The sequence below is a fragment of the Xyrauchen texanus genome, chromosome 49, assembly GCF_025860055.1.
Source record: "Xyrauchen texanus isolate HMW12.3.18 chromosome 49, RBS_HiC_50CHRs, whole genome shotgun sequence".
Lineage (NCBI taxonomy): Eukaryota > Metazoa > Chordata > Actinopteri > Cypriniformes > Catostomidae > Xyrauchen > Xyrauchen texanus.
This window is the reverse complement of record NC_068324.1, coordinates 18,037,415-18,109,503: the sequence shown is the minus strand read 5'-3', so window position 1 is coordinate 18,109,503 and position 72,089 is coordinate 18,037,415. Positions and strand designations below refer to the sequence as shown.

At 40.6% G+C, this 72,089-nt stretch overlaps 1 protein-coding gene and 1 pseudogene across 1 annotated transcript; one reads left to right on the top strand and one right to left on the bottom strand.

The window, feature by feature from the left end:
- The first annotated feature begins 3,696 nt into the window (after positions 1 to 3,696).
- On the top strand, positions 3,697 to 9,015 carry LOC127640311 (cholesterol side-chain cleavage enzyme, mitochondrial). The gene is made up of 9 exons (XM_052122777.1): positions 3,697 to 3,953; positions 4,047 to 4,202; positions 4,292 to 4,491; positions 6,497 to 6,700; positions 7,001 to 7,161; positions 7,279 to 7,445; positions 7,757 to 7,835; positions 7,942 to 8,133; positions 8,885 to 9,015. Exons 1-9 carry the CDS (start codon positions 3,697 to 3,699, stop codon positions 9,005 to 9,007), a joined length of 1,539 nt encoding a protein of 512 aa, XP_051978737.1. The 3' UTR covers positions 9,008 to 9,015.
- Positions 9,016 to 14,575: 5,560 nt separating this feature from the next.
- LOC127640291 (uncharacterized) lies at positions 14,576 to 63,953 on the bottom strand (annotated as a pseudogene).
- Positions 63,954 to 72,089: the final 8,136 nt, after the last annotated feature.

Sequence of the window (72,089 nt, the reverse complement as noted above, 5' to 3'; positions counted from 1 at the left end):
GTTTGTGACTCGCATTTCAATTCACAGATGTACACATTTCATTTTTTGTTGTTTTTAAAATCTATGACTGATTTACTGTATAAAATGTTACACTTTGCAATCTTTAAATGAAAAATTGTTCAATACAAGTTAAGCTAAATCGACAGCATTTGTGGCACAATGTTGATTACCACAAAAATTTATTTTGACTTGTCACACGTTTTCTTTAAAAACAAAATCCCAAATCTGTTGCAGTTAGAATCAGAATCAGCTTTATTGCAAAGTACGCTAACACATACAAGGAATTTGTCTTGGTGACAGGAGCTTCCAGTGTACAACAATACAAACAATACCAAAACCAATAATCCTCTCAGCAGACCGAACTGTCCTTTGTATTCTTCTGATGTCTAATTTCGTAGCTGAACTAAACCAGACAGTTATTGAAGTGCAGAGGACAGACTCAATGACTGCTGAGTAGAACTGTTTCAGCAGCACATGTGGCAGTTTGAACTTCCTCAGTTGGCGAAGAAAGTACAACCTCTGCTGGGCCTTTTTCACAATAGAGTCGATGTGTATCTCCCACTTCAGGTCCTGTGAGATGGTAGTGCCCAGGAACCTGAATGACTCCACTGCTGCCACAGTGCTGTTTAGAATGGTGAGGGGGACAATGTTGGGGTGTTTCTCCTAAAGTCCACAATCATCTCCACCGTTTTGAGCGTGTTTAGCTCCAGGTTGTTTTGACTGCACCAGACAGCCGGCCATTTAACCTCCTTTCTATATGCAGACTCATCATCATCTCGGATAAGGCCGATGACAGTGGTGTCATCTGCAACTTCAGGAGCTTGACAGAGGGGTCCTTGGTGGTGCAGTCATTGATGTACAGGGAGAAGAGTAGTGGGGAGAGCACACATCCCTGGGGGGCACCAGTGCTGATGGTACAGGTGGTGGAAGTGAATTTTGCTTGACTCACAAGCTGCTGCCTGTCCGTCAGAAAGCTGGTAATCCACTGACAGGTAGAGGTGGGAACAGGGAGTTGGTTTAACTTAGTCCGGAGTATATCTGGGATGACTGGTATGTCCCCGGTCTGTCCAGATATTGCAGGACGTGATGCAAACCCATGTTGACTGCATCATCCACAGACCTGTTTGCTCGATAGGCAAATTGAAGGGGGTCCAGAAAGGGTCCAGTGATGTCCTTCAGGTGGGCCAACACCAGTCTCTCAAATGACTTCATGACCACAGATGTCAGGGCGACGGGTCTGTAGTCATTAAGTCCTGTGATTTTAGGTTTCTTGGGACAGGAATTATAACTGAGCGTTTGAAGCAGCATGGGACTTCACACTGCTCCAATGATCTATTGAAGATCTGAGTGAAGATGGGGGCCAGTTGGTCCGCTGGTGAGATGCCATCTGGGCCTGGAGCCTTCCTTGACCTTTGCTTCCGAAAGACACGGCACACATCATCTTCACAGATCTTGAGTGCAGGTAGTGTAGCAGGAGGGGGGAGGAGGGGGGTTGCAGGAGGTGTTAATGGTTGTGTGAAATGAAGGTCCGAGTGCATGTGGGGTGTGAAATTGGGCCTTTCAAATCTGCAATAGAACACATTCAGGTCGTCAGCCAGTCGTTGGACCGCCACAGTGTTGGGGGTAGGAGTCCTGTAATTAGTAAGTTGTTTCAGGCCACTCCACACTGATGCAGGGTCGTTAGCTGAAAACTTGTTTTTCAGCTTCTCAGAGTAGCTTCTTTTAGCCACTCTGATTTCCCTATTCAGTGTGCTCCTGGCCTGATTATACAAGACTCTATCCCCACCCCTGTAAGCCTCCTCTTTGGCATGACAAAGCTGTCTGAGTTTTCCTGTGAACCATGGTTTATCATTGTTGAATGATAAAAATGTCCTAGTAGGGATGCACATATCCTCACAGAAACTGATGTATGATGTAACAGTATCTGTGAGCTCGTCCAGGTCTGTAGCTGCAGCTTCAAAAACAGTCCAATCAGTTAAGCACTTACAATGGAAGTGAATGGATAAATCGGTAAACATTAAAATTCTCACTGTTTCAAAAGTATAGCCACAAGACGGAAATTGTATGTGTGTTAACATGATTGTAGTATAATAAAATCGCTTACTAACCTTTTCTGTTTAAAGTTATTTTCAACTTAACTCTGTAAACCCATAAGCCCTAAAATGACTGTAAAAGAAATCACGGTTTAAACAACTTTTCAGCTCAAATAATACACAAGTTTTAACAGAAGAATTAATGTAAGTGCTTTCATAAAATTACAAGCTTCACATTTCTGCCTTTAAACACTCCAAAATTTGGCCCCATTCACTTCCATTATAAGTGTCTCACTGTAACCTGAATTTATTTTTGTGGTTATGAATATTTTGCCACAAATGCTGTTGACTGAGCTTGACTTGTATTGAACCTGGAATATTCTGACTCTTTTAACACAAACACTTTTAATTAGTATTGTTTTGACATTACATCAATATATTTTGTAATAAAATTACAATCCAATATATTCTTGCATTATTACTTTGAAGCACATACACAATTAGCATCAGCCTTGAGGTTTGTGGTTTGATCCGTGACCTTATTATACAAGGCTAAATTCATCTCTTTGCTGCCCTTGGACCGTATGCACAGATGTTTATAGAGAAAACGTTTACAAGGTTATTCCACAATTGGCACTTGTTTTACTGAAGCTTGACCACCCTTACAAAAACTGAGATTTCACATAAATTCGTCACTGATCATTTTCACATGCAAATTGTCTATTGTTGCCAAAGATTTGCTGCTGGTTCACCACTACAAGTGACGAGCTGCAAACTTCTGGCAAACATTTTCCTGTGAAAATAATGAGTGGCGAGTTTGTGGCAACTTTGCCAGAACTCTAGATTTTTGTTAAATCATTCATACAGACATGTTCATGTTTAGTTGAACAAGCGCATTGCATATTTTTGAATGGAGAATTTCAATTCCCTAACAATTTTAGATTTTTGTCAGATTCTAAAAAGAACAAAACAATACTTGCCAGCACAGTTTTATATTTCTACATGTTCCAATGAACATGTAGAAGGTTATTATGGATGGTTACCATGTGTTTGCTAAAGAGTTCTGGGTGGTTTTTTACTGGCCCAATAAATGCAAGTCAATATTTTGTAATTTAAATCGTTAGATGCCGTATTTGAGGACCCTAATAAAAAATCTAGAGTTCTGGCAAATTTGCTGAAATTTTGCCACTCATTATTTTTTACATTCAAATGAGCTTGTGATTTGCAGCACATGTTTGCCAGACGTTTGCAGCTCTTAGCCGGTAATAGTGAACCTGCAGCAAACCTTTTGCAACAATGAACAATTTGCTGCAAAGTGAAAATCATAATTGCCGAATTTGCCATGAATTCTCAATTTTTGTAAGGGGTATCATTAATGTCTGTACCACCACTGACATTAATTGCATTTTTTTTTCTCCATACAATGAACTCATTTGAATCCTGAGCCCTAAGAACATCCCCTAGTACCACTAATTTAATCATTTGACAAATAAAAGAGTAAAAAGCTGATAGGATTACAGTAGATTGCGTCACATTTGGGTGGTCCCTTAGCACAAGTCCTCAATGCACTTCTTCATCATCCTTGACGTTTAGAGTGGGGAGTCATATAAAAACTCCCCGCTGTTTTCTATTAGACTGGAAAGGGAGAGTGAGTGTGTGTGAGATGGCCAGGTGGAGTTTGAAAGGCTGTCGGGCTCTGAATGAACTACAGCAGCTAAGGGCGAGTCACGCGGGAACAATACCTGCTGTGAGAGAGACATTCAATCCCAGGGAAAACTCTACAGTTAGATCTTTCAATGAGATACCTGGTTTATGGAAGAACAGCCTGGGTAGTCTCTATGCATTCTGGAAAATGGATGGCTTCAGGAATATTCATCAGATTATGGTGCACAATTTCAATAAGTTTGGACCAATTTACAGGTAAAACTTTAAATAAAGTATTTGAATTTGTAGCATACGACATTCACTGTGAAATACTGTAGGTATATAATGATAACCTATTTATTTGAACAGGGAAAAAATCGGGTACTATGAGAGTGTGAACATTATATATCCTGAAGATGCAGCTATCTTGTTCAGTGCTGAGGGTCATTATCCCAAAAGACTCACGGTGGAAGCTTGGACCTCCTATAGGGACTTTCGGAACCGTAAATATGGTGTACTGCTCAAGTAAGTGATGTCTTTCCATACCTGTTATAACTCTTGTTAGGGTTTACTGAAATGGGTATTTAACACACATTATTCATTTGTTCTGGCAGGGATGGAGAGGACTGGATATCTAATAGGATCATTCTAAACAGGGAGGTCATCTCTCCAAAGGTGCTGGGGAACTTTGTACCTCTTCTGGATGAGGTCGGGCAAGACTTTGTGGCTCGTGTCTATAAAAAGATTGAGAGGACTGGACAAAATGAATGGACTACAGATCTGTCCCATGAGCTCTTCAAGTATGCACTCGAATGTAAGGTTTGAGATCTTTATTAACATAAAAAGGTGTTTTTATCTTTGCTTTAAATGGATCTTGTTGGAGCTGTTTGTAGTAGGCCACTCTGTGTAACAAGCCGTGTTGGGGGGTAGTTCACTAAAAGTTTGCGTTTTTCAGAAGCGTGATGTAGCGCAGCAATTTTCGAACGAGTGCAGCCTTTTTAGTAATGAGCAATATTTGGGGAAACACATAATTTAATAATTTAAGTGAATCTTCAGAAAGTAAATGAACCGGTTAAAATAAACTTCTTTTTTTTTCAGTCGGTTCACTGATTTACTTCCCCATGCAGCCTTAAATTGACTTTGCCTTCTCTCGCTTTTTGGATTCAGTTATATAACATAGAGTGTTGTCTAGTTTTACAAGTTGATATTAATTAAAAATGTATTTTTCATTTATTTGTTTAATAAACATTAACATAGAAACATTAACCATAGTAACTACCATTACGAGTGTTCCAGATATAGAACAACAACTATTTAGTTGTTAGTTGGAGTAGAAAATAAGTTAATGCTCAACTTGTGTAGTTGCTGATATAACAACTCGAGGTAATCAAAGTTACAAACCTCAGTTCTTTATTTACGTCATCTCTTTAAACTTTGAAGACTGAGGCACTGTCTAAAGATGTTCATCACGACACTCTTATGTATCAGCACGAGGGAGCCACATGCTGTTTTTTTATTGACAATTTTTACAAATGTAATATGTTAAACATCACATTTCAACAATTGAGACCGGAAAATGAAAACAGGCTTCCATTATGAATCATGTAACACTTGTGCGTTCACTGTAGTTATCATGCTTTTTGACAGAAACCATGGTTTTACTGTATTTTGTGCTTCATATGCTTTTACTACAAATAACATGGTTAAAAGATACTGTAGTAAAACCATGGTTAATTTTCGTAAAAAAGAATGTCATCCCAATTAAACATGGAACTATCAGGAGACACAATTGAATTATTAAAAATTATTGAAATAAATAATACCTATGTAAAATTTCTTCTTTAAATGACATCAACGTAGTTAACAACGTTTTTGTAGCTTGCATTGTCTCTGATAATATGTTTTTGTTTTACATAGCTGTAGTTTAACTTTCAGATATTGTATCTTGGGAAGCTACAGTTTCAAAGTAGCTCCCCCAAACTGGTGTAAATAATACCATACTGCCATTTTATGGCAAGCTATTTTGTCATTCTGATCATTGAATAATATTTTGCAATAAAAAGCTTATCACTCATTGTGGAAATAACTAAATTGGGCACTTGTACAATTTATGTATTTGATAATACATTATTTACATAATTTTTTACTAATTAATTATGCCATAAAATAATGGTACATTTGCATTTGACAGATGCTTTTACCAAGTGATGTAGAGTGCATTTTGGCCATACAGTTGAACCAGTGACCTTTTTTTATATTTAAAAAAAAAATTTGTTTTATTTAAATTATTTTATTTTGATCTTCATGCATAACTGCACATATAAAAACTAAAATTCATTATTTTTTTATTCACAAGTTTGCATGTTCATATAAACATTTAATGGTTAATCTGGTTTGGCTTGATGTGCGCAATGGAGGACCCCGTGCATGAGACTTGATTATGCTCCAAGATTCCTCCCGGACTAGATAAAGAGATAATACATGTCAACGGATTAATGGAAATGAAAGTACATGAAGACAATGTAAAATAAAGGTGCAGATGGTGTGGAGGAGGGATACCGGAAGAATTGTCGCTGGAGAGCGGTATGCGAGCCTTTTTATACTCTAGTGATGATTGCGAGATTAGATGAACCTGCTCCTCACAAAATTACATTTTGAACTCCAATTGTAAAGTTTACTAACCAATCTTTATTAATTTTACCAATTTAGCAGGGATTAAAATTGACCATTTCACACTATGCCATACACTTTTAATGAGGCATAAGCCACATTTGCCTTTGAGCTTTGCAAACAAACTATTTGATGTCTGTTTTTCTCAGCTGTGGGTGCGGTGTTGTACGGGGAGCGTTTGGGCCTGCTGTTGGACTACATTGATCCAGATGCACAACACTTCATTGATTGCATCACTGTCATGTTCAAGACTACCTCCCCCATGCTGTACCTACCCCCAGCCCTGCTACGCAACCTGGGGGCCAAAATCTGGAAAGACCATGTAGAGGCCTGGGACGGCATTTTTAACCAGGGTAACATAACACTGCAGATTTGTACAGAATTACTGTAAATAGAACACAATGGAATCGAAAATTGAGCAGCTGAAAAATCTACATAGTTGGTGACCATTGTCTCCACAACACTTCTTAACTAGCTTAACCATAAAGACTCCCTTGGTTAATCATTTCACTAGAAAGAAATCGTCTAACCAGATTAGCACTAAACAAGCCCTGACAACTGTACCCGGGATGGACATGCATGGAAATTCAAGCTGGTCTTTTTAGCAAGGAAAACTCTTGTTTTTTTTCATCCTTTAATTTGTTTCTCAAAAGCGGACCGATGTATCCAGAATATCTACAGACAGTTGAGGAAAGCTCCTGAAGCCAATGGGAAGTACCCCGGTGTGTTGGCCAGCCTTCTGATGCTTGATAAGCTGTCCATCGAGGACATAAAGGCCAGTGTCACAGAGCTGATGGCTGGAGGGGTGGACACAGTACGATAAATAATACAGTTAACCTTAATCCTCATCTCATATAAATATGACTTCATGTGATAATTTTAAGGCAATTGAAGGCTAATTTTCTAAGTTTGTTATTGTCGTGTATCTTAGACATCTATCACACTGCTGTGGACACTCTACGAGTTAGCCCGCTACCCAGACCTGCAGGAAGAGATCAGGGCAGAAATTTTCGCTGCTCGGGTGGCCTCTAAAGGAGACATGCTGCAGATGCTCAAAATGGTTCCTCTGGTTAAAGGAGCCCTGAAGGAAACTCTGAGGTATAAATAGATATGACAAGATATCATGCCATCAGACTAATTTAAAGGTCTGTGCCATTTCTAGCATCAAACAGAATTGCAATGTGTTTCTTTAAGTAGCCTGAAATAGCAACATTGGCTCAACCAATGACATGAATTTGGGGAGGGACTATTTGCTGAGCAATGGAAAGTGGAGGGAGTGTTTGAAACTTGTTTGAAAAGTCATTATATTTGCAACAATGTTTGGTGCCGAAGTAATCACATTACTAGTTATTTAATTTTTAAGTTTCGTTCTAAATCTGTCTAAAATCATAAAATGATTTATTTTAAAGGTTACATCCTGTGGCAGTGAGCCTGCAAAGATACATCACTAAAGACATTGTTATTCAAAATTACCACATTCCAGCTGGGGTGAGCATGAAACCATGGCCAATGGAAATGACTAATTCATTAATGAGGAGCTAGACAAAATATATGACTGTTTATTCTGGCTGTTTGCATATGTTTGTCTAACCAGACCTTAGTTCAGCTGGGACTCTATGCTATGGGTCGAGATCATCGGGTCTTCCCACATCCAGAGCAGTACCGACCATCTCGCTGGCTCAGAACCGAGAGAAACTACTTTAGGAGTCTGAGCTTTGGGTTCGGCCCACGCCAGTGTCTCGGTCGCAGGATTGCAGAGACAGAAATGCAGCTCTTCCTCATTCATGTGAGTTTATTACAAAGCTTTTCATGTCTTCACATTGCTCCGATTGTACATAGAGTGTTTACTCTGATTATCACCTCAATACACAATGCATCAGTATTCTTCGCCCCCAGTTTAACTCATAGGGGTTCAATCTTTTGGGGTAATGTTTTGTCTTTAATTTTGATAAAAATAATACATTTATAGGAAATCCCCATGAATTATGTGACACAGTTTACCTCCTGCTCCAGATTCTAGGTGGTGTCCCCCAAGGCTCAGTACTTGGCCCGCTCCTTTTTTAATTTATATGCTCCTCAATTGCTTGGATGATGAAATTTAAAATCTATATTTGTTCCCAAGCCAGGTCATTTCTATTGTATCTATGAACTCTAAGTGTTGATGACTGCTGACTTTCTGTTCTGTTTATAGCAATGCTACCATATTGGATGGTGGTAAGCCACAGCAACAAAATATGCCTTTTGGGTCTTGAATACGTTTTGTTAGTAGGCCTCAATCTCTTGTTTAGAGACTGATGGAATTCTACTTCAGCCCTCAACCCTTTATGCAACCTAGATGCATTTTCCTGTGGTTTTAGGGATAGTTTATGTTTAGGTTTAATGCTAAAGTGTGGGATAAGATTAGGGCTATGCTTGTTTGGAGAAAGGATGTTGATGAAGGAACATGTACTACAAATGTAAATAATGTTATTGTTAAAGTATCATGATATTTTTTATTTTATGTTTTCTCAGTTGTGCTCTCCTTCTCTTTTATATAGATGCTGGAGAACTTCAGATTTGAGAAGCAGAGGCAGGTGGAGGTTAGGAGCACATTTGAGCTGATCATACTCCCAGAGAAGCCCATCACGCTAACCATCAAACCACTGCATGAAAGCAGATAACAGAGCTTCAAATGGGAAATAATGTCAAAGGGCAAGAGCTTCAAACAGGAAAAGATGTTTAGGGGCCAGAACTGGACAGAACATCACTAACCTTTGAGACTGATCTTAAAACATGCTAATTTTCAGATATGTCAGTGTATTACTATATTGCCTCTTGAATTGTATTTTATTTCTTCAGAAAAATGCTGAAATAAATCTGAACAGATTTTTAACACTTCTGAAAAGTGAAAAGTACATTTTCAAATAATTCTGTAAAGCTTTGAATTCATTAACAGATATAAATTAAATACATATCATTTTTTTCTAGTGTTGTTTTATTAATAGAAAAAAATTACATAATTTATTTGTTTTTTTGTTTGTTTGTTTTTTACTTGTAAATACATGCATTGTTGAGACATTTGGTCATTTCAGTGGTTCCAGCTGTCTATGTCGAACACGCCCCACCATAGAATCTGTCACACTTTTCTGTTTAGGAAATTAAAAAAGGAAAACATTTCAATAGGTATACGATTGGTGTAGTTATGTCCCATTTCTGTATATATGCATATAGAAGAGAGGCTAAGGTTGTGTACTCACAACAGGAAGGTCGTGAAAAATCATGGTTGATGTTCGAGCAAATCCATGTTAATATTCACTGAATCTGGTCAACATCTCTTGTTTCTCCTTCCCCTATTGTTTAGAACTCTCTTTAAGCTAAAACAGACACAACAATAAAAACAAATATAAACAAAAACAAATCATTAGTAGTGTTCAACAAATATGAATTTTTCTTTAACCCATTATCCATTGACTAATCACACTAGGATATTTTTAATTGGCTCTCTGGATTACATTATTCCGATTGGTCAATGGCAATATCTAGCATCGATATGTCTGCAGTGACAGCTATGCAACTAGAAATAATTCACATTATAATTAATAACATAATTAAAAATGTTCAAGACTACTATATTTGCTGCAAATATTGTCCATCATCTTTTTGTTAATGCTAAAGGTTCATGCAAAGGTTCATTTAATTGTCAAAATATACTCTCCCTCATGTTGTCCCAATCGCATATGACTATCTATCTTTTTTGGAACACAAAAGGAGATGTTAGATAGAATTTTAGCCTCAGTCACAATTCACTTACATTCGTTTTTTTTCTTTCACTACAATCAAAGTGTGTGGTGAACAACATGACGGTGAGTGTAAATGATCTATAAGTGAACTCTACCTTTAAGCGCGCAAGCTAAATTTCCACATTTACCTTCCAGACAGCATTAAAGAGCAAACCTGATGTTCCAGTGTCTGGATTCGACCCTCAGCTCTCGTCACCTGGGTTAAGAAGTCCAAATTCTCACTGTCTGAGAAAGTCTGATGGGACTGAGAAAACAAAAAACATCTATTTTATTGAGATTTGCTCACTCTGTATGTTTGAGTTTGAGGTGTGTTTTTTCCTGTTCCCAAATTAGGTTTAGACCTCAGGCCTGATTGTCTAATCTGGTTCTGTTCAAACAGTGTTAAAAAAAGGCCAAACGGTGGCTAAATGAAATTTGCCTCCCTCCGCACTCATAACCAATCATTATTAGATGTAACCATGCAAGTCAATCAGCTTTCAGTATCATGGTCACGCTTCATCAAGCCGTCTTGTTGTTAATGTGACAGGTGAAGAGAAACTTTCAAACTATGCCAAAGATGGAATAACATTTATTGGAAGATCTATAAACATCTGAAAGTCTGAATGACAGAATCATATATAAATTTGACACAATAGTGGAGGATGGAGTTTATCTACTCATACTGTGTTTGGTGAGTTTATGCAAAATGTTTCAAAGCTCCTTTCTTTTTCTCTATTGTTCTCTTTCAGTTTTGTATCCAATATTTTCTCCATCTTTTCAATCATCTGCTCAAGAATCAAAAACAAATATCAGATTTTTCTATGGGCAGCTGATCCACAGATCATTTGTTTTAACAAACACTAGAAAAATGCTAGAAAACTCTTATTTTACAAAATAGCTTAATACATTTCCCTCTTGCCAAACTGGGCCTGATATCTCATTAGCATGGCCTGTTGGTGCTGATGGGTTCTTTAAAGCTAGACAAACTCTTTCTAAATGTCATTCTTCTACAGGAAGTAAAATAATGAACTAAAATTGGACACAGGTTTAAGGAGTTCATCCAATGGATTAACTCAATTATTTGGAGTGTACTGTATTAAGATTCCCACCCTGGGATTTCTCTTCCCAGTCCAGCACTGGTATATTACAGTATAGTTTAAAGCAGTGTATAGTAAAGTTCATTTTATTATGGTATGGTATACTGTAGTATAGTATAGAGCACTGTCTAGTATAGTTAATTTGATTTGATTGTGGTATAGCATAACAAAGCATAGCATAACATTGCACAGCATAGCATAGCATAGGATAGTATAGAGCACTGCATAGTAAAGTGCATTTTATCATCACATGGTATTGTAAGACGGGGTGCCAATGTTTTTGCATTCAAAGGCAAAGAGCAAATGTATGATCTTTGAGAAACTCAACATATAACTTTCTCACAATTAGCAACTCTTCCTGAGGCACCACACCCCACTGAGCGAAGATTGCCAATTCACACCTCATTGTTGCCCTTCCACATCTGTCCTATTCTCTCCTCCTCATCCATTCCCATACAGCTCAAAATCACCTAAAGACAAAAGTCTATATCTGATGTATACAAATAATGTAACTAGTGTAACATGTTTGGTATCATTTAAAATGTCTCAATGCGTCTGGTACAGTGTTCTTATTCCCAGGTTTGTAAAACTGGCCCAGAGCTCAGGGAGTCTGTAGGTAGACTTCCCACACGATCGCTGTGTGTACTTTTCGTTGCCAGGTAAATGTTTCTATAAATTCCTCAATTTCTGAATTGTTGTTATTATATTTGATTGACTGATAATTTCACTCTGAAATTAATTAGATTTTGAATTATTGTTATATTTACCAGGTCAATAAATTGTAAACATTTGATTTTTATTCTGATTGACTCTGAAATTTTTTTCCCAAGCAGATTAAACGATTTGTATGCTACCGCAAGTCTGCGTCAGACTAGTGACAACTAATATTTGGCATCAATTCAAGTGTACTTGGTTTGCAAAGACAAAAAGGGAATTTCCATTTAGAACAGCAAACGCTGCTTGACCAATCTAAATTCGGGTGTGTCTTACCTCCGTTTTAATTTGATGTTTCTCCAGATAAGTGTATGCGGGAAACCACGCATGGCCAATCCAAAGCTATTACAGGAGAAGTTATGTTGGTCAACTTACATCTGTAAACGTGGCCGTAACCTCTACCGAAGAAAACGTTAAGTTAAATTCAAGTGTATGCAATTCCATGGGGGCTATACTTAAGTACCTTTGATTGTGTAAACGTGAATGTGACCGATCTTAGTTATATAGCAATTACCTCTGTTTGATGATCCAATACTGGCCGCTTGTGATCGTGAGACCCGCGGTGTAGAGAAAAACACGCGAGGACCTCAAAGCGACATAGATTCCTAATCTGAACGGGTAAAGTATAATTAAAGAGTTAAAAGAATAATCAAACATTCGCTCACTTTTAATGATGCTCAGATATCATTAAAACCTTTTTCATTTATGGAGTCAGATGAAATAACGAGATAATACATAAGAGAAAATGTATTTCATTTAATCTTGTTGTGTTGCGTAAAAGGAAAGACAGTAACGTACAGCGACCTTCACCCGTATTATTGGAGACCGCCATTGGACCGATAAACAGGCTTACAGTATGGTAATGTATAGTACAGTATAGTTTAGTATAATAGTAGAGTATAGTGCACTACAGTATAATATAGTAAAGTACAGTATAGCATTTTAATAGAGTTCAATGCAGTTTAAAAATCCAATTAAAATCCTGGAGGATTAAAAGTAGTCTGAGCTAAACTGATAGCTGACTGCAGAAACATCAACAAATGCTGTGACCATGACACTGTGGATATATATATTTGGAGAACACATACTTTTATCTAAACTCCTGAAAAAGAAGCATGCATTCGCTATGCAGAGGAAATTAAAGTCAACATTAGCTTTGAAGGCCTCAAAGGTTTTAGATGTGTCCTTTAAGCAGAGCCTTGCGTCTGTGTGTATGTGTGTGTGAGGGACACACACTGTCCTTCAGCAGATAAGGGAGTGAGTGCTTATCTGATTCCCTTAGCTAAATGAGAGGTTTTATCAATCCTCAGCACAGCTCTGTGAGGACATGACACCTGTGAGGATTAGCAAAGAGCGAATGAGAACTTTTAACTTCAATCTGTAATGCGATACTCTAACAGAGTATTGCTAAAATGAGCAAAACTTTGGGTTTCGTCTGGTGTCCTAAACTCTCTTTGGCATGTGTGTGCATCATTGGTCTCACCATAATACCAGTATGATATTTAGTAGCACTTTCTAAGTTGCTAATTAAGCTAACGATTGCTTACACTAACTGTTAGGGTTTTTTCAACACACTTTATCATGAATGATAACACACCCGAATGCCAAATCATGGCTTGTTGAGAAGAGATGTACTATTACCTTTCCAAGTGACTGAATTTATTTATCCGATAGACTTAAATTGAATGAGGGACCTGAGACATAGAGAATCATAAGAGAATTGTGAGAGGGCTCTTTTGACAGTAATAGGGTTGCCAACTGAGACTTTCTTTTTTCTGGAGAACACAAATGAATTTTTTTAGAAGAATTTCTCAGCTCTGGTTTGGCACACCAAAAACATGAACATTTACACTACACAGATACAACATCCTTCGCATAAAACTGGGACTCCGTGCGTTACATTGATGAAGTTGCACCACACAGAATGTACATATAGTATATTATATATATTTCTGCTGATATTTTTGTGTTATTTATAGTTTTTGTACTTATTCATTTCTGCTGAGAATTGGGGGGACAAACACAGAATTGTAGAGTTGTACAAAGAGTTGTAGTTTACTTGTTACCCCGCACACATGACAATAAAACAAACTTGAACTGTAGGTTGATACAATGAAAGTGAATGGTGGCCAGAACTTTGAAGGTCAAAACGTTTGCATAAAAGTAATCCATATGACTCCAGTGGTTTAATTCATGTCATCTGAAGCTATATTAAAGGTATGGGTGATAAACAGATCAATATTCAAGCCCTTTTTTAATTGTTAATCTACACTTTCGACTTTCACATTCAGCCACCTACTTCTAGGGGCAGGTCAAAGGGAGAAATTTATAGTAAAAAAAGGACTAAAATATCGATCTGTTTCTCACCCTCACCTATCACATTGCTTCTGAAGACAAGGATTTGACCCAGGAGTCTAATGGATTACTTTTATTCTGACTTTATTTCCTTTTTGGACCTTCTGAGCTCTGGTCACCATTCGCTTGCATTGTGGACCAACAGAGCTGAAATATTCTTCTAAAAATCTTTGTTTGTGGTCTGCAGAAGAAAGTCATACACATCTGGGATTGCATGAGGGTGAGTAATATGATGAGAGAATTTTCATTTTTGAGTGAACTATCCCTTTAAGTGGTAAAGTGCACAGCCATGAAGAATACCAGACTACTCTTTACATGCTTGAATTAGATTAGTGGTAGGAATACCGATCAGGTCAGCAGTCTCCGTCTTGGTAATCACGTCAATGTCGGTGTCATCTAGCTGAGTGTGGCCCAGGTCCTGATGCAGGGAGAGGTCCCGCTGCAGCTGACTATTCTCAGACTCAAGGCCGCTCAACTGAGAGCGCAGCGCGATGATGTCATCGGCCATTTTATGCATGGCTGTCCGGTAGTTTTCCAACTCCTAAAAATGCGTAAGAAAATACTTGTAAATGCAACAAATCCTGCAAAAAATATGCATTTTTAATCTGTTAAGTGTAATACTCAGGGTTAATACTTGCGATGTGTGCCTTGGTTGGAAGCACCACCAATGATATTATTAACGCTACAGGAATGGCAGTTGAACTTTGCTGCCACTAGGGCGCATCAAAGTCACGTATTCGGTCGGGGTGTCTGCTCAGTAAAGAGGATTAACAGCAGCTTGTTTTCATGCAGCATTTGTCTGAGACGGACTGTCTACTTAATAAACATTCATTTTACTCTGACAACAATTTCAGAGGGAAATAGATATATACTGTCAGGTTAAGAAGTATGGTTGGGTTAAGAAGACTGGGGAATCTGTCTGTAATGGCTTCACTTCAGGGCAATGTAATCAATACAAGACTGTAGCCTCAGGGAGATCTGAGTCAGATCGGAGTACACAGAGGATGAATACAGGGATACAAGGTGACATCTGCCAAGTGAAATGTGCTTTTTTAGCATGATATTATAAAGACAATGTTTCCAAACTTAAATAATGGACTTTTATACTGTCATCATGCTAAAGCCAAAGCAAATTATTAAAATATTATCTGGAAAATATTAATTTGGGTCAGTTGACCAAAGATTGAGTATCTTTTTTCTTAACAAGTACTAGAGCTATGCTAAAAATACAAATCTGAAGAGAAACATTTTAATTTTTGTTACTTTTTTAATTTGAACTTTTTCAAATAACTGATAACTAACTAAACAAGTTCAAAAGAAATTTCAATCCTAAATTCGTTGTCTAAATGTAGGCCCTGACCATTGTTTGTATTTAAACAATCGGACAATGTCCATTAGTGCACATACTAATTTCTTTAACTGGCCAATACTGATAATCGGCCAATACACTGGTACATCGCTAGTCTCACTGTCTTTATTTTGAATGTGTTGTTCTATAGCTTTGATGTGCTAAATAGAGAACACACCAGGGGCGTTGTAGGATGTTTCAAGCATCCTTTTGTGCTATTGTGTTAGTTGTATGTCAGATGTCACGTAACATGCGAGTGAGACTTTCTACTCTTTTGTGTGCAATCATTCAGAATTACTGTGTAAGGGGGGGTTCATCTGAGAGTTGGTGGGGGGTTGGGTGTGCAAAAACGGGAGGGAAGGCAGTGGGACCTATTAGGCGATTCCAATTTGGGCCAGTGTGTGTGTGGCTCCCTTGGGTTATCTGAAAGAAATTGAGCACTTAATTGAAAGGGCACACATGCAAGGTGAGAATGATGATCGGTGATGAGATGTGGGGCCCGTTGAGGGGGAGATAGAGAGGAATCATCTGAACCCAATGAAAGAGTGAATGAGGAGTGAGAAAGAGAGATTGGTCCCCTTAGACTGCACAAGAATGGCCCCCATATATTCGGCACTGTTGCTCCAAACAATCACATTATTAAAACACATATGGGTTTCTCTCTCTTTTTCGCTGTCTGTGGGGTGCAATGCAATGATTCTGTGATGAAAAAAGAAAAACCAATGTGGTCTTTCCATTGCATCTTTGTTTCAGTGACTGAGAACTCAAGACACTAATGCTAATGCACTAACACGCTATACGCAGCCATGATATATGCTGATTACAATCTGTTATTGTAACATTGTCACGGCACGCACCCTGGGCCGGACGATGTCCACCTTGTTGGTCCAAGAGTGACACCTGTGGCTCAACCTTGCGGAGATGCGTGACGCAAAGAAGGTCCGCTTTCTCGATGCGCCCATCTCCCAAGGGGGGCCGCAACGCCGTCGAGGATTCGCCCATCAGTTCTCGATAGTGAAAAAGTAGACAGAGGCCATTAAACACATTCTGCCATGGCACGTCTCGGCCACCTACTGGCCTCTGAAGTCCCATGCCCCATCTGCCTCTAGCCAAGGCCTTCCTCCTGCGATGTCAGCCCCGGCTTCCCCACCATCGGAGCATGTACGCCGGTCTCTGAGAAGAAGATCCTCCCGCAGGAAAGTGGCACCACCTGCTCGTCAGCCAGCCGCCAAGAACCCTGGATGGGCTTCGAAGCAGCTCTGAGACAGGCGACCCAGGGATGAGGCTAAAGACTCGGACTGACCTTTGTAAAACTATATGAATATTAGGTCATTATGTGGTATTGTTGTAATAGTTGTCAGATGGATAGTCTTAGGCTAGATGGGGAGCAATTCATTTTCCTAGTACAATTACAACATTACAATGTGTGCTGCCATATGTGGGAATGGTGTACTCAGCCCCATTTTCATCATTGGGCCCTATAACACACAACATCTCCTCAATTTCCTGTAAACTCTTTACAGGGATCTCATTCCTGAGAATGAGAGGGGGTTGGTTAGAAATGACTTGCCAACGTATGTTAATGTTTGGAACAACGTAAGTTTCCATCATTCAAATACAGTCAGGGAATGTTTTGTTACCCACCCACGATGTTTGATGGAGTTTCTCCCAACATACTCCCCATTCATAAATCCCATTGAGGAGTTCATGCATGGAGATGGAAGGTCTATGATCACCCTCCTCATGACCAGTTGTCCTTACTGGGTGCAATGGATGCTGGTTGTGAGGATATCACAGCAGATTGTTGTAGGGGGTAGCTGCATCATGCCAAAAGATTTTTCCCTCGTTGCATTGCAAGGGAGAATATCAAGTGTGATGTAGATGAAATGTTGTGGCCAGACAGGAGGAGAGATTGGAAGACCTGTGAGGTTGATTAACTTTTTAATGAGAATATTTTCTTTTGTCTTGAACATACTATAGTTCCTGAATTTTTTTGTTCTATATATTTTATTCTGTACAAGCTCTCTTTGCGTATTTTCGGTTGGTTGTAAAGTATGTACATACAATGATGAGAAATGTTTGAGTAAATGTTTTGTTGAAAGTATAGTGTGTGCCATGACTTTTTGCCATCAGTACTATTCAGCTGCTACATGTACAATGTTAGCAATTGGACAATATTACATAGTGGGTAACCATCACACTTTCAGAGTACACTGTCATTTTGACAGTCATTGAAGATGTCTTTGCATTTTGACTGTCTTGGTCTAAGCAATGATAAAGGAACCTTTTGTTTTGATGACAATGATTTATTAATTGATGGATTTATTTACATTTGAAACGTGAGTTAATTCTTTTGATTGAGTAATCACCTTTTGCAGGTCACATAGAGTGGTGTGCTGAATGTACCACGTGAGGTGAGGATTGTACTTAGTGTTTTGACAATTGTAAGTTTGTTTCAGTAAATGTACCAAATCGATTGAAAAACCTGTAATAATATTATCTCCTCATTATCCTTAGGTCATGTCCCAAGAAACTGTAAACTGGCAGTTATCAAACCGCTTATCAAGAAACCACCAGTCGAATTGCCTAATTATAGACTGATTTCAAATGTCCCATTTATGTCGAAAATACTAGAAAAGGTAGTGTTCTCCCAACTATGTTCATTTTTAGAGAGAATTTGTATATATGAAGTATTTCAGTCATGATTTAGGCCCCATTATAGTACAGATACCGCACTTGCAGAGTTACAAATTACTTGCTCTTATCATCTGATCATGGCTGCATTTCTCTACTAATGCTCTTAGATATTAGTACTGCCTTGGACACCATAGGACAAGACATTCTCTTGGGTAGGATTTAGAATTATGTTGGCATTTTTGGACAGGCCTTATCTTGGTTTAGGTCCTATCTCTCCAACCTCTACCACTTTGTCAGTGTAAGTAAGTAAGGAACTGACAGATCAAATAAAAGTTAAGTATGGAGTGCCTCAGGAATCAGTTTTAGGGCCTCTGTTTTTCTCCCTATATATGCTCCCCCTGGGTGAATTAGTTTTCACTGTTATACCCAAATTTTTATTTCTTTGAAACCCAATGAAATTACAAAATCTTCCAAATTAGCAGAGTGTATAAATGACATTAAAGAGTGGATGGCTAGAAATTTCCTTCTACTCAATTCCAATAAAATAGAAGTACTAATTATTGGAACAAAAACCTCCAAAAATAACCTGACTCTTGATGGATGTACTGTAACATCAATTTCTACAGAAAAAATGTAGGTGTTATATTTGATAGCAATCTAAACTTTGAGAAACAAATTTCCATTATTTGTAGAACTGCATTCTTCCACCTCAGAATATAATAATCCATATATATAAAAAATATCAAAATCCACAAAAGGAGGGAGATCATTTTCATATTTGGCTCCTAAACTGGAATAGTCTTCCTAGCAGTTTTGGGAACTCAGACACACTCTCTCAGTTTAAAGGGGTCATATAATGGTACATGCACTTTTTCAAGTTGATTGTACTGAAATGTGTGTTGGCTGTGCCTGTACACAGCCATACTATTATGATAAAAATCCATCCAGTGTTTTTGTTTTAATCTCCTTATATATTTTCCCCTGCCTCAAATCGAGCCGTTCGACCGTGTGACGTCACACGGTCGGACGCCCCTCCCAGGATTGTTGATTGACAGCAGTGTTTCAACACAGACCCGCCCTCGCTCGAGAGCGAGCTGTCAATCATAGTCCGTCATCATTGTTGATACACTGGAGCACAATGGCGCCTAAGCGATTGTGGTGTTCTGTTCTTCGGTGTAATAACGAACACAGCAGTCATTTTGATGTTCCTAAATCTGAACCGCTGAAGACGCAGTGGCTGAGTTTTGTTTACGATGGGAATATTCCCCACGAGCAACGTCATTGCGTTAATGTTTGCGCGAATCATTTTTCACCAGACGGCTTTATAAACGAGGGTCAGTATAAAGCTGGTTTTGCTAAGAAGCTGCTGCTGAAAAAAGATTCGGTACCAACTATTTATATTCCTTCTGCACCTCCAGAAGAAGTAAGTGTAACGTTTTATTAACCTTTATATTAATCTTTGCAAATCGCTTGCACGCTTCACAATGAATGTGGCTAATGATTACACTCAGGGTACATTACGGCATGTTTTCCATTACGTTACGACGTTCTCAATATAATTCATAATCCCACGTTTATAATGAACAACGTGTTATGGTTATTGTGTTATTAAAAACTGTGTACGCAGGTGTTACAGTTAACATGGTAACACTAAGTTACACCTGGTTTACTTGTATGTTACTGTTATAACTGCATGAAGATGAATGGTAACACAATACTGGCAAAATACTGTTTACATCTTGCAAATGCATATGATTTAAGACTATTAATACTCTAATTGATGTTATCTGATCACTTATTTTTGCTTTCGTATAGACAACGGAGAGGCGGGTGACCAAAGCTCATTATCATTTAAAGTCATATGCACTGAAACGGGCGTGCTGAAAACAGAGCTGTTTTTGAGCAGGTAAAATTAGTGTTTTCTTAAAATACTAATGAGAATTTTTAATAAAAGTATATTACAAAGTTTTCATTTAGACCCTAAAGATTCATATTAACTTGTACAAAAATGGCATTATATGACCCCTTTAAGTCTAGACTAAAGACTCATCTATTCAAGTCAAGTCATTTTTATTTGTATTGTCCTTTTCACAACACACATCATTTCAAAGCAGCTTTACAGAAAATTATGCTTTAACAGAAAATTAAAGTTTAATTTATATAATGTCTTAGAGCCATCATATTGTAATTGTAAATTGTGTATAAAAATAAATTATTACATTGTTAAATAATACTTGTATTTAGAACCCCAGTGAGCAAGCCGAAGGCGACTGTGGCAAGGAACACAAAACTCCATAAGATGTTTGTAATGGAGAAAAATAACTTTGGGAGAAACCAGGCTCACTGTGGGGGCCAGTTACCCTCTGGCTGAACAGCATGAATATAATGCCAGTATTAGTTATTTGTGTGCAGTGCAAGTCATGGTTTAAAATTAGTTAACTAAATAAGTGTTAAGGGCCAGTGTTTAAACAAAGATTTTGTATGAACTGTAAGCTTAATGACTAATGTCTTTAGAAGTTCACATAGATGCAATTGTCCTTTGTTAGTTGGCTTATGAAGGCTTTTTGTTGGCAATTAATTGATAGTCTATGTATTCCATTTTAAAAGTGTGGTCCATCATTAGACCATGGTGATGCAGGCAGAGATCAGTGAGGTGCATCACAGTTCAACCGGCAGGTAATTTTGGTGAGGTCTATCCTGAGTCCAAGGTTCATGCAGTGTCATATGAAGTATATGATGTCTTACAGTTGGAGTTAGCATCAGTTCATCCTCTGAAGTCCATCGTAAAAGACTAAAGTGATGTCTGGCTAGCACCGGCTGTAGTTTGTCGTCATCACTCAGTGACACATAGCAGTGTAGTCCGACACCAAGCAGGAATGGAGCTGGATCTTGCTGGCTCTGGTAACCTCGGTATATGAATCCTGAGGTTGAGACAAGAAAACAAATAGAATAATATTAGTGTAGATGCCATTCAATTTATTGGAGAGTTATAGATTGTGAGAAATGTTTCTGAGAAATGTTTCTGGTTCCGGCAGACCTAACTAAATTAGCCTAATTGTGAGTTGATGGATAAATTAGGTGTATTCCTTGCTAAATATTTGAGTCTTTAGTCTAGAATTAAACTGAGACTATTCCATAGTTTGGAGACAAATAGGAAACGGATCTACCTCCTCTTGTGGATTTTGATATTCTAGGAACTATTGACAGACCAGCATTTTGCAATCATAATGAATGTGATGGAATATAGCGTGGTAGAAGGTCACTTAAGTACTGTGTACCATTCGAATCTTTGTTTGTAGTTAACATAATTTTAAAAACGAATATAAAATTTAATATGAAATTGGGCTAATTTATCCCTAAATTCATAGTTATGCTGCTTTAGTTAGGTCTGCTGGAGCCGAAAACACTTCTCTTATTCTTTAAACCTGCTTTAATGTGAATGGTATCTACACACATTTTATTGCATTTTTTCCCCTGTCTAAACCTCTGGATTATATACCGAGGTTACCAGAGCCTGCCAGATCCTTCTCCAGTCCTGCCTAGTGTAGCTGAGTGATGATGACCAACTGCAGCATGTACCAGCCAGACTTCACTTCAGTCTACTGATACAGACTTCACAGAGGATGAACTGATGCAAACTCAAAGACATGGGATTCTTCATTAGCCACTCTCTGAAGCATGGGCTCAGGATGGAGTTCCCCAAAATTACCTTCCATAAGCTTCCAGCCAGACTGCGATGCTCCTCACTGAATGATATCTATATAAACATGGTCAAATGAGAGACAACACTCTCTTAAAAAACAAACAAATAAATGATCTACCAGAAAATGTATTAACCACTAACAAAAGCCTTCATTGGCAAAAATTAAAGGACAATGCATCAACGTGTATTTCCTCAGTTAATTTTGGATGACTTCACGGATTTAATAACTACAACTTATAGTTCACACAAAACATTTTGTTTTACCACTGACCCACAACACTTACTTTGTTTACTGATTTTAACCACTAATAGTTCTAAACTAAATAGTTCTAAATAACTAATATTGGTATTATATTCAATCATTTTCTGTTATAGCATCATTTCTTGTACAGCTATTTTGAAACAACGCCTGTTGTGAAAAACGCTATACAAATAAACTTGACTTGACTTGACTTGAAGCATGAGGAGGAGCATACTGTATATACTCACTTTAGTTTGCTGTTCAGAGACTTCAGCTTTGTGAGGGTCTTTCCCCTTCTAAATCAGGTATAGGGGGACTGAAAAGGAGACATTTACAGCAAATGATCCAACAGAGCAAAAAGTCTAAAATATCACTGAACTGTAATTGATATTAGTGGTATATGGTCTGCAATTATATAGCGCCTTTTAACCTTAGTGGTATTCAAATAGCTTTACACTGTGTCTCATTAACCTATTCACACACCAATGACAGCAGAGCTGCCATGCAAGGTGCTAGCCTGCCATTGGAAGCAACTTGGGGTTCAGTGTCTTGCCCAAGTACACTTTGTCATGTGGAGTCATGTGAGCCGGGAATCGAACCACCAACCCTGCGATTAGTGGACAACCTGCTCTGCCACTTGAGCCACACCGCCCCCATATTTGTAGGTAACCCTCATGTAAAACACTTTTACAGTACCTTCTGTGTGGTGAGTACACATCAAATGTTCGGTTGAGCTGAGAGTTTGACTTTTTCTGTGCTGAAGGTTCTGTTTTGGTTTTTGGCTTTTTGAAGAGGTGAAGATACTCTGGGAGAATCTTGGAGAGTGCATCACGTGATGGAAAATCATAGGAATCCCTTTCCATCTGTGGGAAAAACAAAGAGATCATATAGTATATTTAATAGTGTAATCCTAACACAATGCAGTAGAAATAACTGGATGTCAGGCCATTTTAACTAACAAACTGTATTGTATAATGTATAATACATTAAATAATGTATCTGTTACATCTATGTTGCAGTACATTAAGCTGAGAATGTAAAATTAAACATTAAGTTACAATTAAGCAAAAATAAAGCTTTTGTTTTTTCTCTTGAAGCCCGGAAAATACACATTGAGTTTTAATGTTAAATGTGCCAGTACTTACAGAGTGTGTCACTGGCCTGTAATACGTCTTCATTTTTTAAATAAAATATATAGTAATATGCTGCAGTACATGTGCACAACAAATCCAAATTGTGATTGAACAAGGTTCAGCTTCAGTCGCAGAGTTTCATGGCAAGAATCACTGGTCTTTATTTGATCGCCAAACACAGTCCTGCGTGGTTACTATGGACAAAACTCTTTCTTCAATCTATTGCAAATAGGACAGAATTCCAAGACCTGACTTTAACTACCAACAACCCATCCCATTCAAACAAACACTCCTCTACAGTATGTTTCATTTCACCAAACATGACCACCGTTTCTTCTCAATTCAAGCAGAATCCATCAGAAGAGAAGACCAACAACTGTTCTAAGATCAGTCAGAAAGGACATTAGACCAGCAGTTATCTGTTAACAGGTTACCTGTACGCTTGCATGTTCATTCTGTGATTTCTGCATTGGGCTGAAAAGTATTGAGCTCTTATTAGGATATATAACAATAGATAAGTGCATGTGCCAAACAACGTGAGAGCTCTTGCACTGTTAGCAACCTGATTCTGGGTTACCACAACACAAATCCTGCCTAGCAACTTTTATAACTGCTAGACTGACACACAGCACAATATCCATGTGTATAAAGTTTTACAAATACATGGTGCATTCAAAGTTATAATTTAATATAATTTGTCATCTGTTTCAAGGCTAGCAGGGAGAGAAAAAGATTCTTGGTATGCCACTGGGATGGTATAAAATATTGTAACATTTAAAAAAATTACACACTTTTCTAGCTTTTCTAGCTTTCAGCCATTGTGACTAAAATGAGCACTACCCTGTTTCATGACAAGCCATGTTAAATCAATATAACTGATTCGAAAGACTCTGGTACACTGGTCTAGTCTATAGCAGGAGATAAATGAGCAGTGATTGCTAATGACTTGAGCTCATGCTGTGAGGTGCTTGTTCCTTATTCTGAATGAGGCTGTTGCACAGCAAGATGTGCGCTTCCAAATACATTATGTTCCTCTCCCCATGCCAAAGGTTATGCCTTATTAATATTCATTAAGCATCACCACAAATCATTGGACAATCATCTGACAACAACACATTCATGTTAGGGTAACAGCTTTCTATAAACTGGACATACTGTATCATGGAAAAAAACATTTTCTGGATAATTTCAAGTAAGAGTTCGATGTACTACGTAGTTACACTCTAATCTTCACAATACAAAGTTCCCTACCTGGTCTACCCCAATCATATAGAAATTAAACTGTAATAACAGGTTAATATGAACATGTGGCAAATCAATTCTACCATATATTTATATATCAATTAAATAACTCATATAATACATACAGTATATGATATATATGATATGATATATATATATATATATATATATGTGTGTGTGTGTGTGTGTGTTTAAAAAACAAAAACTCAACTATATTATTTCTCATTTAACAAGTACAGAAGAAAAAGGTCATGTAAAAGTCAATTGGAATATCATTTTTAAGGTACCTTAAACAAAACTGCACTAAAATGTTAATTCTTAGGGACAGAAACCTTGACTTACATAATAGATGGACCTCACAGAACATTTAAATAAAACATCCATTAGCATTAAAAATGCAAGTGTTTCTGTAATTTGCCTAAAAACAATGGTTGCACTATAAGGGGTTGAACATAAGTATTATATCTGTTTAAACTTACAGTTGTTGTATCAAGTCTAGACAGTATTCCTGCTGATATCTAATAAAGTTGGTGCACCAATATGATCGAAGGATTCAGCTGAAGGCTGTTTGTTTGTGTGTGTCAATCATGTTCAGATTAGGCTGATTATCAGCAATAGACACATCACTCTCATGAGGAAAAAAAGCAATACAGCAGCAAATAGCCATGCTGAGTCCAATAACAGTATGCAATTAGTTTAGAACAATACCAGATTTGCTTTGGGAAACAAAATTGATTTTTTCTTTTTCTTGAAATTACTCCCATTTCAAAAATAAAATGTGAATTAACCAAAACAATTCATGCTATTTTTTTAATCATTCCTTTAACTTGAATTGCTATGGCAACACGGCTAGCCAAAGTGTGTCAAGGGTGTTGTAGTGAATTTTTCAACTGCACAAACACTTGACCATGTGAAAATTGCCAGCCAGTCAGGCACAAATGGAAAACAAAAACAGAGAGCAACAAAAGGACAGAAACAAAGCAATTGATATGATTCACACATTTCAGGCTGTGCATTGAGAGATATTTTTTCCCTAACACATAATATTAAACACATGTTTTGTTTTTTTAATTAATAAAACTTTGGCATGTCTGAGCAATTATTTACAGTTTTCCCAGACATTCCTTTGAGATTTAAAATATTAAACATAGAAGCCCAATCTAATCATGCAAATATTAATCCTCCAAACGGACTATGATAATTCCAAATGAATTATTCACTCTGTGCTTGCAGCTATGTGTTCAGAAAGAGAGGATGAGGGAGAGTGAGTGTGGAAAAAATGAAGATGGATGGTGGACACAGATAGATAGATAGATAGATAGATAGATAGATAGATAGATAGATAGATAGATAGATAGATAGATAGAGATTGGAGTGGTGGTGGTGTAGTGGTCTAAAGCACATAACTGGTAATCTGGTAATCAGAAGGTCGCTGGTTCTATCCCCACAGTCACCACCATTGTGTCCTTGAGCAAGGCACTTAACTCCAGGTTGCTCTGGGGGGATTGTCCCTGTAATAAGGGCTCTGTAAGTCGCTTTGGATAAAAGCATCTGCCAAATGCATAAATGTAAATGAGACCAGCAGAAAACTCAACATCTCAGACTCAGAGAAATGATCCGTATCTGGACAAAGAAAAAATTAGTTAGAGAGCGACACTAGGACAGACAGATGGGGTGAGAGGGTGGTGACACCTGATTGGCTGGTGATTGTGGTTCCCTGTAAAGTCGTTTTTATCCCTGCATCAGTATTCAGCACACAACATACTAAATGCAGCAAATGGGGCTTCAGGAGACTGACAGGGCTGAGTCTGCCACCACACAGAGCTCAATTACCCTCAGAACAGGGCGACGTCTCCAGAGTCTTCTACACCATCACACTTAATGTCTCTTTTGCTTCTATTTATCTCTTGCTTTTTCCTGCTATGTCTTTTCCACTTTTCTTTTTGATCCCTCTTCCTTTTCTCGTTGTTGACAAGATATACTGTATTCTTAGACTTTGCACAATTATTCTTAAAGGGTTGTTTTCAACACTTTTTCCTGAGGTCCATTGTAAAGTGAAGGTTGTTTTTGCACCAATAATGGTAGTAATTTTATTTCACAGTACCATTTTACACCATCTCTTTGACTAAGGTTTAAACTAGGTTTTGCTATTGAAAACGGTGTTCTCAGCAAAAATTGAATCACTGCACTCAGTTGCTGAAGCTGGAATTGCAGTCATTTTAGAGCAAAAATTCAATCTCCTAATCACGCTCATTGTTGTTTATGTGGACATGACTACTTCCTAGTTCCCTTATGACTCAGTGCATTGGACATTGTGTTGATTAACCCATATGGGGAGTGCCTTACACAACCGGGTTGAAACCTCTCTACAATAATGCCAATATTCTAATATTGGCTATGGTGTTTGAGCCCCACCTGTTTTGGCCTGAAGCTGTCCGTTATAAAAGCAGGTGCTCAAACACAATTTCCTCAGAATTTCTTCCTTCAAGACAGTGATAATCTCTTATCTAGAAGCCTTCTAACCTTCACCATCGATATACACGAATCAGCCAGTGGAATCTTCATGGCAATGAGAAGTGTCTCCGCTCCACTGCAGTGCTCAGGCGAAAATTTAGTCCACCTTGCCGCTTCACAGGTGAATGGGCCGCTTCAGCATCCTGAACGCATGCCCATGCAGGGGCAGACTGGCCATCGGGAGCATTGGGAGCTTTCCCGGTAGGCTGTCAGGCAATGTGGGCTGGTCTGATGATACGCAAATATAAATAAATAAAGATAATATTGTGTTGTGTTTCTTTTGGCCCAGGTTACAAAAAAAAAAAAAAAAGGATCATGATGAGTCAAAATTCAAAAGGAAAAACATGGTCTATGCATCACTGAGCCGGTGTGTTATGGTGTGATATGTTGCAGGTCGGGTGTTGTGGGCCGCTCTTGACCAGAAACTCCAGGGCCACTTTGTAGTCACAGTCCACCCCTGGAATCAAACACATCTTGAATGTCCAGTTGCACATCTTGTTTGGATTTAATTACAAACGGGTGAATAAGCAACAATAATAAACACACTCAAATGCACTCGAATCCCAACAGCAGCTCTGTGAAAGTGGAAAGCAGCACTTCACCCCATTCAAACACAACTAAACAATATAGGGTCTCTGAAACCTAAAAATACTGCTTTATTCCTTATACCATGGCCAAGTATATGGGGGAGCTACGGGGGCATAGACCCCCAAGATTTTCCAAGTGGACCCCTTGAATCTTCTGCCGGCACCTGAACCAGCACCGAAACATGATCAAGGGGGACCAACCCAAGCAAAATTATAAAGAGAGTGCACCCCTTGGTCCAATGAAAAATAAACAGTTGCAATTAAAAATTATAAAAAATAAAAAGATCAAAATCCCCCTCCCGTCCTCCCCCAAAGATTACATCCTAGTACCGCCCCATTGTCTCAAGTAGTATATGTAATCATTGTGCTTAAGGAGGAGCCTTCATAGCTTCATGACAACTGTTTAGTCATTGACTGAGTAGGCAGTGGGGCAACAAGTCATCTACCCTAGATTTTGGCCATAGTGTATTGCAAATAGAGTCAGACAGACACCTGGGGTTAAGCAAGGACATCGGCGCCTGGTAGTCTGAGAGATTGATGGGAAGCTGAATGTATAATGTGATTTGTGTTTGGTACTCTGGCAGGATTGCGGCTGGAATCAGATTCAGATCAGAGCTCTTTCAAAGCTTGTGGCTGTAATAATGATACACGTCTTTATTTGAAATTGCATTAGCGGGAACCTCCATTAAGGTAGTAAGCAGCTCTTCATTCAATTGAAATGCTGCTTGAAGGCGACTGATGCTGTCAAGATGCAGTTTCATCAGGCATGCAAAACTCTATTCAAGTCATATCATGATGTCTATAATTTTGCAACTTTTTAATGTAAAAAAATTGGCTACTTTTCCTAACTTAATTTCCAGAAAAGTGTAAAAAATGTGGCTCTGCGGTATAATCAAAATATTGTTGTTTGTTTGAGCATCTCAACCAGTCCAACACAGCAACGCTGGCTCAACTAATGGCATGTGTTTGGGATGGGACTATCTGTATATCGACCAATAGAAGACAGAATAGAGGGTGCAGGGAAACCTGGAGAAACTTTTATGTATAGCACGTAAGGAACTGAATGATTCTGGTTCGTCTTCCTACAGCTGTTCAGCCCTGAAGTCAATTTGCAATTTGAAGGCTAATTAATCATGGGTTCTCAATCCTTTAAGTTTACACTCACTTAAAGGATTATTAGGAACGCCTGTTCAATTTCTCATTAATGCAATTATCTAATCAATCAATCACATGGCAGTTGCATCAATGCATTTAGGGGTGTGGTCCTGGTCAAGACAATCTCCTGAACTCCAAACTGAATGTCAGAATGGGAAAGAAAGGTGATTTAAGCAATTTTGAGCGTGGCATGGTTGTTGGTGCCAGACGGGCCGGTCTGAGTATTTCACAATCTGCTCAGTTACTGGGATTTTCACGCACAACCATTTCTAGGGTTTACAAAGAATGGTGTGAAAAGGGAAAAACATCCAGTATGCGGCAGTCCTGTGGGCTGAAAATGCCTTGTTGATGCTAGAGGTCAGAGGAGAATGGGCCGACTGATTCAAGCTGATAGAAGAGCAACTTTGCCTGAATTAACCACTCGTTACAACCGAGGTATGCAGCAAAGCATTTGTGAAGCCACAACACGCACAACCTTGAGGCGGATGGGCTACAACAGCAGAAGACCCCACCGGGTACCACTCATCTCCACTACAAATAGGAAAAAGAGGCTACAATTTGCAAGCGCTCACCAAAATTGGACAGTTGAAGACTGGAAAAATGTTGCCTGGTCTGATGAGTCTCGATTTCTGTTGAGACATTCAGATGGTAGAGTCAGAATTTGGCGTAAACAGAATGAGAACATGGATCCATCATGCCTTGTTACCACTGTGCAGGCTGGTGGTGGTGTAATGGTGTGGGGGATGTTTTCTTGGCACACTTTAGGCCCCTTAGTGCCAATTGGGCATCGTTTAAATGCCACGGCCTACCTGAGCATTGTTTCTGACCATGTCCATCCCTTTATGGCCACCATGTACCCATCCTCTGATGGCTACCTCCAGCAGGATAATGCACCATGTCACAAAGTTTGAATCATTTCAAATTGGTTCCTTGAACATGACAATGAGTTCACTGTACTAAAATGGCCCCCACAGTCACCAGATCTCAACCCAATAGAGCATCTTTGGGATGTGGTGGAACGGGAGCTTCGTGCCCTGGATGTGCATCCCACAAATCTCCATCAACTGCAAGATGCTATCCTATCAATATGGGCCAACATTTCTAAAGAGTGCTTTCAGCACCTTGTTGAATCAATACCACGTATAATTAAGGCAGTTCTGAAGGCGAAAGGGGGTCAAACACAGTATTAGTATGGTGTTCCTAATAATCCTTTAGGTGAGTGTAGATTGCATGAATAAAATAAAGTCTGTGGTAAACATTACTCAAAGATATTCGGATGTTTAAGTCTAGAACATAAATTACACACAGTCATACTCCAAATGGATTCAAAATTCACGTTTGAGGTATGACTGTTTGTAGTTTATGTTCTAGAAGAAAACATCCAAGTATTCAAGTAATGTTTAAAGACCTTACAGACCTTATTTTATGCATAAATCTAAAACTGCTATTGAAATAACCCATATTAGGAAAATCCAGAGAGAACCCATGGTGAATTAGCCTTCTGGATTTGCTTACGAATTGACATCACAGCTGAACAGCTCTATAGGAAGAGGAAACAGAATCATTAGATTCTTACTCCCATCCCTATGACTAATGTTCTCCAGAAACATTATTTTGCTAATAAGTTGCTAAATAAGGACTACTACTACTACAAGCAAGTAAGTGATCACACGGGAAGTCGCCATGTTGTTTCCGAGAGTTCCAGTGCCCTAGGATTGGCCACATTATGCCGACTCACCAACAAGCGCCACCTCCTATCAGACATATTTGCAATCGCTCCAGTGTGTTTAACTTCCCGGAACCGTGATGCGTCAACAGTGCGGGAGACCCGAGTTCAGAGCCCACCTTGAAACAAGGAAGTTGTCAAATTTGTATAATCAGTGATGAGTGCGATTCGGAAGTTACATTTTTCCCTCTAACATTTCATTTTTACTTCACTGATGTTTAGGTTTTGGGTTTGGGTTGGGGGGGTATATTCATTGAAATTTACAATGTTTGTAGGACAGCATTCTTCCACCTAAGAAATATTGCAAAATTACGACACATGCTCTCTGTCGCTGGTGCTGAAAAATTAATTAATGCGTTCATGACCTCAAGACTAGATTATTGTATTGCAGTGGGAGGATGTCCAGCAAGATCAATAAATAAACTTCAATTTGTTCAAAATGCAGCCGCCAGAGTGCTTACTACAACCAAGAAATATGATCATATTAGCCCAATTTTATCGTTGTTACTTTGCCTACCTGTTAAATTTTGTATTAATTAAAAAATTCTGTTAACTACATAAAAAGCTTTGAAGGTGACCTTCTACCATGCTATATTCCATCACGTTCATTAGGATCGCAAAATTCTGGCCTGTTAATAGTTCCTAGAATATCAACATCCTCAAAAGGAGGTAGATACATTTCATATTTGGCTCCTAAACTATGGAATAATCTCTAACACTGTTCGAGATGCAGACACACTAACTCAGTTTAAGTCTAGACTAAAGATTCATCCATTTAGCCGGGCATACACCTAATTTATTCTTCAACTCACAATTAGGCTGCTTTAGCTGGGTGTGCCGGAACCAGAAACCGAAAACATTGATCGTGATCTACAACTCTGCAGTAAATTGAATGGCATCTATGCTTATATTATTCTATTTGTTTTCCTGTCTCAACCTCAGGACTCCTATACTGAGGTAACCAGAACCAGCTGAATCCAGCTCCATTCCTGCTTGGTGTCGGACTCCACTGCTACATGTTGCTGAGTGATGATAACTAATAGCAGCCGATGCTAGACAAATATCACTTCAGCCTATTAACATCCCAGTACAGACCAGAACAAAAACAGCGGCGGTCACGGGCCATCAGCTAAATCTGCAGGCAGAGTCACAATTAACAGAATTGGTTTATAACGAATGACTGTCCTGGAGTTCATTACACTACTTGCTCTCTGCTTTTACTGACTCTACACCACATAGTAAACTTGATCAAATCAATGTTGCCTTGTGCTGTAGAGCTTTTTACAAACTCAGCCATTTTAAGCTAAATTTACTATAAAAACATACAAAAAATAGTGCACACATCCAATTGAATAAGTGATTACAATAAAACTGCTACCAACAGCTTTATCTGTGACCACAGACATGAAGTTCTTGGACAGAAATTGAATTTTCTGAGACTGAGGCTGACAGAATGTCCTTTTGGCAGCATAAATGGATGGAACAAGATGCAGATTAAAAAAGCCTCATTGTAGTAGGGAATATAAATATGACCTTTGACCTCTCTATTATTTAGAATGTGTTTGTGAGGGATCAATCAGGTTCATTCACACCCACTGCACAAGGATCACAATCACCTGAGTATTAACCACCTGCACCTGTCATCTAATCCAGCACCACTGAGCACTACAAAAGAGCACACTTCTCATCCAGTCTCTGTCGAACCTTCAACTAGGACTCTGACTCTCTCTCTCTCTCTCTCTCTCTCTCTCTCTCTCTCAAATTCAAATTCAAATTCAAATGAGCTTTATTGGCATGACTGTATACAGTGTACAATGTTGCCAAAGCAGTAATAAACACATTACAAACATAAAAACAACAACATGTATATACAATAAATGAATAATAATGATAATAATAAACAAATAAAAATAAATACAAACGAAAAGGAAAAAACAGAGAGCAATGAGGAAGGGAGGAGAAAAAAAATAAATAAATAAATAAATAAAAAAGAAGTCAATTAAAATATGAGTTTGAATAGAGCTGTAATATGATGAGGGGTCAGTCTCTCGCCCTCATGTGATGACAGGACGACACATACTGCGCTGCCAGCTGAACACACTCGACTTTCTCTCCCATTAGATACGAGAGTTTGTCTAAGTTATTTATGTCCTGGAATTCAGGTAGAATATGAGCTATTTTTGTAAAGTGAGTGTTTCTAATGGTCTCATATTTACTGCAGTGAGTGAGGAAGTGAAGTTCAACCTCCACAACTCCTTCAGTGCAGTGTGAACACAGTCTGTCCTCTCTGGGTCTCCGGTTCTGCCTGTGTCGACCCGTCTCTACAGACAGACTATAGGATCGTCTATCGTCTACACTCAGACGATACTTTGACAGTAGCTTTCTTTGTCCATAATCTTTAATATGGCTCAAATATGGTGCCAATTTATAATCCGTCTTAATTCTGTGGAAGTAGTTTAATTTATGTACCTGAGTGACTTTGTGCTGCCAATCGTGAATGTATTCTTCCTGCGTTATTCTGTCTGTCTGTTTCAGTTTGGCCAATCTGAACTGGATGGATGAATTTAGCTGATATTTTTCTACTAAATAGTGCATAGGGTCACTCTCTGGGTGTCCTGTCCTGTGTGTAAAGGCACAGTGATGGTAATTATCTGGAGGTGCGTCTGACAAATGGAACCAGAATTTAGCTGCTCTCTTCTGGATTTCAGTGAGGAGAGGGAACCGGCCCAGTTCTGCTCTACAGCCCAGATTCGGGGCACTTCTGTGAACTCCCAGGATGTTTTTACAGAATTCTAGGTGGAAAATTTCAACAGGGCTTTTGTCCCAAGATTCATAATTTAATTTATATTTGAGGCCCCAGATTTCACAGCCATATAGGAGTATTGGTTTGATGATGCTGTCGAAGACTTTCAGCCACAGTTTAATGGGGGTTGAATTTAAATAATGATTTTCTTATACTATAATATGTCCTACGGGCTTTGTCTGTCAGATCTTTTATTGCCAAATCAAACTGTCCTGAAGCAGAGATTGTAAGACCCAAATAATTATAGTGGTTGACATGATGAAGGATTCTTCCCCGATTGTGAATATATATTTATTGCTCAAAATGCGATTTTTTTCTGAAAGATCATGACTTTGGACTTCTCCATGTTCAATGGTAAAGCCCAATCTCTGCTATATGTTTCTAAAATGGAGAGGCTTTGATGTAGTCCCTCTTCATTAGGGGACAGCAGCAGCAGGTCGTCAGCGTAAAGGAGGCATTTGATTTCTCTGCCATCTAAGATCAGTCCAGGGCAAGATGAGTTTTGAAGAGTTGTGGCCAGTTCATTAATATAGATATTAAATAGAGTTGGGCTGAGGCTGCAGCCTTGACGAACTCCCTTGGTCTGATTGAAATAATTGGTTCTTTTGTCATTAATCTTCACGCAGCATTTATTTTCAGTGTACATGTCTTTTATGACATCATATGTCTTTCCTCCAATGCCACTCTGGATGAGTTTCAGGAAGAGTCCGTCATGCCAAACACAATCAAAGGCCTTTTTAAAGTCAATGAAGCAGCCGAATATTTTGCCTTGTTTTGTTTGCTGAACATATTTCTGTATAAGTGAGTGGAGTGTGTAGATGTGATTAGTGGTTCTCTGTTTAGGCATGAATCCAATCTGACATGTATTTAGTGTCTTGTGTTCTTGGATGAAGTTCACTAATCTGTTGTTTATAATGCAACAGAAGAGTTTCCCGAGGTTGTCCTCTCTCTCTCTCTCTCTCTCTCTCTCTCTCTCTGATTCGTGTACTCATCAGTTCCAGTGTGACTCCACAGTATTCCAGCAAAAGGACTTACCTACTGCTTCTTTCCCTAGACCCCACGTTTCCTCCTGGATTCTCCCCGATTCTCCTGTGTTTCCCGGTTGGCACATCCTTGCTATATCCAAGCAGATCTCTACAACATTTCACCCCACGATCATTCCTCTGCAAATCACATCCTGCATCTGTCCGTTTCATCTGATGCTCACCTGCCATTCAACTATTAAAGCTTTCTGAATCCTATTGACAGTTCTACCCACTGATATATATATATATATATATATATATATATATATATATATATATATATATATATATATATATATATATTAGATGCTATATATATAACTGGATTGCTCATAGAATTCTAAACTGCCAGCAGTAGGTGAAGCTACCGGAAGTGCTCTGGCGGCCATCTTACTATTCCCTACCGACAGAGGACATCGCGGCATGTGCAGCGTTTAACCGCGAAACAACACTCACTTAAGGATGCGGCTAAAGTGCCCTCAGGTTGTAATTTATGACTATGTACATATTAAGCACACATTAGTCGTTATCCCCATGTAGAGTGGGCATAACGATCATAATCTTTAATAATCAACAGTAAAAATTCAACACCAAAGTGTATTAATACCCCTTTTTAAAGCAAAGTTATCCATCTGCAGATTGTTACAGGATGCAATGTTTCTCTGCCTTCATAGATTTAATCTGTTGATGCTCATTGTTCATTATGTTGACAAATTATACAACTGCATAATTTCCAACATTATTAACCATTTTTGACTAGATTATATAGTAAATGTGAACTAATTTGGGGGGGCATGCACATCAACAAGTTTTAAAGTTGTTAATAAAAACGACTAGCTTTGTGTTGATATTGTAACTAGACAGTACCTCTTCAGAATAAATCCAGAAGAATCAAATATAAAAACGTAGTATACACACAAGTTCATATACAGTATGTGTGTGTGTGTGTATATATATATATATATATATATATACACACACACACACACACACAAATTAATATACCTTTACTTAATGGAATTATCCATTTGCATTCATTTCTGGAATACGTACATACCAGCTTGTGAGAATTTAATTATTTCAGCAATCCCCTGATCTTTTAAATCATAATTAGAAATGTTTATTGACATATGCACACAAGGAAATCATACATATTTATTTGTTCATAACAAAAGCTTCCAAGTACACACATAAATTGACTTAAACTGAACAATACAATAAAAATTTGCAGATATGTGGGAACAAATCTGCTAATGGATTTAACAACAATCCCACATTATTCAGCTTTCAATAGAATGGTAGCAAGACATGCCATCAGAGCTAGTGGCAACAATTCTCCACAGGATAGCACAGTGACACTGGAGGCAACATCTTCTGATATGCATTTCAGGCAGTGACGTTCAGCCTGAAACAGAAGACACAGAGAAAAACATCACTGTATGTCTTCCCAGCTTGTCCATGTTCAAAGAGGCTGTGGTAGGGCACATAGCAGGCTTTGCAGTTAAAACCACTATGAAGATGATTCTGTGCACTACCTGTTTATCAGCACTCAGTGTCGAGAGCTCTTCCCAAGATGAACACACTGATCGACATGAAGTCCAGAGGTGGATTTATAAGACCGTCAGACAGCGTCCTGAAAGTCTGCAAGACAGCTGAGAGATTTCTTCAACAGCACACACTCACAAGGCCCATCTCTGTCCCCACAAAGGTTCTGGATCTCCATGGTGGTTCTGCATTCAAGGAACTTGAGGCAAACATGTTCAACCTAGAACCATACAACAATCACATCTTCATACTCAGTGCATTGCAGAAAGCTGCACAAACATCAGCCTCCACTTCATTGTCAAGGAAACATGTGCTGCATCACACTCCAAACGGCTTAAGAAAACTCTGGGCAAGCTTGTACTGCAAAATAGAAGAAAAAAATAAAAGTTTAATATAAAGATCAGGAGCCGGTTGCACCAGCTATACAAAAGTTTAAACTTAGCTTAGTTGTGGCGTAAATGAGTACGGAGTCACAATTTACGCACTACTAAATAATTGAGCATTGCACCATTTAACTTCAGTACGACGTAACCCTAAGTATAAACTAAATATTTACGGAAGACTCCGAGCAGGAGTAACTGATGGAATAAAAAAGCAGACTGATATTTTATGACATCAATAAGCTCATGTTTTGCATAACAGGCATCAATCAAATAATTGTGATTATAACAATTAATTGCCTGTTTTAGGTGTTTCATAAATATGATGATTTATTACCATACAAACTCACTAAATCATTTATACAAATTTTTACAAGCTTGAGTCATATAATAAAATAAGGGTATGATTTCCTTTTCAGGCTGCAAAATCATATGAATGACAGTCAAATATAAAAGTATAAAATGTTAAATAATTAAAATAATATCTTAATTATGAAAATATGTCTCTCAAGAGAGCTGTTCTTGTGACGTCTACGTAAGCAAACAAGGTTTGTACATCAACCGCAACAAAATCAAATTGAAGTTCACGGCTTTTTAATACTTCTGTGTACAAATATGAATGCTGCTTATTGGATCAATGCAGGTAAACGTCACAGTATGCGACTACACATCACTTTACGGAGAGTTTACGAATTACTAGTTAAGACTTGCCTTAAGAACAGGTGGAGCAACCAAATTTAGCACCGACTTAGTTGCAAACTAACTAGTAGTTACGAAGCCTTGAACTTTATACCCCAACTTAAGACCTTTCGCACAGCTATTTACTCAACTTCATGTCCTTCCAAACCTGTATGACTTTTTCTGTGGAACACAAAAGATGACATTTAAAAAATTTTTTGGTCCATATAATGAAAGCCGTTGGTGACCAGAACAAGCTATTTTGCTCACCATTTACTTTCCTTATATGGAATACAAAATACATTTTTGGGGGTTCTGCAAAAGAAAGTCACATGGATTTGGAAGGACATGAGGTTGAGAATATGATGACAGAATTTACATATTTGGGTCAACTTTTCTATTAATATTAAATGTTATAACTATCTGAAACAGTAATTTTATGAGACTTATAATGCATGTTGCAAAAGTATCTTCACTACAAATAAAAACAGATAGTATAATATGTTTTACTCTGTCAGCCTGGCTTCACTGAAGAGCTGTTTTAACAATGTCTCCTCATACAGCTTTTCCTCCTGTTGCAAACCAATTCCAGTTTTATCTGACATTCAGTGCGATGTTTATTGAAATCCAAACGGCAAACTCACCTTGTTTAACTTCAACAATATCCATGTGCTCCTTGTCAGAGCTGGACTGAAAAGAGAAATCGGCCCGGGATTTGACATAACTGGCACAAAATTTGTTGGGGGGAGAGTGTTCGGCGGCGGCTCGTTTTAGATTATCGCGGCCGACACAGCGGCCCGCTCGGTTCTCCCGATGGCCAGTCCACCCTGATCGACCCCAAAGTGCGTCGGTCCACCGGAAAAATGTCCGGTAGGCTAGATTACCAGTCCAGCCCTGCTCCTCGTCTATTCCAATTGATCACTTTATAAATGATGCCCGTGAGCTGGACTGTATTCAGGCCTGCACTGCAAAAAGTACAAATCACACACAGAGAATTAATGCAAGCCCACATTATATTCATCATATGTAACCGGTGTTGATCTGCAATTAGATATTCAACTTGACCAAAAAAGCTAACTTGGTGAGTTATACTGTTATTCATTGTGGTTATTTTCCTAAGTTAACGTTAGCTGCATAGCTAATATTCATTTATCCTAAGAAAATAACCACAATGCACGTTCAACGTAAACAAAAGCTACAAAACATAAGTATGTATTCAGAATAAAAACTTTAAATCCTGCAAAAAAAAGTCTACTGATATCTTACCTCAGTTTCTTAAACTTGTTTCTATTGAGGTAACACGTGCGCCGCTGAACGTAATGCTGCTGCAATAAAGAGTCACATAACACGCTCCCATTTAGAATAAGCAGGGGGAAAAAATGAATGTCAAAATAAATAATGAATTACATATTTAGGAAGATTGCATTGTGATGCAGTGTATGCAGACGTAAAACATTGTTTTTAATGTGACTGGATAGGTAAAAATTACTCACCAAAACAGACGATTTCCCATTGAGACCCATAGGAATACAGAACGTTAGGGAATACCAAGATGGCTGCGCAGTAGCTTCACTGTTGTGACGTCATGAGCTATCCAGTTATATAGATCAGTGGTTCTACCCCCTGATTTATATAATCACAGTTCAGAGGAAGGTCTCTTTAGATGACCTTATGTGAGCACTGAGCTCATGTAGAGGCAAGAGACAGTATAATAATGGAGAATGTCATCATAAAAGAGTCTAAGCAATTGGCTGATATGGAAGGAAAACAAATAATTTCTCAAAAATTCATTGTTTTTTTATTGTTTCATTCTCCCATATGCATTCTCTTTCACATTTAAGGTTGTTGACACTGTCTACGTTTACATGCACACCAATAGTCTGATTATTGGGAGGTTCCAGAATGGCTAACGTTGCTCTTAGAGCACCCTTAAACTCTGTACAACTTTGTTGCATTGTCAGCAGCCACTGTTACTCATGTTGCTTCAAATCGCAAAATATAAAATAAACGATTGAAGGTCTCTGTCACTGCTAATTGAGGAGAAACTGTATCTATTTTGCAAGTGAACAAGGCAATACAACAAACTAGAAAGCTTCTGTTATAATAAACAAAGTTATCTCTACACTGCAAGCTCACATTTCCATTAATTGTAACAAAAGTGTTTCTAGTTTTGTTGCATTGTGTCGCATATTTGCAGTGTAGACAGCTTTATTTGCTTACAATGGGAAAATATTTAATTGCAGTCCTAGCTTGCAATTTGGAAAATGTTCCTTCTGTCTCCATGCCTTTCTCTCCACATCCCTCATGCACCCAGCTGCTGTAAATAGATACAGCCCAGTCCCTGGTGTTCAAAGCGGCCCAGCAGAAACTGTTTACACAGAGAACGGCATCCCATCACTCCCCTCTCCCGTCTGCCCTTCTCTTCTCACCAGTGAGCCACTGGAGTCTCTTATCAGAGCGCAGCAGGAGTGCTGCTGAGCCCAAAGAGTGTGGTAAATAACCGGTGATAGAGCAGGCGCTAATGAAGCTGTCTCAATCTGCACAAATTGAGATAGTCACAGTTTATTTTGTGTCTGCAACTCTGAAACAATCATGATAAGCCAAAACCCTGACCTTGTGAGGAATGCAAACATTTTATATACAATGAATACTTGAAAGGAAGGGTCTGTGTTACAACCCTTCTTAAAAGACAGCTTATACCAGCCTATGGTATTTTGCTGATCTTAGCTGGATTAAGTGGTCTCCCATTAAGCATTTTTAAATGCAATAGATATGTGAAAGGTAAGAAATTGTATTGCAATCTTGCCTAATAATAATGAAAAAAATCAAATAAAAAAACAGCCTATAAGTGATTTGCTTATTTTAACTAGTTTATGATGGTTTAAATGGTCTCCCAGCCTTGCAACTGAAATATCTTTATATGCGATGGAATTGTGTTATAAACCTGTTGAAAAAAAACATTAAACCAGAGTTAGGTGGTTTGCTGGTCTTCTTTGGTTTAAGATGGTCTCTCAGCACAAACATATTTACAAGCAATGATTATGTGAGAGGTAGGAACTGTGTAGCAACCCTGAAGAAAATCAAAATAGCTTACACCCGCCTAAGATGGTTTGCTGGTCTGAGCTGGATTAACCTGGTTAAATGGTTTTCCAGCCTCCAAACAAATACATCTTCACACGTGATGGATCCTTGCGAGGTAGGAATTGTGTTGCAACTCCTAAAGTAAAAAAATAATGTTAAACCAGCCTAAGGTGGTTTGCTGGTCTTAGCTGATTTAGCTGGTCTCCCAACCTCCAAAACACAAACATCATATTCGATGGATACTTTAGAGGCAGGAATTCTATTGTAACTCTGCAGAAATATGAATCTTAAACCAGCCTAAAGTAGTTTGCTGGTCTTAGCTAGTCTTAGCTGATTTAGCTGTTCTCCAAACCTCCAGACACAGACATCTTTACATGCAATGGATACTTGAGAGATGGGAATTGTGTTGCAACCCTGCTGAAAATACAACCTCAATACTGAAAAGGTTGGGACAATATGAAAAATGCTAATTAAAACAAAAAGGAGTGATTTGTAAATTATATTCATCCTTTGCTATATTGAAAACACTACAACTAAACATTATATGATGTTTTACCTTTTAAGTTTCATAGTTTATTTTTATTTTTATTGTACAGTCATTTCAAATCAGATGATTGCAATACACTCCAAAAACGTTGGAACAGTTGAGTGTTTACCACTGTGAAACATCACAATTTCTTTTAATAACACTAATTAAGCATATTGGCACTGAAGACAAAAGTTTGTTAAGTTTGAAAAGTGGAATTCTCCCCATTCATCCATTATGCAGGTATTCAGCTGTACAATTGTACAGAGTCTTCGTTCCATATTGTGTGCTTCATAATGCACCACACATTCTCAAATGGAGATGGTCAGGACTGCAGGCAGGCTAATCTATCACCCGCACTCTCTGATTATTCAGCCAATATGTGGTTTGAAGTTGTCCTGCTGGAGAATGCAGGGACGTCCCTGGAAAAAAACCTGTGCTGCATGGCAGTATATGCTGCTCCAAAAGTTTTACATATCTGCCTACATTAATGGTGCCCTCACAGACATCGTGGACTCAAGATGGCGCCGAGTATGGCTGCTGCGTTGCGAGCTCCGTTACAACACTGCGGTTTATTGTTTGTTTTGTTTACAGTTCTTTGTTTTTTGTCTTGGATGTTGTCTGCCTTATTGTTTACGACAGACAAGCGCTTTTGGACATTAGTTCTACAATCACACATCGAAAACCGGACTTCAAATTCCTTAATGCCGACCGCTGTTTACAAACACGCCGGTGGAGCCTTTGTCTGTGCTGCTTTCGGCGCGGAAGCGCCAGAAGGAAAAGAGGAAAGCGAGCGGCGTTCTCATCAGAGTAAGGCGTCGTGCAAATCGACCCCGCTACCCAGTATACTACTGGCAAATGTTCAGTCTCTGGACAACAAACTCTGCGAGCTGAGGCGCGGATCTCTTTCCAACGAGAGGCGAGGGACTGCTGCGTTATGTGCCTTACAGAAACCTGGCTGTCTCACGGAGATTCCAGACTTCGGCCGCCGAAATCACGGGCTTTTCCGTGCACCGGCGGACAGAGCGAAAGACCTCTCTGGTAAAAGCAGAGGTGGTGGTGTATGTTTTATGATCAACAAATCATGGTGTGATCAGAGGAGCGTACATTTCATCAAGTCTTTTTGCTCTCCTGATCTGGAATATCTCATGCTTCTGTGTCGACCATTCTGGCTGCCGAGGGAATTCACAGCGGTTATCATCACAGCTGTGTACATCCCCGCAAGCCGACACAGACCGGGCACTCAGGGAACTGTATGGGTGTATAAGTGAGCAGGAAACCGCGCACCCTGAGGCTGCGTTCATTGTTGCCGGGGACTTTAACAAAGCCAACTTCAAAGCAATACGCCCCAAAATACCACCAACACATAAAGTTCAACACCACGAGGGACGGGTTTTGGATCATTGTTACTCTCCCTTCGGGAAGGCTACAAATCCCTCCCCGCCCCCATTTGGCAAATCGGACCATTCTTCCGTTCTGCTTCTGCCCGCTTACAGGCAGAAACTGAAACAGGAAGCACCCACCCTCAGAGCGATCCAGTGCTGGTCGGACCAATCAGACTCTGCGCTACAAGACTGTTTTGATCCACGCGGACTGGGAGATGTTCGGTCCGCCTCTGATGGCGACATCGAGGTTTACGCTGACAGCGTAGCGTGTTTCATCAGGAAGTGCGTAGAAGGGCGTTGTTCCGACCAAAACTATCTGGATATACCCCAACCAGAAACCATGGGTTACTTGGCGATGTTGGCGGCACTCACTGCGCGGACCTCCGCTTTAATTCTCCTAACGCGGAGGGCGTAAACAAGCCAGTTATGCCCTCCGTAACACTATCAGTGCAGCTAAGCGCCAGTACAGGCACAAGCTTGAAGGCCAGTTCAACACCACTGACTCTAGAAGTATGTGGCAGGGAATTAACACAATCACGGACTACAAAGCGGAATAAAGTCTCCGCCATGAACACCGCTGCATCTCTCCGGACGAACTTAATACATTTTATGCTCGTTTTGAGGACAGTAACACCGCCCTCGCGGAGAGAGCACTTCGCTGCTGGCGCTACAGAGGTTGATTCACTCTCCGTCTCTGTTGTGGATGTAACCCGATCATTCCGGCGGGTGAACATCCGTAAAGCCGTGAGTCCAGGCGGCATTCGGGCGGCGTCATCAGAGCGTCTTGCGAATCAACTGGCTGGTGTTTTTACGGACATTTTCAATCTGTCCCTCTCCCTGTCTGTAGTCCCCACATGCTTCAAAACATCAACCATTGTGCCTGTACCGAAGCAAGCTATAATCACATGCTTAAATGACTGGCGTCCTGTTGCTCTGACCCCCATCATCAGCAAATGCTTGAGAGGTTAATCAGAGATCACATCTGCTCTGTTCTGCCCCCTCTTTGGACCCATTGCAGTTTGCCTACCGCAACAACCGCTCCACTGATGATGCCATTGCATCTACAATACACACTGCTCTCTCCCACCTGGAAAAAAGGAACACATATGTGAGAATGCTGTTTGTAGACTACAGCTCAGCATTCAACACCATAGTGCCCTCCAAGCTTGATGAGAAACTCCGGGCTCTGGGCTTAAACAGCTGCGCTGTGCAGCTGGATCCTGGATTTCCTGTCAGGCAGGCGTCAGGTGGTTAGAATGGGCAGCAACACCTCCTCATCACTGACCCTCAACACTGGAGCCCGCATGAGTGTGTTCTCAGCCCACTCCTGTATTCCCTGTACACACATGACTGTGTGGCAACACATAGCTCAATGCCATCATTAAGTTTGCTGGCGATCACGGCGGTGGTAGGTCTGATCACTGACAATGATGAAAGAGCCTACAGAGAGGAGGTGCACACTCTGACACGCTGGTGTCAGGAGCACAACCTCTCCCTCAGCGTCAGTAAAACCAAGGAGCTTGTTGTGGACTTCAGGAAGAAAGGCGGAGAACACAGCCCCATCACCATCAATGGAGCACCGGTGGAGAGAGTCAGCAGCTTCAAGTTCCTCGGTGTCCACATTACTGAGGAACTCACATGAGTCCGTCCACACTGAGGCCGTTGTGAAGAAGGCTCACCAGCGCCTCTTCTTCCTGAGGCGGCTGAGGAAGTTTGGAATGAACCACCACATCCTCCTGCGGTTCTACACCAGCACTGTAGAGAGCATCCTGACTGGCTGCATCACGCCTGAGTGCGGCAATAGCACAGCGTACAACTGCAAAGCCCTGCAAAGGGTGGTCGCGAACTGCCAGGAACATCATCGGAGGTGAGCTTCCCTCCCTCCAGGACATATACACCAGGCGGTTGTGTGAAAAAAGCTCGGAGGATCATCAGAGACTCCAGTCACCCAAGTCATGGGCTGTTCTCACTGCTACCATCAGGCAGGCGGTATCGCAGCATCAGGACCGCACCAGCCGACTACATGATAGCTTTTTCCCCAAGCAATCAGACTGTTGAACTCTTGATCTATCAGGATCAATAATTAGCACTGCACTTTATTAATCTATAATCTCACACTGGACTGTCAACATATTCTCCTCAATACAACTGCTATATATATATATATACACATATATATTTCATATACTCCCACTTATTGTATTGTATTGTATATTCTGTTCTATATTCTGCATTGTATATAATTATTGTGTTGTGTAAGTATGTGTACATCTGATTTGTAAATTGTTTTGTGTAAGTATGTGTACATTTGATATGTAAATTGTTTTGTGTAAGTATGTTGTTTATTGTAATTGGTATATGTCTCGTCACTGTCATGACTGCTATGTTGCTCGGAACTGCACACAAGAATTTCACCTACTGTTGCACTTGTGTACATGGTAGTGTGACAATAAAGTGATTTGATTGATTTGATTGAGATGTGCGAGTTACCCACACACCTGGCCCATACAGACACTGGTTTTTGGACCGGACGCTGATAAATGCTTGGATGTTCATTTTCCTCTTTGGCCCAGAGAACACAACGGCTGTGCTTTTCAAAAACATTTTGAAATGTGGACTCATCGGCCAAAAAACATGGTTCCACTGTTGTACTTTACATCTAAGATGAGACCGAGACCAGAGAAGTCTGCAGTGCTTCTGGACAGTGTATGCAATGAGATTTGACCATATTCATTGAATCTTTTAACTATATTGTGCACTCTAGAGGGTGAAATGCCCCAAACCCTTCCAATTTGGCTTTGGGGAACATTGTTCTCAAAGAGCTGGGTTATTTGCTGAAGCATCTGTTGGCAAATTGACAAGTCTCGAATGATCCTTGCTCTTGAAGGACTAGGCTGTTTTTGGAGGGTCCTTATATACTATTGTCTTCTGTTTAACATCTCCTGTCTCACCTTGCTATTCCAACTCCTCAAATTGTTTGTGACAAGGTTATTTGTTTCTCTCAAAGAGGAAGCGGGAGCCGGGTAACAATCCAACGTGAGTCTTTGATTTGAGTCCTTGATTTGTACACACAAAATGTATGCTTTACAGCAGAATGCTCTCCAACACACATTGCCAAGATCAGTGAGGGTTTCTTTCGGAATCCCCACTTGGGAGATTATTCTGAAGAGTGCTTCCGGATATCGCGTTGCGTAGTCCACCAGAACCAACACAAAACGATGCCCACTTGCTGTCCGCTCTAATATCATGATGAGGTCCATAGCAATTAATGAGAAGGGGACCTCGATCAATGAAAGAGGGTGCAATGGTGCTCTTGGTGTGGCCGGCGGATTCACCAGCTGACATTCACGCATGCCACACACCATCTGCGAACATCCCCATGAATGCCCGGCCAATAGAAACAGGCCATTAGACGGTTCAGTGTTTGGCATGGTTTGGTTTTGTTTGGTGTTTGGTTTTCCTGCCCTAAGTGACCCGCCATAGGATTATAATGAGCAGTCTGGAATAACATTTCCCAATGGCTCTTCGGTACAAACAACTAAGTTGTATCCTCTTTTGTCTGAGCATCCTGCATCACTCAATACAAACGATCCTTAATGATTGCAAAATACGGATATGCGAGTGTAATGTCTGGCTGGAGGTGTTGAGAATTAACCACTTTCACTTGATCAAAGGTGTGCCTAAGGGTCTAGTCTAGCATCTGTTCCAGAGGGAAATCCCCTGCAGGGAATCTTCTAAGGGCTGGGGAACCGGCACTTCCCCCTTCCTTACGTCATTCTGACACGAAGCTGACGTAGACAGCCCCAGCTCTGCCTCCCCAGTCAGTGAATTGCAAACCACACATTGAGACACTTTGTTACAGGACCCCTCCACACAAATTCCCTCAATAAAGCAGTAAATGCTGGTCAATTCGTGCCCAAGATTAGTGGATGGGTAAGGCGGGAACTAACCACAGCCTCAACACTATGCTTTTGTCCCCGAAACTGAATGATGACCGTCACTAACGGGTAATCGTGAATATCCCCGGGCACACACCTTACCTTCACCCGACTTGAATTTAATCAAGTTTTGGTGAAATGAGGTTTGATTACAACCAAGAAAGACGAGTCAGCATACAGAGAGGAGGTGCAGCGGCTAAAGGACTGGTGTAGAGCTAACAACCCGTCTCTGAATGTGGATAAAACAAAAGAGATGGTTGTTGACTTTAGGAGAGCACAGAGTGACCGCTCTGCACTGAACATCGACGGCTCCTCTGTGGAGATCGTCAAGAGCACCAAATTCCTTGGTCTCCACCTGGCGGTGAACCTCACCTGGTCCCTCAACATCAGCTCTATTGCCAATAAAGCCCAGCAGTGTCTCTACTTTCTTCGAAGGCTGAGGAAAGCACATCTCCCACCCCCCATCCTCACTACATTCTATAGAGGGACTATTGAGAGCATCCTGAGCAGCTGCATCACTGCCTGGTTTGGGACTTGCACTGTTTCCGACCGCAAAGCAGTGCAGAGGATAGTGAGGACAGCTGAGAAGATCATCTGGGTCTCTCTTCCCTCCATCAAAGACATTTACAAAAAACACTGCATCCGCAAAGCAACCAGCATTGTGGATGACCCCACACACCCTTTACACAAACTCTTCACCCTCCTGCCGTCTGGCAAGTGGTACCCAAGCATGGCCAGACTGTGTAACAGCTTCTTCCCCCAAGACATCAGACTCCTCAATACACAGATACTGGACTGACACAAACACTCGTGTCCTGAGTTGCACTTTAATTATTGTCACTCTATACCTGGCTGCTACCTAAATAACTGCTATGTCCATAGAACACTATCTCATAATATGTTATGTTTACATTTGGCATTTTTAGAAATTGTCATCTTTTTGCACTACTGTGTACTGGCCGGCACTGCAATGTCTCTCACTGTCTCTAACTATGCCTATTGTCCTGTGCAGTTTTAGTAATTTGTTGTACTGTCCCGTACTTTTTGCACACGTTTGCACGTCCACTTTATATAGGTATGTTATTTAGTCTGTGTAGTCTCATGTGGTTCTGTGTTTGTCCTATGTTGTTTTATGTAGCACCATGGTCCTGGAGGAACGTTGTCTCATTTCACTGTGTACTGTACTAACTGTATATGGTTGAACGACAATAAAAACCACTTGACTTGACTTGACATGAATCCACTAAGACTTGATATGTACCCCCCTCATACTCACAGGTATAAGGTATGCTGCTGCTTGATCGTGGGCAGCCTGTGTTTTTTTGGGGACCTGGACCGATGTTTCCACCTCTATCGTGGGGCATCGGTCCCAACCCACAACCGCGGTAGCGGATTTGCCATCCTGTGGGTGAGATCAGAGAGGATTAGGAGAAGCCAGCGGGATGAACGGCCCACTGGTAGTGCTGTTCTGGGCTGCGGCTGACCCACTGACCGCTGACCCGACCTAAAATACAAACAAACATGTAAAACCAGTCTAAGGTGATTTGCTGATCTTAGCAGGTTTTCAGATGGTTCCATCGGTCTTCCAGCCTCCCAACACAAACATATTTACATGCAATTCTAACTGAAGATGTAGAAATTGTGTTGTAACCCTGCTAGAAAAAAATCTAAACTTAAACCAGCCTACGGTGGCTTGCTGGTCTTAGCTGGTTAACACTAGTTTAGCTGATCTTCCAGCCTGGCCAAGCTGGTTTTCAGGTCAAAACAGTCAGATCTAACCAACTTGGTAAGGCTAGGAGACCAGCTAACCACCTTAGGTTGGTTTAAGCTTGTTATTACAGCAAAGAAATGCAAAACATTTACTTTACATTTGTATTCAACTCAAATGCCTGGATTTACACATGCTTTCACACAGCCTTGAATCCCTCGAAAAGCCTTGAATAACTGAATGTGCTCTCATAGCGAGAACATCTCTACAGTGATTCCCTATCTCAGTATCAACCCACACACCGCCTACATGAACACAGACGCCATCCATTCCCGATAGACTGACTCTGCCTTTGTTTGTCAAGGCCAGCTGAGCGGTATACATGCCTGCAGTGAAAGTATGCAGGTTTAAAATGCTGTTCGGATCCCAGGCTTGCAGATGGCTGCAGGGAAAGAAAAGACCTCTACAGTGAGTTCTAAAGTGTGGTCAGGTGAGGATTGAAGCCTATAGCTAAAATGAAAGACTCAAGGAAAGTGTGCCAGTATGTTTTTGATGCTGATGGAGCTGAAATTTAAAAAAGAAACTGGAGACATAAGCCTTTTGTTTAGTATCAGAATGACTTAAAGGGAAAGTTCACCAAAATATAAAAAATCTGTGTACATTTACCAAATCAGAACTGAATATTTCACTTGCGCTATTGTGCAAAATGACCACCACACAAAATGCTCATAAGTGCTGACTCAGACCTCCATTAGATGTCACTGTGGGCCCATTCTGGTCCGTGACCGGCTTGTGGCCCTATAACAAGAAGGCACTTCCCTGTGGACAGCCCGCTTGAGTAACGGAGATGCTCAAACTTCCACAGAGCATCCTGTTATTCTGTCCGCATGAGAAGCTCTCAAGTGCCTGCCTTCACAGACTGTCTCTGTCTAGCCTTCATTCTCACTATAAACACACCAGAGAGCCCTGCGGCACACACGTATGTGTGGAAATTACAGTACATTGCTGTGCTAGTGGAGCAAGACTGCATACATTATTTTATAACTGAACCTGAGGTCATTCCTAATGGGAATAAAACCAGCCAATATATACAACATACAGTGTTTTTTTTTTTTCATATGAGAAGGTGGAGTCAGAGCCTAAAAGACTTACTGGCCACAACGAGACTAAAACACAGGACTAATACTGAACAGGCGGAGTAACTAAACACTGTTGATCAGTTTCTTTGTTTGTGCTGCCTAAATTTTATTCAAACACTCTTCAGAGAATTTATTTGTTCCTTATTTTTTAATAGATATTTTATTAGTTTATTATGATATAACAGAGAGAGAGAGTGTTTGAGTGTGTCTCATTTTCTGTTAATTAACTTGTGTATGTATACTTAATTTTGGACACTAATTCCCACATGTACACTTTATTCCCCTTTTATGAACATTTTATGTTTATTATTATTTACAATATAGCTTTATGTAATTTCTTTGTGGTGATCTGTCTCTCAAAGTCCCGTTCATTACAAGCTACTTTTGGGTCATACATACAGAATACATAGGAATTGTGCTACTATTTTTAAGGTAAATGCTCTCATTTTCAGTAGTCCTCTCAAAAATCCATCTGAAAGCAAAAGAGTTTGGGCTTGTCTCCATTAGTTGCACTAGTCTGGCATTGTTTTAGACTGCTGGTAAAGGATAATTTCCAGAGGGAAAAAAAAATCAATGCTATATAAGGCGACTTGATGAATTAGAAATTTGTACTCCGTGTGAATATTGATCAGCTTGAATCTGATGGGTTTTGACAGCTCACATGCACAAAATCAATGCAGTGTTTAAGCCAAAACCTAAATGTGTACTGTAATACTGCCAAATAACCGAAAGAGTATCTTTCTACCTAGATGTGACTAGACATTATGGATATCTGTCATGGGCAGGAAGTGGACTTAGTTATAAAGTACATGACTATATATGAGATTACAGTAAATTGAATCAAGACCATTCTTTTACTTTTCTAATTATTTCTCAAATGGCTTCGAGGCCCGGGTAAAATTTGTATTGGGGACCTTATACGGCCCTGAGGCCAGATGTTCCCCACCCCTGGTCTAGGCAAAAGAGGAAAGGGAAAGAGGAAACAGGATTTGACTCACAGCAGGAAGCAAATGGGAGTGGTCTTCTGGATGAGGAGGGGTGGATGTAGGACCTGTCTGCTCTGGTTCTGGGTGAAGCTCTTGGGTCTGATCATCTTTCAGGCAGAAATGTACCTAATTCCAAAGCTCAGGATCCAGAAAGGGCAGAAAACTGCAGTTAAACTCGGAAAGGATTGAGTCTGGATGCTGTAAAAAAGCATACATCCACACAACAGATAAGCTTCATGTTATTTTACCTGTATTTTGACTTTTAGAACACTTTGGTTAACTTTTGTTTGTTTAAACAACACGATCACAAGGGAAATTGGCATGCTCGTTCCAAATGTTTTGCTACCCAAATGCAGAATTCTGGACAAGCTTCACCAAAAGGCGAATATTCATGCCAAGAAAGTTGCCTGTGCTGTGCCCTTGACGTCACATCCCAGATTCTATTTGCAAAGTAGTAAGTGAAAGGAAGCTGTTTTGGTCTCAGAACTGTCAGGGTAAGGTTTAGGTTTAGGGTTTGGGTTAGGAGTGTACTAATGTAGTTACTACTCAAATGTTTCCAAATATTGGATGTGCTATACCCAGGGGTGTAGCACATGATCAATGTAAAACACTGCAACCCACCCCAATCTACTGCCCTGGGTATAGCACATCCAATATTTGGAAACATTTGAAGGGCATTATGGACATTCGGAAAGCATAAAATGATTTTTGCAGACTTAACATTTGACCTTCTTTTGCCAATTTTCCACTGTTTTAATTGTGCGAAATATATAAACTTTTATTGTATTTGTATAAACTGCTTGGATGCCGCGGAGAAGAGGTCTCCTCACATGCTAGGTCTCCACAGTAACGCGTTCAATATGCCACGTGATAAACTGCATGGATTGACTGTCTCAGAGGTGGAGGCAACTGAGATTCATCCTCTGCCACCCGGATTGAGGCGAGTCACTACGCCACCATGAGGACTTTGAAAAATTGGGACAAATTGGGGAGAAAAGGGGAGAAAAAATAACTCTAAATTCACCATCATTGCAACACAAATCATGCCAGAGAAAATGCAATCCATGTTATTACTTGCATGACTGGTTCAAAGCAAGATACACTTAAAGCACTCAGAGACGTCTACCCAGGATAACCTTGATATAAAATCCTTTTAGAGGCACGGGTCATGGTGTTTTAATTGACACTAATGATTTAGGGAAGAATTACTTTCTGGAAGAGGAGATGCTGCCGGTCCAGCTGAAAAAATGCCAATGGATAGTCTCCATCAGCTGACACTTCCTTCTAAATGAGAGCCATCTCGTGCTGGAAATGGCTCACCAGACTCCAAAGTAATGTCATTACCAGTGGATACACATTATCAGGACTTAACCACATGTTCCACACAATTACGTTACACTACATTTGGGCATCTTAGTTAAATCTGACACAAGACTTTTGGCATTGAGTTCCGGAGTATAGAGCAAATGTACAAAACAGCTAAAATGCATTTACTGTATTCTGTGTTCAAATCCTCACCACAATTTGTTTGGAAGCATGACTATATTCCATGTATAAGAGTTTTTTGTTGTTATTTGTTTTGGTGGAAATGTTGTTTATCAAATTAGCTTTAATTTAGTTTTAATAAATAAATAAATTAATATATAATATAAAAAAAATACTTTTGTCAAATTGGTTTTGTTGCAATAATTAGCTAAATCAGAAATGCCCCCCTCCCCCAAAAAATACATAAATAAATTAACAAAAATACATACAAATAAATAGATAAGGTAATATTTTATTTATCAAACCAATTTTGTTGCAATAAATAGCTTCATTTGAAAATAAGAAAAAAATCAATATTTAATTAAAAATCAATTTAACACAAATTAAAATAAGCGCATAAAATAAATAAGTAAATGATAAATAAACTTATTAAAAATCTTTTAATTTTATAAAATCTTATTTATGTCAAATTAGTTTTGATGCAATAAATACAAATAAATACATAAATAAAAATAAATGAATAGGTAATTTTTTCTTAACAATTCAAATGGCTGAAATGACAGATGGCTTCTGTATTTTGCTTTTCAGCTTTCAGTAATGCTTTCTCCATGTTGTAGAATTTTAAGCGAGATTAACTCTTAATATGACCCCATATGTTTTGTATTTAGTGTTTTAATAAAGACAACATATTTAACATCTTTCAACTGTGGACCAAATAGAAAAAAATATTTTGATATAAATGTAACTATATGAAAACATGCAGCTATAGAGAATTCGTATTTTGCTCTTTTATTAAATGCAATAAATCCAATCATAGCCATTCAACTGTTCATTCTATCTCTTTCCATACAATCCAAAGGGCTGGCGGGCTGATCTCTGCCCATGGCCAGAAACACAACTCTCAGATCACAGGGGTAATGAGCGAGGCAAAGGTATGCACAGTCACACACACACACACTCACACACACACACACACACACACACACACACACACACACACACACACACACACACACACACACACACACACACACGTAGTGTTTCCATGTTTTATGGGGACTTTCCATAGACATAATGGTTTTTATACTGTACAAACTTTATATTCTATCACCTAACCCTACCCCTAAACCTAACCCTCACAGAAAACTTTCTGCATTTTTACATTTTAAAAAAACATAATTTAGTATGATTTATAAGCTGTTTTCCTCATGGGGACCGACAAAATGTCCCCACAAGGTCAAAAATTTCAGGTTTTACTATCCTTATGGGGACATTTGGTCCCCACAAAGTGATAAATACACGCTCTCACACACACACACACACACACACACACACACACACACACACACACACACACACACACACACACACACACACACACACACACACACACACAGTCTTTCTTTAGTAAAGATTTCATCATTTTAAATGCAGCATCCTCCACCTGAGCGCATCTCCTCAAACGCACACAATGGACTTTCGGCAGCAGCTCTGTCAAAATCAAATGACTGCAGTTTAAAATAATTTAGCATAGTCTGGTTAGTCAGACCTAAAGATATCCCTAACGACACAGAGCGTGGGTGGCAATAACATGCAGCTATGCCAATGATTATTCTGTTCACATTCTTGCTTTATACTTAATTTTATTCTCTCATGCACACATGCACTGGCTGCCAAATGTTTGGAATAATGTACAGATTTTGCTCTTATGGAAAGAAATTGGTACTTTTATTCACCAATGTGCCATTCAACTGATCACAATGTATAGTCAGGACATTAATAACATGAACATTTTCTTTTTCAATTTGAAAAACTACTGAAACTACTTCAAAGAGTTCTTATAAAAAATCCTCCATGTGCAGCAATACAGATTTGCAGATTCTTGGCATTCTAGCTGTCAGTTTTTCCAGATACTCAGGTGATATTTCACCATACACTTCCTGTAGCACTTGCCATAGATGTGGCTGACTTGTCTTCTCATGCACCATACAGTCTAGCTGATCCCACAAATGCTCAATGTGGTTAAGATCCATAACACTCTTTTCCAATTATCTGTTGTCCAATGTCTGTGTTTCTTTGCCCACTCTAACCTTTTCTTTTTGTTTTCCTGTTTCAATAGTGTCTTTTTCTTTGCAATTCTTCCCATAAGGCCTTCACCCCTGAGTCTTCTCTTTACTGAAACGTCATGGTTAATGTTGTAACCTCCGTTCCCAGAGGGAAGGAATGAGACGTTGTGTCGAAGGAAGTGACACAAGGGGTCTTCCTGGGACGCCAAACGTACCTCTGAACCTGAGAAAAGGCCAATGTCAAGTTGGCAGACAGAATTTGCATGCCCTGCCCCGGACATACAGGTATAAAGGGAAGCGGGGCAGCGACTGGCAGTCAGGATTTTGCACTGAGGAGCCGAAAATAAGGTACGGCTGTTTACAGTGGTAGGTCTATTGCTGTGGCAGGAGGGACACAACGTCTCATTCCTTCCCTTGGGGAACAGAGGTTACAACAGTAACCATGATGTTCCCCTTCTGTCACTCACTCGACGTTGTGTCGAATGAAGTGACACAAGGGATCCCATATAAAAACGCCACGCACTGACCGTGTTACGTGAACTGTCGAGACAGGTGCAGGCTGCTGCATGCTAGAGGCAACTGTGTCAGCTGCATGTAGCCCTCCCCAACACCCCCAAAGAGATGTCATATACAGACTTTAGGTTCCCCACACCTCTGAGGGGGAGAACAGGCGCTAAATGACTAGCATGGGAGCATAGGACGTGAAGCGGCTGGGGCTATCTTAATGCTATGAAATGCGTCGGGGAAGGCGGTCTTTCCTGGTCCTATTCTTTCAGGGGGAAAAGACCCTGCGGAGGCCACATCCTGCCCAGTCTAGTGGGAGGAAACATGTGGCAAATACACCACGAGGGTTGTGAAGCCGTACGTGGGAAATGGCGCGGTGGTAGGTCCAGCCTAATGAGGGGGGACTCTACAAGCACGGCGACCAGGGCAGTGGGGCTGCGGGACCGTACCGCGGGAACTACATCATGGGGAGTTTGCCTGAAAAGGGACCTAAGCCCGTGGAGCCCGACCCCAGTGCAGAGCACCTGTGACTCGTAGTGGGTCTGAACGTGAATTGCTCCGCTGAATTTACAGGCCAGAAGGCTAGGGAAGAGAACATCCGGGGAGCGACACTTAGTGGCTAACCTGGGATAGAAGGTGCACTGGATCAGCTTGGTGAAGGGCGCTGTGTGCAAGCAGAACACCCGTTCGGTTGTGCCGCGTTACCGAGTTCTACCGGCTCAGACCTGACAAACCATGGGACGAGACCGACTTAACCCTGAGATTGTAAAATCTGGTAAAGGTATTGGGTGTTGCCCAGCCAGATGCTCTGCAGATGTCTGCCAAGGAGGTGCCATGGGCCAGTGCCCAGGAGGATGCCACACTTCTCGTAGAGTGTGCTCGAACCTGCAAGGGGGCGGGCACGGCCTGGGTGTGATAAACTAAAGAAATAGCATCAACGACCCAGTGAGCTAACCTCTGTTTGGAGACAGTGTTCCCTTTCCGCCGAGGCAGACAAAGAGCTGCTCAGAACAGCTATTTTTGCGGTCCAAATAGATACACAAAGCACGTATCGGACACAGCAACAAAAGGGCTGGGTCTGCCTCCTCCCAGGGCAGCGCTTGCAGGTTCACGTCCTGGTCCCTGAAGGGGGTCGTAGGAACCTTGGGCACGTAGCCTGGTCGCGGCCTCAGGATAACATGAGAATGTGCCGGACTGAAATCCAGGCAGGTGTCGCTGACAGATACCTACACCTTCAAGGTGAAGGGGGACAGCCTCTCCTGCAGGAATGAAAGCACTGACCGAACTGCGCACTTCTGTGGGTCTTCGGCTCGGGAAGAACTCCAATTCGCGAACTAGCGCCACTTTAGGATGTAAAGTTGCCTGGTGGAGGGAGCTCTGACTTGGTTGATCGTGTCTACGACTGCAGGTGTTAAATCCACTAGATCTTCTGCATCCCGTCCAGGGGCCAGACATGGAGGTTCCAGAGGTCTGGGCGCAGGTACCAGAGGGTGCCCCGTCCCTGAGAAAGGGACGCCCTCAGCGAGCAGGTGGGGTGTGGGGTGCGCTGGTTGGGCAGCGCCGTGGCATGATGTGAGAAATCGCCTCCGTCTGCTTCTTCACCACCGAGAACTGCTGGGCGAAGTCGTCGATGGTGTCGCCGAAGAGGCCGAGCTGGGAGACGGGGGCGTTGAGAAATCTTGACTGGTCAATGCCGCGCATCTCAACCACGTTCAGCCAGAGGTGGCGCTCCTGGACCACGAGGGTGCAGCACGTTAGGGTCGGGACTACTCAGATGCAGATCTTAAAGTGCCTTGGCTTGATGGACCTGCAGGAGGCTTTGGAGGTCAATGATGACGTCATCCTACAGGCTCTGGAGGGGAGTACCGGTGCTGTCCCGCCAGGTGGCGGCGTTGTCAGGATAAAGGTAGATCGCAACCACCCTATCCACCTGGGGACCTCCGTGTACACATGGACCACCCCGCCATCCAGGGTAGTGAGAGCGGACGAGTGGAGGGGTTGGTTATGGGCAGTTAAAGGTGCCCTCCACGACCACGTCAGACCACGGAGCCGAGGTACCAGTCGTCAAGCCACGAAGGCTGTGGGGAGGACAGAGGGTTCCAGTCCAATCCCATGTTCACGGCAGCCCTGGCAAGCATGTCGGCCATCTGCGCATTCACCTCAGACTGGGCGGGCTGGTCTGAAGGCAGCAGCCCAGTCGAGTCCTCCGCGTCAGACTCCTGGACGCTCACCGGTGCAGTGTTGATGTCATGTTCTCACATGATCATGTTCTCGCAATGAGCCATCCACAAACGCCGCCTCAGTGTGATCGCTGCCTAGGCACACGAGGCAGCATCTGTGGCCGTCGGTCTTGGAGAGAAATTGACCGCATCCAGGAACAACACAGGGCCGGAAAGGCATCTTGAAAAAGATGTATTTGTGTATTGCTCTTTTGTGAGTGGAAAACTCAAACTCTTTTAGAGAAATCAAAACTCTTTTAGGAGAACACTCTTTTAACAGTGAAAAGCGCGGTCGTAGCGCCCAGGGCCGTAGACTGCACAGCGTGTGGAGAGAGAGAACGCCAGCTGGAAACGCGCTGTAGATCCAACAGCAATGATCATTTAGTATGATTACTCAAGGATGAAGGCTGCTGGAAATGGGCCCTATCTAGATTTGATAAAAAAATTACTGTTTCAAATAGTGATGGTGCTGCTTTTTACATAAGTATTGTCCTGTCTATATTTTGTGATTTGTGAATAAAAGTACCAATTTCCTTCCGAAACAGCAAAATCTGTAAATTATTCAAAACTTTTGGCCGCCAGTGCATATCTTAATACAATAAATCGGATCATCTGATTGGATAAAATATGTCCAAATTTGTTGTCAAATAGCTGTAATATACACACTTACAGTATACTTAGCAGAACTCTTAGTCGAATTCTATGCAAAAATGTCAATGCTTATTTAACAGTGGTGTATTTTATCATATTGATGCTGCAGCCATTTTATAAAAGCAACTGAAAGACCACTCAAGGCCATGCTAAGAGGGTTTTGGGTGCATAAAATCACTGTAACACAGCCTCTTATGGCTTATTGCTTAATACAGTATTCCCACTCACACATATACTCAAATACACATATGAGTGTCACATATGATGCCTTATCAACAACCCACCAAATACCCACATAATGACCAGAATGCTTCTCTTCTCTGAACACAGGCAACAAATTGCAGCAGAATACTGAGTCTCTGGGAGCTGCCCGTGGTGCTGAACCCAACAAGAGCATCAAAGTTGGGCTGGGCTGCTCTCGGAGGCTGTGTGGAGAAGGCACCATGTGTAGGCTACTTGATTCAATTCGCGAGTTCGGGGGGCCTCCCCTGGGAGCACAGAAAAGGGGGCTACACTCCAACAAAGACAAGATCCAACCCCCTCCCTGCCCCGGCAGGGTCCACCTCATTAGTTGAGCAAGTGTGTGTGCATTAAACATATGCCTGTACAGAAGGATAAGGGCATAGGCACACACATATCACATATTGAGGCAAAGAATCCAAACACTAATGTACATGCATGTGTAAAATTCCAAAGATATACAAATATGCCATGCCATTGTCTGTGGAATAGTTGTTGATGCTCAAAAGCTTCTTAAGCATACTGAAATTATATTATATTGAATTCTGAAGCAGTCATTTGACATTCAGTATCTCAGCCTTGTCAAATTTGCAGGTTAACTTCTATAGAAGGAATATATGACCCAAATACCTCACAACTACAAAACAATTGTGTATATCCCTTTTATTTATTAACAAAACAAGATAATAGCATTTTATTTTGTGCAAGGTTTTTTTCCAAAGTGCACAGAATAAACTTGTCTGCTAATGGCATAACTGTAAAAACTTAAAGCTTAAAGCTACGAAGGATTGTGCTTTTGTCCTTTTAATGATAAACATGAAAATGTATTAATTAATTAATTTATTTTTGTGGAAGGTTTTTTGTGGAAGTTGTTTTGGATGAAAGCATCTGCTAAACGGCATACCTACAAACAAAATAGTTTCAAACATCTCAAAACTAGAGAAATATTGTGTATATTCCTTTTTGTAATCAACAAAACAAGAAAAAAAATATGTATTTTGGGAAAGTCTGACAAGTAGAAATTAGTCCGTCTTCACAGTTAGAGCCTGGGAAGAAAGGGATGAAAAGTCCAAGTTATAGAGCTTGGAATAGGTGTTTTAGCCTTAAGTGGCGGTCACATTTGGCTTTTATTATGTTAATTTATTTCGGATAAATGCAACGGACCAGGATATGATGTCACGCTGGAAGGCTTCTGGTGTAAGTAATAATATATCACAAGTAACAAATAATATTATATTGAAAATTATTGTTTACTCACTTTGCTGCAAAAATAAAACATGCAGCTTTAAAATATGAATTCTTTGTATTGAGCCAAGAGGTCATTGTATGACATTTCAATCTTCTACTGGTCACGTGTCCTCTTGTCATACAGATTAGCAGTTTAGAGTTTGCCAAACTTGAACTTTTGTATGCAGTGTTTCTTCACAAGTGCTTGCATTTCCAGTCTCCCGTGTTCAGATGTGTTTGAATGGGAGTAAATGGAGGGTGAAATGTAGTGTGACTGCCCTTTTAGCCAGACAGATATCCTCCAAGGACACCCCTTTTCCCCAAGCCCTGGAAGAAGTCATGCTCCTGGTAGAATGAGCCTGATCAGCAGCCGGACATGGTTTTTCTTGCGAGTCATAAGAGAGTATAATAGTATCAACCACCCAAAAAAAGGAGAAAATCTGTGCTTGGTGATGTCCAAACCTTTTTTATGGCCTCCGAAGTAGACAAAGTGCTGATCAGACAGCCTGAATTGACTGTAGTAAATATAAATGTGCAATGCCCTCACTGGACAAAGTATGTGCTGTCTCTTAATAGTGTTGGACTCAAATGGCAGAGGAGAGAAAGCCTGCAGGGTAACAATCTGCATCCTGAAATGAGTGGCCAAAAGCTTGGGAACATTACCTTCTCTAGGCTTAAGCCTGGCCTTAGACAAGCCCAGTTTAAACTCCAAACAAGATTGCTTGACCGACTGGGCCTAAAGGTTCTCTACATGTTTCACTAACACCAATGCAAGCAACAGCACAGTTTTCAGTGAGAGCATGTGTTGGCTTACCATATTTAATAGCTCAAACGTGGGACCTGAAAGTGCTTGCAACACCAGTGCTAAGTCCCACATTGGGACAGTAGCAGTGCAAGAGGGCCTTAGCCACCAAACTCCTCACAAGAATTTATTGACTAGGAGGTATCTGCCCACAGACAACTCGCCTATAGTGTCATGTCCAGCTGCTATGGCAGCAACACTGGCACAACCAAGAGCAGGGTTTCCTGGTCTTCCTGAACCTTGCAAAGCACATGGTGTAGCAAGTGAACAGGAGGGAATGCATACTTACATTTTGCCACACAGTTTGGGCACTCTTAAGGTTTGAATGCCGGATGACCGTCGCACAAGGATAGAACAAGGGCATCCTTCATATTGCGAACACTGCTACACATTGGCACGTCAGGAGACGTGAGCAACTGAGTCGTCACAGGAGATGAGGCACCCTCGAGTTGACCATGCACTGAAGAGTCCTCACACTTTAAATGCTTAAGCAGCAGATTCCTGTGCTTATACATAAAGTCCTCTGATTACGGTAACAGTTGCCAACCATCGTGATAGTTCAGAATCCAAAGCCTTAGCAGAGCGAGCACCGCACTGATACACCTATTAAAAGTGTGATGAGCAGGCCAAAGTAAAGGACACTCCTTTCAGTTTCACCGACACAAACCAGTTAAACTGACTAAAGGGAGACTTCCTAAGTGTCGGATTCAAGCACATTAACTCCAGAATGGGCCACACACCTTCGTTAAAAAAGGCACTTTCACACACCGGCACACTGTGTTTCCCATTCTTGTGGAGGAGAGACTGAAGCTCAAAATTGGATCTTCCCACTCCAACATGGTTGTGGAAAGGACAGCATTCAAGTATAGTGGACACCTCGCTAACTGAAGCACACAGCCAGATACGATGGTGTTCAGTACCCATCTGGAGACCCCCGTAAATTGTGACACGCATATGCACAACGAGCTAGTGGGCAATGGTCAGCACCACCCTCTGGGGCAGCTGCTGAATGTAGCAGAACAGCTTAAAGCTGAGGAAACTTGTGCAACTCAGAAGGGCTCAGTCCCCGTTTTGAGGTCCGCAGACCATCAGGAACGCTTTGCTCAGAGGAACAATTTTCTTCCTTGGCAATGGCCATTGCGGTTTGACTGGCGGCTCAGTCTCCGCCTTCCAGGTGAGTACTAATGCATCCAAGACACACTAATGCATCCAAGAAGCCCTCCTTTGGACTTAATGCTGACGCGGAAGCGGCAGCGGAAGTGGTGGCCCTCGTGTGAAGCCCTCCTTGTGTGAAGACCTACTTGGGTAAAGACCAGCGAGTCTACCTGTGCGAGTCCACCGAGCAAGGACACCGACAAGGCTCCACTCACCAAAGCACTTAAGTATTTTTCTATTCTATCTCTTTTATTATTTTACTTATACTGTACATACATACTAACATGTCTAGTTCACTAATAACACATGCTTTCAAGCACATCCCTGTTATCTGTTGTAGACCGTTCACAAGATACAGATGCAAGACAAAACGCAACCCACACAACCTACGGCCGCTTTGCACTTCAACACCTGCTCCACTCTCGTTCTCAGTGGGACTCTGGAACTGCCAGTCTGCTGTGAACAAAGCTGCCTTCATTCCGGCTTTCGCCACGCAGTCCACCCTCAGCATCCTGGCACTGTCAGAGACATGGATACGTCCTGAGGATACAGCAACACCTGCTGCTCTCTCTAACAACTTCTCCTTCTCCCACACCCCTCGACATACTGGTAGGGGTGGGGAACAGGTTTGCTCATTCATAATAACTGGACTTTTTCACCACATGCTTCACTATGTAACAATACATCTTTTGAATTCCATGCCATTACTACAATGCAACCCACAAAAATACATGTTGTTGTCATCTATCGCCCCCAGGTCAGCTGACAAGCTTTCTTGAGGAATTGGATGTCCTGCTGTCCTCCTTGCCAGAGGATGGCAGGCCACTTGTGGTTCTTGGTGATTTCAACATACACCAGGACAAACCCCAGGCCATTGAACTGAATACTCTTCTGGCCTCATTTGACTTGGAAAGACTACACACCACAGCAACTCACAGGTCGGGCAACCAGCTGGACCTCATTTTTACACGTAACTGTACCACCTCTAATATTCTTGTTACACCTTTACATGTTTCTGATCACTACTTTGTTCAATTCAACATGATTCTCCCATCCATTGTAAAACCGACCCCACCTTTGGTTTCCTTTCGCCGTAACCTCCGTTCCCTCTCACCCTCTCGCCTTTCCACTGATGTCTCTGCCTCTCTTCCCACAATAAATGTATTTTCCATGCTTGATGTGAACACTGCCACAGACACACTTAGCTCTACTTTAACAACCTGTCTAGACAACATCTGTCCTCTCTCCTCTAGACCAGCACGGACTACACCACCCAGCCCCTGGCTGTCTGACATCCTTCGTGAACATCGGACTGTTCTCAGGGCAGCTGAGAGGAGATGGCGGAAATCTAAAGATCCAGCTGATCTAGGTAAATATCAGCTTCTGCTCGTAACTTTTTCAAATAACGTTAAAACTGCAAAAACTTCATATTACCAGACCAAAATCAACAGCACCACAGACACTCGTAGCTTGTTTAGAACATTTAACACACTTCTCTGCCCTCCCCCTCCACCACCTGACACATCACTGACAGCAGATATATTCGCCACATTTTTTACTGATAAGGTTACAGCCATCAGCAATACATTCACAGCACCACACCCTGTCAAACACCTGGCAACTGTATGCAACCCTTCTTTCCCTATGTTCTCTCCTTTAACTGACACTGAGGTCTCTAAACTCCTCCTCTCCAACCACCCCACAACCTGTTCCCTTGACCCCATTCCATCACACCTTCTCCAGGCCATCTCTCCGTCCATCCTACCGGCACTTACACACATAATTAACACATCCCTTCTTGCAGGCACTTTTCCCACTACATTTAAGCAGGCTCGAGTAACCCCACTGCTGAAAAAACCTGCACTTAACCCCACACAGACAGAACACTACAGACCAGTCTCTCTCATCCCATTCATGGCAAAAACACTTGAAAGGGCAGTTTTCAATCAGATCTCCGCCTATCTCTCACAGAACAAGCTGCTGGATGACAATCAGTCGGGCTTCAAAAGTGGACACTCCACTGAGACTGCCCTGCTGTCTGTCATCGAGTCGCTGAGACTGGCGAGAGCTGAATCGAGATCATCCGTTCTGATTTTGCTGGACCTTTCTGCTGCCTTTGACACAGTCAACCATCAGATCCTACTCTCCACCCTCTCTAAACTGGGTATCACTGGAACTGTGCTTGACTGGTTCAACTCTTATCTCTCAGAAAGGTCCTTTGAGGTAGCATGGAGAGGGAAGTATCCAAGCCACACCAGTTACTTACTGGGGTACCTCAGGGATCAGTGCTTGGGCCACTTCTCTTCTCCATATACACAACATCACTGGGACCCATCATCCAGTCACATGGTTTCTCTTACCACTGCTACGCTGATGACACGCTAACTCTACTTGTCTTTCCAGCCCAACGACACCACAGTGACCGTTCGAATCGCTGCCTGTCTGGCAGACATCTCTGCCTGGATGAAGGAACACCACCTTCAACTCAACCCTGCCAAGACAGAACTCCTTGTCTTTCCAGCCAACCCTGCTGTTGAACACAACATCACCGTGCAGCTGGGTCCAACTACAGTTTCGCCTTCCAAAACGGTCAGAAATCTAGGGGTAACCATTGATGATGAGCTAAATTTCACAGACCACATTTCAAAAACTGCAAGATCTTGTAGATTTACACTCTACAATATCAGGAAGATAAGACCCTTCCTCTCTGTACATGCCACACAACTGCTCGTTCAGTCCCTTGTCATAACTAGACTGGACTACTGTAACGCTCTCATTGCAGGCCTTCCTGCATGTGCTATTAGACCTCTCCAAATGATCCAGAATGCAGCAGCACGTCTGGTCTTTAATGAACCTAAGAGAGCACACGTTACACCACTCTTTGTCTCTCTCCACTGGCTGCCGGTTCATGCCCGTTTTAAATTCAAGGCCCTGATGCTGGCATATAAAACAGTCACTGGGTCTGCTCCAGCATACCTTAAAACATTTATGCAGAGCTACGTTCCCACCAGAAGCCTGCGGTCGGCTAAGGAACGTCGCCTTGTCGTACCAAAACAAAGAGGCACCAAAACACTTTCCCGGACTTTCAGTTTCATCATACCACGGTGGTGGAATGACCTTCCCAACTCAATCCGGGAAGCTAACTCACTCTCTATCTTCAAAAAACGGCTAAAAACACATCTTTTCCAAAAGCACTTAACCGGTCAATAAAAAAAAAAATAAAAAAAAATATATATATATATTTACATTTCTTGTTGCACTTAAATCTGTTTTGTATACTATTATGATGATAGTGAAACTTTGTAATATGGCACTTTTTGTACCACTGTCTCCCTAAGATGATTCGCTGATGTTCTTCCTCTTTTGTAAGTCGCTTTGGATAAAAGCGTCTGCCAAATGAATAAATGTAAAATGTAAATGTAAGACACTCTCCAAGACACACCACATGCATTACAGCACCACCCTGCCTTGACAGGATGTGCTTATAGGCAGTTGACTGCTTCCTGGCCAATTGGAACTTCTCAGTGACAACACTCACTGAAAAGTTCATGCTGTGACACCGGGGTGTCACGTAGGATGGCTTTGTCCTTGTCGTGCTTTTCTGACAGAGATGATGCTTGATGACCTACAGGCCACCCACATAACTGCTGCTAGCCTGGGCAGTAATCTTGGTGGCCCAGAGAGCTAAATCTGAGGTACAACTCAGTTCTTTAATGCACTTGGAGTCCGGACCGCATTTATCCATGTCCTTGAGTAAGTCTGCTTGGTAGGCCTGCAGAACCGCAATGGTGTGCAGAGACCAACCACCCTGGCCATCTGCATCATAATCCACCTTGAGGATGTGAGCCGGCATCTCTTGGATGGCACAGAAGGCTTAGATATCCAAGCCAGTCCAGCAGAAGAGGGGCATAAGTGGACAGCCTCTTCGACCAGAGGAATCTCAGAGTAGCCTCTCTGAGCTGCATGATATAGCAATGTGAAGGCAACTGCACCATGGACATTCACTCTCACTGTACAGGAGGAGTGGCAAGTCTTAAAAAGCTGATCATACAGCTCAGGTAAGAACAGCACTGGGAGGATGAACTCAGAGTGGCAGCAATCAGAAAAAAATGCTCATTGAATCGACAGTGTTTGCACAAGGACCACTGCATCAGAGGCTGTCCTCCACAGGGGGAGACACCGGTGAGCACCTCAGATGGAGAGGAAGTGAGATGCAAGCCCAGAGCCTGTGTTAGTCCATCCTCTGATTCTCTGCGCTCCACATCTTGTCCTTGCTTCCCTAGCTTGTGTGCTCCCTTAGCAGCCACAGAGGTTTGATGTCCACTTTCAGAAAGAATGTGAGCTGGTAGCAAAGCGTCTTGAGTTTCATGCACTCACAATGAAAGAAATCAGTCCTAGCAAGCACTGATTCTACGTGTGACTGGTTCGTGCATTCCAAACAGAAGAGGGATGAATCACTGACACACTTACCCTTATGTAGTTTGGTGTAATTCTGTACTGGCTTTAGAGATTGTCACTCATTGGGAGTTTCCATAGTGTCAGCTACAGACGCAGCATCAAAGTGACCGAATTTAAATGGAGTGATTGGAAACTGAAAGCCATATGTAGGGTGTAGCCATAGTCATACAAAGGATTTATACTTTAGAATTGTTTCATCCTATGCAAATACAAAGCTGTACAAAAAAGAAAAAAAAGCAGAATTATTGCTTATTGAAAATTGGTAATATAGCTTTAAGAGAGTCTTCAGATGCTGTTATGGTCAGTCAGCCAAGCTTTGAGTCAGACTGAAGGCCAGACAGAGGAACATCAGAGAATTTCGACCATATCACACAACCAACACCTGTTCATAGCTTGATATCTGTTTGTGTCCATTTCCATATGCTGACTCCCTTTCACTACCTCCACTATCTCAAAACCCTCAGACCATCCCCTGTCCATTTTTGTCCCAGTGTAAAATATCTCTATTTCAAACTGAAATTATGATTTTATTTTGCAGTGTAAATCCAGGCTGGTGCTTTTCAGAGCTAGAGGATGTGGACAGATGCTTGATAACTGTTGGCTGCTTGCATTTGTATTCAATCCTCAACCTCCGACTTATTCACACACACCAGATGTCTGTGTTTCTGCATTTGTCAAGCTGTCTGGATCTTTTTAGTGATGACGGCTGAATAACAGAATGCATGGCTGCACTTGTTCAGTTGGAATGGCACAGCTTTATCCATAAATTGTTTTGTCACAAAAGATTTCATCAGGAGAATATCAAATAGAGTGAGAATAATCTACTGATAAATCTTATTGATTTTATATATTGACATAACTTCCTTTTGATATGTATTATAGAAATGGTAAGGTAAGATGTAAGTACGTTTATTATAAAGCCAGTGATCACATTAATATTCAAAGATATTTGTATGTTAAGTGCACATACATATTTGTATGTTTAGATAAACACTGAAATCTACAATCAAAAATTATTTACAGCATCTACAACATAAACCCTTGAATGTATGAACTGTCAAATTAGGTTAATGCATTAACTGTGTTAAATTCATGTGATGGCATTAAACATGTAAAATTAACACATTTATTGTAAATACATTAAAATAAGTTGCATTATTGTAATATTCTATAAACTTAAAAGAAAATAGAAAATAGGTTTAGATGCTGTCGATATGTTAATTATACTTATCTCCCTATCCAATGTAATGTATATACATGTGCTAGAACCATACCTTACGTACGAATACTAATGTGATCACATTGGCTGGTTCTAAAAGTTCATGAGACGTGGCTGATTAAGGACAGATGTGCATTGGAAAAATCTGGGTGGTACTCAGCAGATTGATGTACAACTGTAGGTCTCTATGGATGACTCATGGTGCCATAACTGAATTTCACATCAAGCCATGAATCCATAACCACCAATTCTGTTGTAATGAAATTCTGGTCTTGATTTGTGAGAGATCTACAGAGCTTGAAATAATTTGTAAAGCGGGTGTATGCCCACGCTGAGGAAGGACTAGTAGCCGAAACGTCTGTGTTTGTTCCCCCATGTGAATTAAAAAAAGAAGCAACAAAAAGCTTGGAGTGTGAATCATAATTTTAATGTTTTAAAGCAGGTGCATGCACACACACACACACACACACACCTGCCCTTGCATGGTCCCTTGGTCCTCGACTGCAATCACAACGACATGTTGCCAAAGAGATAATTACATAGCGACGGAATCACAGCGGCCTGTCTAACACTGGTTGTGGTAGAAAAAATATATATATTACAGGGCAACCACCCTCTTTATTTCAGCAACCAACTGGAAATGTAAAAAAAAAAAAAAAAAAACATTTTGTGTTTTCGGCCCCCCACTTCTGAATAATGGATTTCCCTTCCCCCCTACTATTCTCGGCTTACTGTGGTTAGGGGCATAAGTATTGATTTATTGTGGGTAGGTGCACGATTTCAGTCCCCCTTCAAAAGCTCCAATTCAGAAGTCCTGAAAAATTCTTCATATATTTAGTAAACATACAGAAAAAATGGTGGTAATAGACACAAAAATTAAGTGCTACCTAATCTGACTTTCTTTCTTTTGCTGTATAATTGCTGTAAAAAGTTGATTAAAAAACATGTAGGATTTTTCGATATGGGGCAGAGATCAATGATAAACTGTAAAAGAGTTTTTTATTGTTTGTTTCTGTCAAAGTTGGCCTTTTGTTTACACAAAGACATTTTGCACTGCATTCCAATTTAAAATACAATTTTCTCTCCTCTTGTCCAAAATCCCCTTACATCCAGCTAGTCCCATGTGTCCATTCTCTCTCATCTTCCAGTCCCAACTCTAATGATGAAACACATAAATCGGGGGGCACTCCCTGTTGCCTTTGGTTCCTCAGGGCCACACGTCTCCACCCCACACTTTTAGCCAGCAGCAAAGGCTTCAAGTCTCACCACTCATATGCTCTCCACAGTTCTTTGTTCATACTCTCATCACTGTGATATCAGAGACAGTGCTCACACACAATTAACACCCAGGCATCCAAAGCACCCGATTCCCCCTCACTGTTTCACAGGCAGAGAGATGGATTTGTGCAGTGCACTCGTGGCCGCTTGTTATTTTTATGCAAATCACAGCAATAAAAAAAAAGCACAAGTAATTTGAATGGTGATCCCCTTGAATGGTTGTGCTAATTAAAAGAGAATTTGATAATCGCTTCCTCCATGTTAATAATAAAAATAATAACTAGATTTGTACATTTTCAAAAGGAAATGTGAATGGTGCTTGCCGTGCAAAATGCTAGGGTGTTTCAGATGGTTGCTATGGCATTGTTAAGTTGTTCTGGGTGGTTGTTAGGGCATAGTGTTGTGGTTGCTATAGTGTTCAGGTTGGTTACTAGGGCATAACTAGGATATTTTGGGTTGATGCTAAGCATTTGCTCAGGTGTTTTGGTGGTTGCTATTGCTCAGGTATTCTGGGTGGTTGGAAGCGCATTGTATTGCGGCTGCAATGTGCTCTGGTTGGTTGTGGGTGGTTCCTATTGTGTTTTTGGTGGTTGTTAGGGCATTGCTGGGGCAATTTCTTGGGTTTTCTGGGTGCTTGCAATTGCATTGCAAGGGTGCAGTTTCTATGGTGTTCTGGGTGTTTGTTACTACCACAATAAGAAAGTATATTAGTATGATGATAATGCATTGGCCAAGCGTTCACATTTGCATATATGTATGTACTTGCGTAAAGTATGCTTCTGACCTTAGGTTTAGGGGTTTGCTCAAATCCCAAACCTTCAGTATGAGCAAGCACAACTAATAATCACATTCATCTTTCAAAGCAATTTTCTTTAATATGTCACTCAAGAACATCATTTAAATTAGCCCCTTTGAAGGCACTATGCATTGTAAAAAATCTAATGTATATCGAACCATGAAAATTAATTGTCATTCCTATAGCTTATTTAACAAAGAATGATAAATAATTCTTATATATTGATTAGTGTGGCACATACTGATCCAAATACAAAAACATGGTCATGTGACAGATTATATTTGGGCATTGTAACCATAAAGCTGTAACCAGTTCCAGCTGGTTAATCAGCACGTCATAATGCAGAGAGGGATGAGAGGAGGGAGGGAGTGTCAGACAGATGGAGATGGATACAGCAGCTAAGAGTGCTCCAGAGAGAGCTACTAAACCGTACCCTGTCCCCTCCAGCCAATAAAAACGCCTGCATTAAGATAATAACGCTTTATAGCAATTATTAAAGGGCAATAAAAAGCTTTAGAGTCCTCTCCAGGCTATGAATTGTGTGTGTGCGCGTACATGCGTGCGTACATGTATGTGTGTGTGTGTGTGTGTACCGATGCAGTGGAGATGAATTTTCTAACATACTAAGATATTTTGTAATCCAAAAATTGTGTTAAGAAATGTTGTTATCCTGATGGCTGGAGCCTTTATAAACCAGCTAGTGATCCGACTCTAAATCCATTAGGCATGACTAAGAAGTATATTTACTTAGTATATAAAGTATATCTGAATATTGCATTTTAGGTAAAAGAAAAGGACCTTAGTGTCATAAGGAAGTTAATAAACATATTATATTACATAACATATTGTTAAATATAACAATATAATACAGACTCAAAGAATATTTAAGCCTATTTTTAAGATTAACACATTTACATTTATAACAAAATTCTGTCAAATTCAATTGTGTAATTTTTAACTAAATTAAAATTTATAAAACTTAAAACAGGTTTATTAATTTTATTTTGTTAAAGATTACTCTTAATTTGATGGAATTTTATTATGAAATTGACATGCGAAAATCTAAAAATTCTTATTAATATTATTTATTTATTTATTAGTGTAAAAAGAAGTGCAAAAATTTGCTGTCACTATCTACATTATATGAAAACATTTAGCACATACATACCATACAATTACACACGTTCCCCAATATGGTCAATTAAAATAGCTTTTTAAATGATTAATTCTTAAATTTATCCAGTCTTGAGTTACATCCTTGCATACATTTTAGATTGTCTGAATGTCTGCTTAAAAAAAAAAAAAAAGAACCCTGTCAAATTGAGCTGTCAGCTGATTGGTGGAAGCGGATAATGATCACTCACCTCTGAGCAAATCAGATGAATCAGCAGGCTGACAGTGGGTGGCCTTTCTGAGGTGGTCAGGAATGAGCAGCCCTCGGCAACAAAGCACATTAGACCGCATCAATACTGATGTATTGACATCTTGTAAGAGTAATAGATCTTCAACTATGCATACAAACTATGTAAGCTGCTCACAAATTAGTAAAACATTGTCTTGTTTCACAGTGTAGGCATTGATACACAATGATTAACCACAAGCGGATCATAAAATTTCAATTTGTGAGACATTATATAATTAAACTGAAATCACTGTTATGTTCATGTAAACAGTAGGAACCTGTAGTGGCAGATGGGGAACTCTTAGTCCTCTCTCAGACATCAGTTTCCTAAAGAGTGACTTGGGATTTATTTTGCTGAATGTCCTTGCCGCACTTTCCCAATCAATGAAAGTGAATGGCGACTGGTGCAAATTGTGCAATATTTGAACCATTTTTTATTTCATTCTGTTTCTCACAAAAAGCAATCGTATGGCTTAAGAAGACGTAAATATAGTGCAAAACATACAATTGAGTTGTATGGATTACTTTCAAGGTGCTTTTATATTGATTTTTGTTATTCTTGGAGCCTAATAGCCTCAGTATTATGTATATTTACATTTACATTTATGCATTTGGCAGACACTTTTATCCAAAGTGACTTACAGTGCCCTTATTACAGGGACAATCCCCCTGGAGCGACCTGGAGTTAAGTGCCTTGCTCAAAGACACAATGGTGGTGGCTGTGGGGCTCAAACCAGTGTCCTTCTGATTACCAGTTATGTGCGTTAGACCACTATGCCAAAACCACTCCTACACTCCTACATTATGTTGTAGGGTGAAACTCCAGAACAAGTGCTGCTCCTCCTGAGAATATAGTGGCACAGTCTCAACCCTGGAATAGGAAACAGTGATTCTGCTCAGAATGTTTCTCAAGACACCCTGACAGAGAGACCTGCACGTAAAACAGACAACATAGAATTACCTCAAACATATACTGTGTGGCAGAATGATCCGCCCCTCTGGCTCGTTATCATCGCACCTCCTCTTAGGGCTGCCCTTCAGCCAGGCTCACGACAGGAGTTGGGCAGGAAAGCCGTGAACTCTGGAAGGGAGCATGTGTGGCCAACGGGCAAGAGGGCGGGCCGCCTTCCCCTCTTTCCTGCCACGAGCCTAGGAAGGCAGGCCGCCAAGGACGCCACCGCCCCTCGTGCCGTGGACCTTGGAGGGGAGCATGTGTGGCCAATGGACCCAGCTCATACCTGGATCATGCCATGGACACTACCCCGCCCTTCACGGAGCCCCGTCTCACCGCGAGGATGTCAGATTCGCCCTTTATGAACACTATTCCCCTGGACACTTTATTCCCCATTTATGGACATTTTACTTTTATTATTATTTCCAATAAATGCCTCTCTGAAGCTGGACGCCACACACACTGTGTCTGTTTCTTGCTCACCCTGCCACAACTGTAAACCAAATAACAGCTACATATAAGTAATGTGAAATGTTTTAGCATCAGTATGAACTCACACATTTTTAAGTATTTTAGACTTACTGCTTTACACTCAAAAAATGAATGCTTGCTCCTTAAAATTAGTTTTTGGTGGCAGAAACATTGACGAGTATTATTGGAAAACAAAACAGCTTACAAAAGAGAAAAAGATTGCCCTTTCATTTCAGCAACAGAATATAGGGCTTATTTCTGACTAAATTATCAAGCAATCTTCAGAGAGCAATCCTGTCCATTTTTACATCTAAATTAAACTAATTCCTAACTCCCTTGGTATGGACACTGCAGTCACCAACAGTTGGCATGGCTATTATTGCCTTCTGAGTGCTGTGTTGTTGTGCAGGGCCAAGGTGCAAGTATGCATGGCACCTGCCCGCTGCTCTATGGGTGGGTTTGGCATTGCTAGCAGATGGCCATACCCTGAGGGCTCTGAACAAACCCTGATCTCTGGCACAATGCCCTGAAGATGAACCAGGGCTGTTTGGAAAATGGATGGTGGAGAAGGGGGCAAAGGGTACAAGACATTAAGGTCTTAAGTATATTGGGTGAAGGGTCAGTACGTTTACATTTGCTGTGTTTACAATCGATTCTGATTCAATTAAGATAAAAGCATAAAAAGTGAAATAGCCAAACCAAATAAAGACTAATCATATGACTAATCAGATGCAGCAGACCACAGCGATCTGAAACACCCTGCTGGAACTGTATTACTGTGATTCAGACACCTAAATCATTTCTTAAACATGCTGAAAGTGCACTTGATAACACATATGGATATACAGCATGCCAGTTTATAACACTCTTCCCCATCATTTGATAATTATTTGATGAATTACTGCTAGTATGATCTATTGTCGCTATCCGATGAAAAACCTGTATCTCCATTTTACCATAGACGGAATGCGCTAATTTATCTTTTCCTACTGTATGAATTGTGCATCCAAATGACCAATGAAAAGATGATTAATCAGGTTATTTGTACTGTATCCCCATTGGCCTTGAGAAGTGTCCATTAAAACCGCATAAATCCTGCCTTTATGTTTTGAAGAGTGACAACTAATTTACCTTTGTAATTTACTTAGAAGTGTTGTGAAGAGATTGGCTACATCGTGCTGGCTCTAAGATTTTGCTGACAACCAAAGTCATATATGCATGTCAGGTTGTTTTAAAAAGTACAGTAGACTATACCAGCCATATATGGTTATCTTTACATAACCGCGAATGAAAGCTAATTCTGCAATTTACTGTAACTGAACACCATTAGAACCCATAAGAAAACCGTGTATGTCCACGTTCGCTAACAAAAATCCATGTACTTCCAATAAAAATATCTAACAGTTCAATAAC

Bases quoted from the DNA above. Each gene is read 5' to 3' on its own strand.
- LOC127640311 (XM_052122777.1), top strand. From the start codon at position 3,697: ATGGCCAGGTGGAGTTTGAAAGGCTGTCGGGCTCTGAATGAACTACAG. The intron at 4,203-4,291 runs GTAAGTGATGTC...TTGTTCTGGCAG, and splicing joins AAATATGGTGTACTGCTCAA to GGATGGAGAGGACTGGATAT. The intron at 4,492-6,496 runs GTAAGGTTTGAG...TGTTTTTCTCAG, and splicing joins CTTCAAGTATGCACTCGAAT to CTGTGGGTGCGGTGTTGTAC.